Source organism: Gossypium hirsutum, chromosome D09 (genome assembly GCF_007990345.1).
Source record: "Gossypium hirsutum isolate 1008001.06 chromosome D09, Gossypium_hirsutum_v2.1, whole genome shotgun sequence".
In the NCBI taxonomy this organism is placed as follows: domain Eukaryota; kingdom Viridiplantae; phylum Streptophyta; class Magnoliopsida; order Malvales; family Malvaceae; genus Gossypium; species Gossypium hirsutum.
The window spans coordinates 3,515,837-3,587,925 of record NC_053445.1 but is presented as its reverse complement, the minus strand read 5'-3'; the positions used below and the strand labels follow the sequence as shown (position 1 = coordinate 3,587,925).

At 33.0% G+C, this 72,089-nt stretch overlaps 3 protein-coding genes across 3 annotated transcripts; all 3 read left to right on the top strand.

Moving 5' to 3' along the window:
• Positions 1-18,580: 18,580 nt before the first annotated feature.
• LOC107890448 (E3 ubiquitin-protein ligase MPSR1) lies at positions 18,581-19,105 on the top strand. Its single transcript, XM_041101844.1, has one exon. The coding sequence runs from the start codon at positions 18,581-18,583 to the stop codon at positions 19,103-19,105; it is 525 nt and encodes a 174-aa protein (XP_040957778.1).
• Positions 19,106-24,817: 5,712 nt separating this feature from the next.
• LOC121221197 (E3 ubiquitin-protein ligase MPSR1) lies at positions 24,818-25,342 on the top strand. Its single transcript, XM_041101843.1, has one exon. The coding sequence runs from the start codon at positions 24,818-24,820 to the stop codon at positions 25,340-25,342; it is 525 nt and encodes a 174-aa protein (XP_040957777.1).
• A 26,380-nt stretch (positions 25,343-51,722) lies between these two features.
• On the top strand, positions 51,723-52,202 carry LOC107892427 (E3 ubiquitin-protein ligase MPSR1). The gene has a single exon (XM_016817511.2). The coding sequence runs from the start codon at positions 51,723-51,725 to the stop codon at positions 52,200-52,202; it is 480 nt and encodes a 159-aa protein (XP_016673000.2).
• Positions 52,203-72,089: the final 19,887 nt, after the last annotated feature.

Here is a 72,089-nt window from a genome sequence, read left to right as displayed (position 1 = left end):
GGCCTCAATGTTTGTTTCTTATTGAAACAAAGGTAAATACAAAATGGATGGAGAAAATCAGGAAAAGTTGTAGCTTCATGAACGAGATTGATATAGGGGTGAATGGCTCGAGAGGAGGTTTGTCTTTAGGTTGGAATGAGAAGGTGGATGTAACACTTTAAAGTTTTTCTAATTCATAAATTGATGTGGTGGTGAAAGAGGAAGATGGAGCACCAGTATGGAGGTTTATTGGATTTTATGGTGCACTTATAAAAGGATTAGGAAAAGATTCATGGAATCTACTACAATAGTTAGGGAGAAGTTGTACTTTGTCATGGCTAGTAATATGGGATTTTAATTAAGTGATGTTCTCTTTTGAGAAGAAAGGGGGACGTGTAAGGGAGGAAAGGAAAATGAGCACTTTTTGAGATGTTTTGATGGAGTGTGATTTAAGTGATTTAGGATTCTCAGGACAATGGTTTACTTAGGAGAGGGGAAGATTGCCAAGAATTAACATTAGGGAGAGCCTTGATAGAGGCGTAGCAAACACTAAGTGGTGGGAACTATTTCCAGGTTACTCTATCGAGCATATGCAGCATAGAATCTTAAATCATTGCCTGATTCTATTAAACACAGTTGAGAGAAATCAAGGAAGAGATTTAGCGAGGCCTTTTTGTTTCCAATTTAATGCAGTTTGGGAGATGGAGGATAATTTTGAGGAACAAGTAATAGAAAGATGGGAATAAAGTGGGGGGATGTTTCAAAAAGGTTGATTTCTCTTGGTTTCAAATTGAGTAGATGGGCCAACATGAACAAGGTAATCAAAAAAGGAAGGAAGAAAGAGCTACAAGCTAAATTGAGATATTTAAATGAGGAAGATCCCATTGATGAAATCTTATCAGAAATAACAGATATCAAGCTGGCACTAAATGTAGAAGTAGATAAAGAGGAGATTTTTTGGGAACAAAGGGTAAGGGTAAATTGGCTCAAATTGGGGGGGCGAAACACTTCGTTTTTCCATAAGGTTACGAATGTTCGTAAGAAGAGGAACATGATCCGCGAGTTAAAAGATGGAAGTGGAAAGTGGGTGGAAGAGGGTAATGAGCTAATTGAAATTGCATCTCAATATTTTCAAGAATTGTTTGCATAAAAAACAGTAAGTGAATATGATAGAGTTCTAAAGAGAATTCAGCCATGCATTTTTGAAACGTTAAATGAGGAGCAGCTAATGGTTGAGTTCCAAAAAGAGGAGGTCATTGAAGCAGTAAAATCAATGGCTCTATTAAAAGCATCAGAAAGGGATGTTTTTCAAGCATTTTTCTACCAAAAGTATTGGCATGTTATAGGGGATAATGTAATTAGATATTGTTTGAATGTGCTAAAGGGGAAGAGAGATATAGAAGAGATTAATTGCACAAATATTGTGTTGATTCATAAAATAAATTTGATACAATATGAGTCATTTTAGGTCGATTAGCCTTTGCAATGTTATCTACAAGATAGTCTCCAAGGTGTTGGTAAATCGGTTTAGAAGGGTGCTAAATCTATGTATTGATGATAATCAGGGTGTTTTCGTACTAGGGAGACAAATCACTAACAACATCCTAGTAGCCTATGAGATATCTATTCATTTAAAAATAAGAATGAAGGCTCGGTAGGATCCTTTACTTTAAAACTCTACATGAGTAAGGTGTATGATAGGGTAGAATGGAGTTTTATTGAGCAAATACTTCGAAGGATGGGTTTTTGTAAAGATTGGGTTAATTTAGTTTTGAGATGCATAATTACTGTAATGACCCAAAATTCACAGGCATCGAAAAAGTGAAATATCGGGCCTCCGTCTTAGTGAAATGGGTTCGTAAATAATTATTCGAAATATTTATGAGACTAGTGGTGTGCCTAATTAGGTTCTAATTAGGTGAATTTAGCTTAATTAAGAGTAATTAGGAAAAAGGACTAAAGTGAATAAAGGGTAAAAGTTGAATTGTAGAATAAAACAAAATAAAAAGGACCGAAATGGAAAATAAGCCATTTAGCATAAGTTGAGGTGGCAAACTAAGATTTTTGTTTGTTTAATTAATATAAAAAATAAATTAGTTATAAATTTAATTATATTAAATTATAATAATTATATTATAATTAATAAAATAAAGACAGGTGTATGGTGATGATAAAACACATGTGTAATAAATATATTAAACATTTGTAGTATAATTATTTATTTACTTATATTTTAAACTAAAGATATTTATTATTAAATTAATTTATTAAATATATCATATTTTGAATTGAATTAAATTAAAGCCAAGTGTATGGTGATAAAAATATACAAATGTAATAATAGTATTCATACATTTGTAATATATTTATTTAATTACTTTTTAAGGAAATAGATATTTATTATATTATATTATTATCATTACTATTGTTAACTAATATATATATATAATGAAGTAAAAAAAAAAAAGAAGAAAGGAAACAGAGAGCAATTCGAAACAGGGGAAAAGAAAGAAGAAAAGGAAAAGAAAAGGAAAAACTAGGGTTTTGAAGCTTAAAGCTTTAATTGGTAAGTCAATTAAGTCCCCTTTACTTAATTTTGATGTTTTAGAAGTTTTGGAACAAAGTTTTGTTGAAATCAAGTTGAAGTTTTGGAAATTCTTAGGTTTTTGAATATAGTTCATGTTGAACAAATTGATGAATTAGGGGTTTAATTGATAGAAATTTTAGTTACAATTGATTAAAGGATTAAATTGTAAAGTAAGCTATAAGTTTTGCATAGTAGGGACTAAATTGTAAGAATTTTGAAATTAGGTATTTATGATGAAATTTAGATAGTTATGTCTAAGTTTGGTTGAAATTTGAGTAGAAATAAAGTATGAATTAAGATAGGAAAGTAAGTGAATTTAATTGGGACCAAATTGAATTTACGGTAGAAATTGAATAAAAATGGAATAGGAAATTTTAAATATAGACATAAATTAATATTGTATTAATGATTATGAAAATTATCCTAATTTTTCGTAGCTAATATCACATCCGAGGTATCCACGAAGAAAGGAAAAGAAAAAGTGGACTCGGAGTAGACACGAGAATCATGGTTTGTATTACTATAATTAAAATTTAATTATTATTAGTTTTTGTGTTTTAATTGAAATCATGGTAAATAAGTAAGGTAAGAAATTTTGTATGATAATATTGTTTTGAATGGAGTTGATTTCAAGTGAATATGATTTTTGAAATTAAGTATTGATATTGAATTGAATGAAATTAGATTGAATTGTGATTATATGTGAGTAATTGAGATGAATATTGAATTAAGAAAGTGAAATTGAAATGTGATTATTGAATAGAAATTGAAATGGTTTGAATTGAATTATTGAACTATTGTGGTATTGAACTGGAATATTGAAATTGGTGATTGATATGGATTTTATTGGAATTGAATTGAGAAAGTGGAAATTCATATGTGATACTGATGCTGATGCTGGAAGTGAATTTGCTTATTGAAATTAAATGAAATATCGATTGAAATGTGACATTGAATCAAATGAAAAATATGAGATATTGTGATTGAAATGGCATTAATTGAAATTGAATTGAGAAATATATATATTGAATACCTTATTAACTAATCGGGCTGAGTCGGATATAGTTGGCATGCCATAGGATTTGGAAGAGTAAGGAATTTATCGGCTTTGCCGATCAAGCACTTTATGTGTCGTATATCAGGCACTTTATGTGTCGTAATTCAGGCACCCCGTGTGTCGTATTAGGCACCTCGTGTGTCGTTTCAGGCACTTATGTGACGTATATTGATCAGGTACCGAGTACTGTTTTAGGCACAATGTGTCGTACTAGTGTGTTTGGTTGGATCCGTGTATCCGCCAAAATCCGAGTCATGTTAATAGGGAAAAATAAAAGAATTGAAGTAAGAAAGATATTGAATTATGAATTATGTGAATATTTGAAGGTGTATTGATTGGAAATTAAAAGCGATTTGAATTGAACTAAATTGATTTGAAATGAGACATTGAATTGAGATGTGAAAATAAAATATATGAAATAATGATTTAATGAAATGGTTATTGATGAAATGCATGAAATGGATATTGATATAGTAAGAAGATATATAAGTTAAAATGAAGAGAAGCTATTTAAAATACATATTATTAAAATAAAATTCAAATTCAAATGCATGAATGATTTATTAAAGGTAAAATAGTGGTAAGATTTAATGTGTGTATATATATTGTTTTTACCTTAAGTATTTGAATTATAGTAATACCACTGGGTGTATACTCAGCGTACGGTTTGTTTTCGTGCGCAGATTAGATAAAAAAAAATTTGAAGAGTTGAATTTGAGATTGCAAGCTTTCATCTCATCACATCTTCAAGCAAAAACAGGGTATGTTTTCAAATTTTGAATAGAATGGCATGTACTTAGGAAAAAATATTAAGTATTTTCAAGTATCCGTTTTTTTGTTCAAATATATTAGTAATTAGCCAAGAATTAATTTGGCACCAAATGTAATATTCCTATATCAGGTTCCTTGAGTCGAACATGGATAGGGGTGTTACAATTACAGTGACTTATTCGATGGTGCTAAATAGGGTTCAAGGAGGAGAATTTAGGCCTATTAGGGGATTGAGACAAGATGATCCTCTAAGCCATTATATGTTCATCATTTGTACTGAGGGGTTCTCCAAATTGATTAAAAGGGAAAAAAATGATGGTTTAATAAAGGGTGCAAAAGTGGGAAGGATTAGGCTAGCAGAAACACACCTATTTTTCACCGACGATAATATCTTGTTTGGCGAGGCAACAGAGTAGGGGGCGAATGCTATAAAAGCAATGGTGCCCGGTTATGAAAAAGTATCTGAAAAATTAGTAAAGTTTAACAAATCACTAATTTAATTTAGTAGCAATGTAAGGGTTGATAGTCGAGAACAAGTGGGGAGAAGTTTTAGTGTTAGAACAGCAAACAACCTTGAGAAATACCTTAGTTTGCCAAAAAAATGTGCGATGACGAAAGAGACATATTTTTGTTGACATTAAAGAGAGAATGATGAGGAAATTGGAAAATTGGAGTGTGAGATTTCTATCAGTAGGAGGAAAGGAAGTGTTGATAAAATTTGTACTACAAGCTATTCTAATTTGCAGAATGTAATGCTTTATGTTACCAGTTTCTTTTTGTTGTGAGTTAGAAAATAGATTAAACAAATTTTGGTGGCGTAATAGAACTACAAATAAAGACATACATTGCTGCAATTGGTAAGCTATGTGTACAACGAAATTGCAATGGGGTATGTGGTTTAAGGACTTATCCAAGTTTAATATGGCCTTGTTAACTAAACAAGGGTGGAAGTTGCGAATATCAACAATTTACTTGCATATGTTATGGAAGGTAAATATTACCTAAGATGTGAATTATTAAGTGCAAAGTTGGGCTCTTACCCTTCGTACACTTGGCGAATTATCTGGAATGCCCATACTCTACTAGAACGGGGTTTGGGACGAAAAATAAGGAAAGGTGCGTCAATGAATATATGGAATGATGCTTGGTTGTCAGGGCCTAGTGATGGAAAAATACACAACCAGAATATCAATATTAACTACTCAAGGGTTATGAATGTAATAGAGATGGAAACATTTACCTGGAAAAAAGAAACACTTAGAATGCTATTTGATGACGAGCAAATGGAGTAGAGATTGGAGATTCCATTGATTGACCTAAGCCAATCGTATGTTATAATATGGGTTAGAAGTAGGTCGTTTGTTGCAGTTGTTACTCGTGTTTTAACTCCATCTCCTCAAACCTTTTTGGGATTATCCTATATTGACCTTTAAGGTCTTTAGAAGCCTGAAATTTCCACCTTATTTATCTGTTGAGTAGTATTTTTCTCGTATCTTATTAATAGGAATGTCAGGGTATTTATACATGCGGTTATAAGCACTGTTACAACTCATAACAGGGCCCCCTACTTTGTCTTGATTCTATTGCCTTCGATACTGACATTCTCTGCAAACTCCAGGTTTGCTGGGCACGTGTCTATGGAGCACACGGTCTTTCTTGGTTTTGTGACTGGCGCTCTGGATAGGCTTCGTACTTACTAGACACGTGTTTGGATGGCCTGCAGAGTACGTGGACCTTTCAGTGAGTCCTTTGAGCGTATGCGAAGTGAGATAGTGATCTTACCTAGGTTCTTGCGAGCTGGGTCTATAACTTTGCCTTGCAAGCTAGATCTGCAGGCTGGTCCTACGACCTTACCCTGTGGGCTCGCTTAAAGTTCTCGCGAGCTGGGTCTATAGCCTTGCCTTACGAATTGGTATGCCTTGTTGTCTATTCATGGTCGGGTTGTAGGTCAGAGGGTCGAATCCTTTTTAGGACTCGAGTCTCAGGTTATTGACATATAACAATAGGTTATGCAATTCCAAAGTTTGTTCAACTCACCGTGACTTCCTATTATGTTGCCTCTAGCGCATTGCATTATTGAATTTTGGTCCTTACGCTACACAAAGAAGATACATACGCTACTCGTTCTAGACAAGAAAGGTTAAGATGAAATCTTCACCATGCAATTACCCAAGATTCTACTTTCATCAGTTCTGAAATAGCAATATGATGCCTATGGGTATAGAACTTTTTGATGAATCTGTTTTTTTCCTTTTTAATTAGTTTCTTTATTTTTCCTTGTGATTGTTACATTTGTGTTGTTCTAAAGTTCATATATAATAGTAATATTATCTTTTAAAAACCATACATTTGTGTACGTCTGAATCTTACCTTGAGGAGTTTACTAGAAGCTTTTGCTAATCATATATAAGGCTTTTGGTTGGTCATTGAATGTGTTAACCGTAGCTCATACTTGATATGTTTAAGGTCACAAGTTGTCTATGTTTTTGGAACATTGACATAATTTTGAGTGCTATCATAATTTCATATCCAAATAGGTGGTTAGATGTTTTGGAGTTTTCGTGCTAGGCGTCGTATTGATAGCACTAGTCATTATGTACAACAAGAAATTACTTGGGGCGTAACAATATTTGAGGTGTAGCTCTGACCAAATTTCATGAGTTCTCTAGACTTCCCTTGTTCTTATGAACTCAATGCATTTAAATTATTTTACTAAAATGATGCCAATTTATTAGGTCTTTCCCTTGTGCTAGATTTAGGATTTTTCTTCCTTTTCTTAACTAATGGTTCCTTGAGATATTTTATTAAAGTTGATGCTGTGATATTCATGCAAGAGGTGAAACTAATCGAACGTCTATGGGTTGATGCTGTGATATTCATGCAAGAGGTGAAACCAATTGAACGTCTATGGGCCAGTTTAAATCATAATATTAAAACAATTGCTTTAATATTTAATTTCTCAAAAACTATAATTATTACACCATGTAAAAATAAGTTCAAATAAGCTATAGGTCTAATGATAATGACTTTCATTTCTTTACTCATCCATCAATATAGATTAGATTTTGTTTAGATCTCGTTGTGCCATTTTATATCTAATGTCTTCTCTTGTCCGCTAATATAGGTTTTGTATACAAAATTGACTTCTCTTGTCTGCTAATATAGGTTTTGTATACAAAATTGACTAATTTGACCCACCTTCCAACTTTATAAGAAAATTCATCTTAGCTATCCGTTTAAATTTTCGTCTTTTTAACTCTTGAATTTGTGTTGTTTGTTAAATTAGTCAAAATGGATGCAAAAATTAATATTAACTTTATTGATGTGGAATACATGTGAATCCACATGGTAATCTACGTGTATGCCACATAAGCAACTAATATACTTATTAATATTAAACTTTTGATGAGTTGATATCACCCTTAAATTAATCACTAATTCAATTACGAAAATATAAAAAAAACCTTTAAAATAATACAAAACAATATTATTTGACGAGGTTGGTGAGTAAATTAAAATTAATATTATTTTTTAATTAAATAAATGTTTCTCTTTTGAAATATAATATAATAGAATATTGGACTATGTTATCTTTTGAAAAGATACCAAAGTCCAATATTCGCAGCTCTCACCTTTTCATAAAAATTTATACTTAGTGAATTCAAAGGTATTAAAATAATAAACTTACCTCGATTTATAAAATAACAATTCAAACTAAATAATTCGGTAAAGATTTACCTAACACGGTAAATCACAACAAAAAGGTGAGTTCTCATACAATCATATCATATGATAATTCAAACATATATCACTTCAATTCACTATTAATTAATATCTCGACGCCATTCTTATAATCAATTAGATATTTAACCAATTGCTTATCAAATTCATATCATTTCAATACAGTTTCACAATTTGTAATAACAATTTAGCCCAATGAACTTTAGTAAATAAATTCGGATACATGGGTAACTACACACCAGAGATCATCATAGTGCTAAATAGAGAGTACCGACGTGCTAAACAAAGAGAATCGAAATACTAAACTTGTACAAGTGCGTAACTAACCCTATTGGCATGCCAATCATATCCTATTCTTTACTAAGTTTACACAAGCACCACTAATCACATATAATTTTTCCTTTACAAGTTAATTCATATATCACCTTTTGTACCAAATTGAAAAAAAATTTAAAGTATAACTAGACACTCACACATTCATAATTCAATTATATATATATAACAATTTAAAAATGATTTTACCCTTTGAACTTGACAAAATAGATGGTCAAGTTGTGTAACAGCCCGTTTTTCAAGGGTGGCGGAAACAGTGGTTTCGGGATCACAAATTCGACGAGTGGATTCGTAAATATTATTATTCAATATTTAAGAGTCAAATATAGTACTATAATAAATTTTGATTTGATAATTTATGCTATTTAAACGAATAATTAGGTTCAAGTGGTAAATTCTTAAAGTCAAGTGGTTTTAGAAAAGGAGGTATCGGGACCTCGTTTCTATAAACCGAGTCCGTAAATATTTAGTAAAATATGTACGGAGTGTTATTAGGGTCATATTAAAATTTGGTTAACAAATTATAATGTTTAAATAGTTAATTAAAGAAAAAGAACTAAATTGTAAAAGTCTCAAAAGTTAATCGCTATAGACTTATTTGTATTAAATGGGTGAAAAAGCATGAAGTAAGTTCTTTTAGTAGTAATTTTACCAAATTTAACTATGGTGGATGATCATGACATTTGATGAATTTTGCGTTAATTTTAAAGGTTAATTTGGTATTTAGGTAAATTAAAAATAAAATAAAAGATGATAAGTGAAATATCATCATCTTCAACCTTTTTTTTTTGCAAAACCAAATGAAGACATAAGTAAGGTGAGCTTTCGGCCAAGTTTGATTTCCATTGCATGGTATGTAATTTTACCCCCTTTTTTGTAATTTTTATATTTTTGAGTTTGTGTTAGCCTAATCTAGCTAGCCTAGGGATTAATTCGTTAAAATATTAAAGGTTCATGAATGATTCTGAATGTGTTTTGAAATTAATTGGTAGATTATTAAGCTTGATTGTTAAATAAACATATTTTGTTAAAAGATTGTTACCGATTTTGAAAGTTAGGGATTAAATTGTTTAAAGAGTAAAATTCATGGGATTTAATGTGAAATCTTGATAAAAATGGGCAGGTTAGAAAGCCTAAGAAATTTGGCTAGCATGTTTGGTAACTAAAATTGGTAAATTTACAAGTTATGAGTTTAGGGACTAAATTGCATAAAAGAAAAAATAGTGTGGAAATTTTGTTAATTCACTTTAAAATGGGCTATAGGGTTGAATTAATCATTTAAAATTATTTTAATTGTTTAATTAAATGAAATTATATTATTTAGTTCAAGAAATGCTACTATTGGATTTAAATCGAGGAAAAAGCTAAAGTTTCGGACTAGTTGTCAACTCTGTTTTAGTAACCTTTTCAGTCTAGGTAAGTTCGTAGTCCTTGAACTCGAACTCTATTTAATTACTTGAAATAATTTAATTTTTACTTTGATATCTTAATTATATTTATGAATATGCAAATGGTTGAATCATGAAATATAAAATTGTGGATTAGGTAATAATGTATGTATTTATCCGTTTATCCGACTGGCGCTGGGCACAAAATATTGTCTGTTTATCCAACTAGTGTAGGATACACCTATTGTCGGTTTATTTGACTAGCGTTGGGCGTAAAATCTTGTTACGGTTTATCTGTCAGGCACCGAGTGCCAATAATAGACTGATCCATGTTGATGATGTATAAACGATTCATTGAAGAAGGTTTGTAAATGAGGGATAGCATGAAATGTATATTGAAATGTTCATGATAAATTTTATGGTAACTATGTGATAATAACCATACTTGTTAAGAATTATGAATTTATGGATCATTAAGTATATATGTAGTTCTTTGAGTTAATGAAATTATTCATTATTTGATCATTCCTTTGTATGCAAGTTAAGTACCTATATTTGATTGTCGACTCAACATCTAGTGATAATCCCGAACTCAATGTTGGCGATGTTCTCTTTTATGTTTTGACATGTACCTAGTATGTTAATGTTGAGAAGTGGTCATTTTGGTGTATAGTTTATCTTAATGAAGGTTACATGTATTGAATGTTGTTATGTAAACTTTTGAATTATGTTTTGTTCTAATGCAAATGCGTGTATATGATTATGGACGAGTATATAGAATGACGGAAATGTGCAAGTGTACACAATCGCAACAAGTAATAAAGTGACAAGTAAATGTCGAGTTATCGTACCCACAGGGACTATACAAAGAATTATTTATGAATGCAATTTAAAAACACTTTGGTGAAAAAAATATTTTGATTTGAGGAGGTGATTAAAAACTAGGATTTTAAATAAGTAAAATAAAAAATAAAATAAAAGTTCCAATGCACGATTTCAAAAGATGATTTTAATCAAGATGACATAATTGTGCTAAATTAATTACATTTCTTAACTTAGAATTATTAAACTCATGTTTATGTTGTTACGAATAAATTCACAACAACTCGGTAATTTGCTAACTTGTGGACATACTTACCTATCAAAATCCATTTATCTCATGACTATATCTCTACGTCAATTTAACCGATTAAACAAATTTTAATAAGCAAATGTGTTAATGCACATACATACTTATGAAATTAAAATAATCTCTTGTACATATCTCTATGCCAATTCAAACAATTAATTAAATCTCATAAGCACATAAAAGATTACGTGAGGTAACAATGTATTTCTACCTTGAAACAATTTAATCACAATAATCTTGCAAGTTATGCAAGGCTAATGTATCGTTAGATACTGTTGCTAATTTAACCCTCAGCTACCTTAGATGATTAAATATGCACTGATTAAGTATCGTGTCATTTAATTACAATTTCAATCCGTTTAAATAATTAATTCATTAGTTACCTTACAATTGTAATGCAAGAATAACTTAGTCATGGTTTTACTTAACCAAACATCTTATTAAGGCCAATAACAATACAAACACAATTTTAATAACTCAAGTAAATGAAATGCAATCAACCTAACACGAATTAAATTCAAGTCATATTAATTAAATTAAACATATCAACATCACAAATATTCATAGACATATTCATAACAACAACAATAAAATTAAAAGGATAAGGAACAAGAATCAAATTCGGTGTTTCTTCGAGGCTTGACTAGTTTGTTCTGCTCCTCCTTCTCTGCTTGTTCTTGTTAAACCGAGGCTTCCATGAACACTTGAATGTTGCTCCAAATGGTGGTTGAATGACTCTTTTTCAAGAGGTAAAATTGGCAAAGGAATAGGAGAAGAAAATAAAGATCAATGAAGAGAGAAAAGTGAGAGAGAAGTGAATAATGAATGGTTTTGAGCTGTGTTTGAAGTGAACAGCCAAGGGGGCTATTTATAGGTTGAGAAGACTGCTAAAAATAGCCAAAATCAGCAGCCAAAGACTCCCCCTATGGCCGGCCACACATGTGGCATGTTTGAAACTTTCAAACATGCTATTTTTAGGTAGGGGCAAATCTTAAAAGGCATGAATGGTAGAGGGGTTTGAATGCAAATTGAAGGAGTCTTCAAGGGTCATTTTGCAAGCCAAATAATCAGCCAAACAAGCTGATTAGGTCAGCATGTGAGATGGTTTTGGGCTGCCCAGTGCTCGGTTGGATCGGTTTTCTCAGTTCAGCTAAACTAGGTCACTTTTCATAATTAAATTGGATTAAAATTAAAATTAATTATGTTATAAATTAATACACATAATTTGGACCGTCTTAGGCTGAAAATTGTAATGCCCCAAAAATTTAATTTTGGGTATTGTGAATGTGTGACACTAAATATCTGTCTACTTTAGTGGTTATGTGTTCTGGGTGTGTTTGGGAGGTCCCAAGTTCAAGCCAGGACTTGGGAAAATTTTGGTATTTTTATAAATAAGTCCTATCTTTAGTCAGTAGGCTTTTAAGTAAAAGTTGGCAAATAATTAACAGAATGGGTCTGGTGGATAAGTGGAGTGTTGGTGTGAAGGAGGTCTTGTGCTCAAATCTTGGTGTGGGCATTATTTTTGCTCGTGCGTCCAGGAGAGTTTGAGATAGTGGATTTAGTGGGGAGTTTGATGGAGAGAAATAAGGGATTGGGGTGGCTATCAAATATTCTGTTCATCTTTTTTTCTTTTTTTTTTTACTTTCCCCAAAATCCCTCCATCATTTTGTCGTTTTTCTCTTCATTGCTGCCGAATTTCTACTCTCTTTCACCATTTATCTTTTTGATTTTTCTTTCCCCACTCTGCCTCATGTCACTCCACGTTTGTCTACGACTGTTCGGTAAGTTTTAGATAAGTGATTTGTCTTTGTTTGTTAACTTTCTTTTGAAGTGTTTTGCTTATGCCAATTAAGGGAGGATTCAAAGGCTCGTAATCACCAATCGAAGTCTTAGTTTGTGTGGGAATTACTATTCATCAGTTGAAGGTAAGGTTTAATCGTTTATGGGTTAAAACCTCGATACGAGTTTGATTTGGGATCACGTTATGTGAGATTAAATTAGTGTTGTTTGTTCAATTATAGGATTTGGAGTGCTCGGGGACTGTTTTAGCATCAAACAAAACCAAGTGTGTACCCGAAACGCAGAAAATGGGATTCGGCGAAAAGCTGAAATTGCTTGTTGTTTGGACAATAGCAGTAGGCTAAATTTGAAAAATCACCATAAATTGTGGAAATCGAATTATAGAATGAAAAAATATGGAATTAAATCTCATTTAGTCTAGGTTCTGATAGAAGAAACAGTTTAAGTAATGGAATTGTAAATCATGAGATATAATAAGTTTTGTGAGACAAGGTTAGAATGAATTTGGGTTCCCCTGTTCTAAATTTGGAAAATCATCAAAAAATAGAGAAAAATAATTAGGATTTAAAATTTACATGTTTAAATTATTAATGAGTCTATTTTCAATAGAAACAAATGGTAACATCACCCAAATTTTGTACTAAGAGATAATTAATTTTTAGCAAAGAAAGGTCAAAGCTGTCAGACAGCAGAACAGGGGTAAGATTGAAGATATTATTGTACTTATTGGCTGAACTAAAAACTCTAAAATTTTTATGGTAGAAAGGTATTTCAGTCTAGTTTCAAGGACATCAAGAAAACCTTAATTTGGAATTTTGTAACTTAAGATATAAATAATTTAGTAACAGTGACTCAAGTAGACATTTTGGAAGGAACATATAAGTAAATAGTGAAAACATATATGAATATTTAGCTAGCACGGGTTACATTAAAAATGGACCACGCGGCCAAGGTCAATTTGGGCTGAGTGGGCAACACAAGCATGTGGGGCCACACGGGCAGACCACATGGGCGTGTGAGGCCATTTTCACTGAATTGATTGCTAAGGTTGCGCGGGTCGCCCAAGTCGACTGTGAACCTACTGTAGGGTCCGTAAGGATCACTTAGACCCCTAATTGTACGAACTGGCTGTTTGATTTATATATGTGTTGAGAATAATGATAGTATGCTTGTATACTGAACTGGTTATATGTACTGATGTCCTGAGATAGCATGCATGACTTGTATGTTGCATTGCATGGGGTTGGGTTAATTATATTTGGAGGAAGTGTACTGAAAGGCTCTTAAGCCTAACATACTAGCAGCTCAGCTACAAATGACTATTTTGTGCTATATTCGGTACTACCTGGAGTGTAGGGATGGGTGGGTTGATTTGATCCCCACATGGAGTGTAGGGTTGGACGGAGATGGCGTGTAGAGGCTGGTTGGGTAGGACTTTGTTACTGAATACTGCATGACTGCTACTGATACTGTGATGGGCTAAGGCCCTACTGCATATTTGATATTATACTGAGATGGGCTAAGGCCCAAACTGTTACTGATACTGAAAAAGGGCTTAGGCCCAAGACTGCTTTAACTGTGCATTGTGATTTGCTATTGTTTGTTTTCTGTAGGATTACACACTGAGTTTTTGTAAACTCGCCCCTTTTGTTTAAATATGCATAGGTAATCCCCAGATCGAGATGGATCGGTGCAACGGAGGACTCAGTGGTGACCACAGTTTTGGACTTTCATGGTTTTTAACCCATATTTATGATAATTGGTTTTATTTCTATTCTATTTTTACTGGTTAAGTTTTTGAGTTGTAATTGGACTTTTGGACTTTGGTTTTGGGTTTTAATTATCTTTACCTTATGGATTACAATTGCTAGTAGTAGGAAACCTCGGTTTTCAAAATAAACAAATGTTTTTCCTAAATTCACGATTTTTTAATCTATTTTAAAAGCTTCCGCAAACGAATAATGTTTTGAAACTATCGATTAAATGAGCAACACAATTTTGGAACTAATAAGATATTAAGATAAGGAATTCGATAGAAATGGTTTTAATGCGTCGACACGGTTTTCAAACACCCTATCATGTGACATCGCTAGATCCGACCATAACATTTGGGTCGGGTTTAGGGTGTTACAAAAATTAATTCTCCTTGATGCTTCAAATTTGCTTCTCGATTTTGCGCTTCTAATAGTGACTGCCGAGCCGTTTTTCGCCCTTTGTGCAAATCTGTCAAAAATAATCAAAATTTGATATAAATTTAAAAATGTTCATAATTTGAGTTCAATTTAATTATTTTATAGTTATTATATATTTTTCGATAAGAATTTTACTGAAACTACATGAATTTGAGTTAAAAAGGGCATGAATTTTAGTTAAAAATGGCATGAAAAAGTGTGTATAATTTTGTGTTTCTAGTATATGTTTGTCTTATGAGTTTAACCCTTTGGATGTGTATTTTATAAGTTAAGTAGCTTGGATTGTTGTATAGTTTAATGTGGTAAACATTATTGATGCTTATTGATTTTTAGGTGTATATATGGGTGTTTTGGTGGAAGACGTTGCATATTATTACATGTATGGAATGTGGTGTCAATGAGAGCGCATTAGTTGGTCATTTAGGTTGTTATATTTTGGTATGTTTTGACTTGTTTAAAGTGTATTTGGTGATATTTTAAGGTTAGTTAGGGGTTTGGATTGATGGCCAAGCTAGGTGTAAAGTTTACCTTGTTTTTGAAGCAAATTGTGGTACACACGGTCTATTCACACAGCCGTGTATCACACATGGCCTATTCACATGGTCATGTTTCTTATTGTCTTTAGGTGCAGGTTTCACACGGTCTGGAACACAACCCATGGCACGGCTGTGTATCTTGAAACAATTTGTCACATAGTTTGAGAGATTGCCAGCGACACGGCTGTGTGACCCAACATCGAATGCACACATGGACAGGCACAAGGCCTGCGACATGACCATGTGACTTTAATTTGAATATACATATGGGCTGGGACACGGTCGTGTGTCTGAACTTCGAATGTCCGCACAGTCTGGGTTGTATCACACTGCCTGGCCATATGGCCGTGTGACCCCTGTGTCCAAAATTTTCAACTTTTTCCTAATTTTTCGTTTTTGTTTCGAATTGACCTCAAAATGTTTCCAAACTATTTTTAGGGCCCTGTAAACTCGGTTTAAAGCCCGTAAGTGTATGTTTGTTATAAATGGAATATGAGTTGATTATTTGTAATTATAATTGTATATTTGTTTGTAAGTGATGTAAATGTTTTAAAATTTTATTGTAATACTCTGTGACCCAAATTCAGCAACGGAGATGGGTTAGGGGTGTTACAAGTTAAATTGTAGGGACTATTCGATAATTTTTCCTTTTTCCCCAGTTATCCTCCACTAGATTCAATTCTTGATCTATACTATAATTTATTGCAGTTTATTAATTCCAAATACTTTATGACTTTCAATTTAATTCATATGACATTTTTATTTTTATTTTACAAAAGTTCCTTAAAATTTCTTATTTTATTCAATTTAGTCCCTAAAACTGAAATTACTATAACTTTCAAATTTGAGCTTTGATTTTGAAATCGATCTCAAATTCATGCTTCTTCAGTCCTCTAATACATATATTTATAGAAATCTAACAATTTAGTACCAAAAGCTTCAAGATTCAAAAATGGCAATTTTTGTAAACTTTAACAGATTTACTAATTAGTACACAGGTTAGCTAAATCAAGCTCCCAGGACCTAAAAAATATAAAAATTACAAGAAAATAAACTAAATTGAACTTATAATTTAAAGGTCGAACGCTGAAGCTTCCAAGAGGGTTTTCTTTTTTTCTTTATACAATTAGGTGAAGAAGATGAAGACAAATGGTATTTTTCTTTCTTTCTTTATACAGTTAATTTAACTTAACATATATTTCTCTTGTTGGATTAAATATGTCAAAGGTCCTTCAATTTTTAAAATTTAAAAATTAGTCCTTATAATTTTGAGGCATTGAGTTCCAATATTTTTTATTTAAAAATCTTGATCCTCAATTTAATTTTATCGTTAGAGTTGACCATGCCAAAGGTAAAATAACTTTTTAAACCCCAATATTTCTATTTTTTTGTCGGTCCCTACCTTTTTAAAGGTACATAATTTTTAAATTTTTTTATATTTTAAATAAAAAACATAAAATTTTAATTTTTTAAATAAAAATTATAAAAAGAACTCCTTAAAAATTCAAAAATATAAAAAATTAAAATGACTTCAAAAATATAAAAAATTAAAATTAAATGTTATCTAAATCGGACCGGCCAATCTGATCAGGAACCGATTGAGGTATCGGTCTAGTGATAGTTAAAAAATTGATTGACCCGTGAACTTGTACACACTAGTTGAATCGAGTTAAATATTGGTTGAATCAATTTCGAACTGACCAATTGGTTCTCAGAACCATAGGTTTGATCAGTTTAAAAGCAAATAAATTATTAAAAAATAAAATTTTAAAAAATTGGTTCAGGTGTCAGTTCAATTAATTTTTAGTCTAATTCAACCAGTCAATATCGATTCGCGAGTCAATTGGTTTTTAAAGTTTTTAAACCTTTTTAGCCCTCAACATTTTAAATTTTTTATCAATTTTGTCCATATCATTTAAAAGTAGATAAATTTTAAAAATTAACCTTTTTCACATTTTAAACAAAAAAATTAAATTTATAATTTTTTAAATAAAATAAAAAAACAAAAAGATTTTTTTTAATATTTTAAAATTATAAAAAATTTAAAATCCAATGGTATTGAAACCTAATTGAACCGATTGGATCAAGAACTAACTGAGGTATCAGCTCGATAAGAGATAAAACACTGTTGACTCGTAAATCGGTACAAACTGATTAAACTGAGCTAAAAATCAAGTTGAATTAGCAACTGAATTGATTTTGTAATTTCTAATATTTTATTTTTTATAATTTATTTGTTTTGAACCAATCGTTCTGGGAACCAATTGGTTAGACTAATTCGAAATCAATTAAACTAGTCTGTAGTGATTTATGAGTCAATCAGTTTTGTTACCTCTTGCCAGACTAATACTCCAACCGGTTCTTGGTCCTGGTCCCATTAGTTAGCCTAGTCCAATTTAGATAATATTGAATTTTGGTATTTTTTATATTTTAAAATATTTTTTATTTTATGAATTTTAAAGAGGTTTTTTTTCTTAATTTTTTCAAATATATTTTTAAATTTTTATGTTCTTCTAGTTAAAACAAAAATAATAATTTTTAAAAAATTTTGATGTATTTCTAAATGGTAAGAATCAAATTGACAAAAAATTGTAAATATTAATAACTAAAAAATTATTTTACCTTTAATACTGTTAATTTTAATGAAAAAATTAGATGAAGGATCCAAAATTTTTAAATAAAAAATATAAAATTAAATGTCTAAAGTATAAAATTTTGAATTTTAAAAGAGTAGAGTAACTTTATAAACCTTTTCTGTTTTACCAATTAAGATATAAAATACATTCTGTCAAAAGAAATTTCAGATAAAATATATTAATAAAATAGAAACTTCTAGAATCTATTTTACGTAATTTCAGACGAAATCGTCGAACATCCTGGAATCTAAATTGTTCCCGAATGTTCCAGATCTGCCTTTTTCGATTCCCACTATAAAAATCTCCTCTTTCCCCCTCATTTTTATTCAATTCAAAATTTTCTCTCTTCTTCTTCTTCAGATTCTTTCAAGTTTCTCTGGTTTTTCCTGGTCAAAAAAAGGGGAAAAAGAACTTCTTTTTTCCTAGTTAATATGGCGGAAGCTCCTACCCAGACCCAACAACCTCGTCCTGTAGTTTACGTTGTTTTCCAGATCGGTGGCGTTGGAGCCGTCAGCGATAATAAACCTGGGCCGGCGCCGGCTTCTAAAGCTTCCATAGAAGCAATGCAAAGGATAGAAGTGGAAGAGAGTGGCAAAGATTGTTGTATTTGTTTGGAAGAGTTTGAAGTTGAAGAAGAAGCAAGGGAGATGCCATGTAAGCATGTGTTTCATTCGGGTTGTATTGAGAAGTGGTTGTTGATCCATGGGTTATGCCCGGTTTGTCGCTTCATGATGCCGCCTGAGACGGCTGAAATAGAAGGTGGTGAGGGTGATGGTGGCCGGCGAAGAATGGAGGGTGGAGAGATCAATGGTTTGGAATTTTCACAATCGGTTTTTGCATTTGCTAGCTTGGCTAGCATGATGGGTATGATGGGTTCGGGTCGGGCTTCCCGTCAACCTAATTCGGGTCGAGTTGATGATGATACGCCTTCCCATCAAAACACAGATTGCAATTGACACCAATTTTTGTTCTGAGTTGTAACTAAAGAAATATTATTTGTTTTAAACCAACTAAATTGGAAATAAGTAAAAAAAAGTATTTATTAATTTATTTAGTTTGCTTCTTCATTTTGTATAAAAATACTTAATTGGTAATTAATTTATTTTTTGGATCAAGTTGCTATTTGAATTTGTATTTATCATCTAAGTTAATATATATTTATATTGGTGTTTGTTTGTTATTATGTGAATATGAATTAAAAAATTAAACTAATAAAAAATAAAAAAAATCATATTTAGATCATAGTGGATTGAAATGAAACAATTAGAAGAAAAGCATACAAGTATGATCCACTAGTCATTTTTTTTATAATTATTTTACGAGTTTTATGATTGTTGTACCTTACACCTTGAGAATACTTCTAGGGAATTTCTCTTTTTGAGAACTACCCTATCAAACCAATTGACTTTACCACTTTTAATCATCTATAGTCGAATGATATGTGGCACTCTAAGATCTAAGTTTATAAGCCAACACCCATCCAAAAAGGGAGTCTCCCTCTCATCATCATCATCCTTCTTTTGTCTTTTATTCTTACTCCTTTTCTATACCAATTAAGCCCAAAAATATCTTCTAACCATCACCGACTCTCCGTCTTGCAACCAAGTGAGCTGTTAATCATCACACCACAACCATCAACAATGACCTTTTAATATATTTTTTAGAATTTTTAATAATAATTTATAATCACTAAATCTTTATAATTTTTTTAAATGTTTAAAAAATTATTGTTGCACCATAAAAATCGAATTAGAAGAAATTGAGTTTGTGAAATCATGAGTGATTACGTTTGGCTTTTTAGTTAAATTTTTGAAAATTATGTCAAGAAAGATAATTTGATTCAGTGGTTAAGTGTTGTGTTTGTGTATGAGAGGTTTTAAGTTCGAATTATTTTCATTATTTTTTTTGTTATTTTTGCCTAAACTCCTATCTTTGGACATCTGATTTATAAATCATTTTTGCTTATTTGATAACAAGAATGAACTTATTAGTTTAGTGGTAAGGCTTTAGCTTACCTAAAGGTTTTGTTTGAGTCTTGTGTGTGCAAAGTTAAAATTATTTTTGCTTTAACTCTGGGGAAATCTGATAGGGATAATTAATAGTTTTAGTGGGAGTTATTGGGGATGTGGGATGTGGGATAATTAATAGCTTTAAGTCCCAACTCCCTATTCTTTCTGTTTTTTTTTTCTTTCTAACGTTTTTCTTTTCTCTCATTTTCTTTTCCTTTTGTTACTTGCCTTGCCTTTGTTGTATCATTGTACCTTTATCTTTTTCATTTCTAGACGTTTGTGATTAAAATGCTTCTGCTTAGTATGGTATTTTTTTTCTTCGTAAGTAGTTTTTGTTTACTATTAGAAAGTGTTGTTGTTCTTGTTCATGTGGAAGTGTGTGTATGTTTGTGAGTTTTGATCTAATTGATGGTTTTGGTATACTGTTAGGAGAAGCTCGCGTGTCGCATGTCATTTTTTATGGTAAGATAGGAGGTTTGTTTTAGGATTGTCGTTATTGTTTAGGTAAGTGATCAAGTGCCCAATGGGTTATTTCTTGGTGTTAAGGTCGAATGTTTATTCGTTCGTGGCCAAATTAGTGATTTGAATTCATATTTTGTTGCTAATTAGTCCGTCTTAAACGATGATTTTAGGGTTTGGAAGTGTGTCGTAATGTCGTATTTCAGAAATGTTCAAGTGTGTAACTGAAAACTCGAAAAAAACAACGAATGGAAAAAAGTCGAAATGTATTCTGTCGATGTCACACGACTGTATGCTAGACCGTGTGTGTCACATAGGCTGGGTTAATTGGGCCGTGTAAGCCACACGGGCATGTGGACCCATTTTTTAAAAATTTTTAGCTAGGCCCGTTTTGACCCGTAATATGTATTTAGACTCTCCGTAAGGTCCATATTGCATAAATAAGACGTGAAAACATTATATTTGTTGATATGCTACCGTAGGTGATATGATTAAGGTATGTGAATTAAGTACGCATGATCTGACTACTGTTAATTCTGATGGCATGTATCTATTCTGCTAGGTTTGTTTATGAGGAAATGATGTCTGGATATGATATTTTGTATTTCTCTAAATCTGCTATATGACCATGCATGTGACGTTATGGCAAAACTAATTTGGTTCTATTGGGTTTGTGATATATCTGTTTGCAAAGCATGTAATCGCATGCTTACTGGTTTTATGAATGCGTGTTTAACATGCTTATCATTTTGTTTTTGTGTTTGCATGCCATGTCACATTGCATGGGGTTTGGATAATATGGTATGAAGGAAGTTTCTGACAGTTTAATGATTTGCACTATTTGGTGGTTTAACCACATACTTCTATCCTGGTAGCTTGGTTGCGATATAATGGCTTGACCACAAATATTTGATTTGGCAGTTTTAACTACAATTCTGGTGGCAATGTCCACAACTATCTGTTGGTGTGATTTGATTGGGTAGAAAGTTTTCTAAAAATTCTACATTATGATTTTTGAAAAATATTGCATTAATATAATCATGCATTATCAATTCTACTTAATTGTTCGTAATGAAATTCTTTGTGATAATCAGATTCGTATATTGTGATATGTGTTATATGTTTGAATTTCATTATACACTGGGTTTTACAGCTCACCCATTTATTTTATTTCTAACTTTTCAGGTAATTAATAAGTTTAAAGTTGGATGGATTACGGGAACTCACACTATTTCTCAGTTAATTAAAATAAGGTGGTTTTCGTGATTAACTATTTTGGACTTTTGGGACTGTAATTCTGTGTTGGCTAAGTTTTTGGTTTGTGTTTCATTTTTCGGTTTTCGGCATTTTAACATTAAACCGCGACATCATTCAAGCTTAACAAATTGAAACTCAATTTTCAACTAAACCTCTGGAAGTTTTCTGTCACAAAATTAAGTAATTGTTTAAGAATTCTTTTTTGTAAATAAAAAATAGTTTAAGACGAACATTTGCTTTTGTACTGAAAACGATTTTTCGGAGATAATACTTTCAAAATGCGTGATTTCAGAATCAAATTCTGGGTACAAAATAGTTGTTTTCGAACATAAGTTTTTTTTAAAAACATTTGTGAGAGTTGTACCAAAATTTATATTTTTAAAACGGACACTGGGTTTGATTAAATCAGAAGTTTTTAAAAAAGTTAATGTAATTCCTCAACATTCGGTGTTTATGTCTAGGCCGAATTTGAGGTGTTACAATCATATCTAGAATGAATCTACATAAATTAATGTCCATATTTAAATGAACGTGGACAATAAATTGTCCAAATTCATTTTGGACATACATTTTTATAATTTTTTTAGATTTTATCTTCTAAAATACATACATCTACAAGGAATGTCATGTATTAGTTTCTCATTACTTTCATTAGCCACATCAATGTTTATTAACAGTCAAACTTTTCTATTAATGGAGGGGCTAAATTAAATATTTTTATTTGTCAATAAAGACTCACTTGAGTGCAAATTTTTCACCATGTCCTAATTATTATTATTTTTTATTGAAATTTTTTTAACCGTTAATCCTTAAAAAGAGATACATTAAAAATTAATACTACACTTTCTTAAGGGATAAAAATATTAATTGTCTTTTTTTATTCTTTTCCTTTTTTTTTTTTTGGAGATTTCTTCTTCTTTTCTTAATGGTCGATAAATTGACCATAGTAGTCCATAAATAATATATATTATTAATGTAAATATAATATTAGATTATATAAATGTATTATTATAAAATTTTACATATGAATATAACATTTTTTATATAAATAATTTAAAATTTCTGTTTCAAACTAAAATAATATATTTTATATATTTTACTTTTTTTTTATAATAAAAAACAATAAATTAAATGTAAAATAACTCACTATAAAATCTAAACGTTTTTATTTATTATATAAATTTATTTAATAAAAGTAATTACAAATCTTATTTATAAATATCACAAAATATTTTCTTTATTTGTAAATGTGATAAATCTTAGAAGTAATAAATATATATATAAAATGATAAAATCATTAATATAATAATTAATCGATTTAAAAGTTTATTAAAGATATAAATATATGAGGTAAGATTGTCAGAAGTAAAGTTTAATGTATTATCTAAAAAGTTAAATTCTCATAATTGTAATGTATGTACTAAATTTATGATAGTATTAAAAAATCTGTAGGATTAAAATAGATGATGTATTCTGAGTAAATCATTTGTTAAGAATTTACATAATTATCCAATTGTCCAGGGACCACTTTAATTAGGCAATTATTAATATAGTCGTATTTTAAACTAAGACGATAAAGATGTTTTTATTACAAACTTATCTTATTTTCTAATACATCAGAAAATCGAAAGGCAATCTATAAATTTACGCAGTTATTAGATTCTAAAATATATTTACTGGGGTTCGCAGGTGAATCGGTCTTTAAAGCTTTTAATTTTTTTTTAACCCTAAACATTTGCATTTTTTTTACCAAATTTTCCACACCCTTTAAAACTACATCATTTTAAACATTAAAATTTATTTTGTATTTTAAACAAAATATTTTAAATTTACAATTTCTATATAAAATTGAAAATTGAAAAAATAAAAAAATATTTTTAAAAATATTATTTTAAAATTATAAAAATTCCAAAATTCAATGTTATTTAAACCTAACTAGACTAATTGAATCAAGAATCAACTAGGGTATCAATCCAATAAGAGGTAAAATAGTGATTGACCCACGAATCGGTACAAACTAATTAAGCGGGCTAAAAATCAAGTTGACCTAACAGCTAAATCAATTTTTATAATTTTTATTTTTCATAATTTGTTTTTTTTTTGAATCAATCGTCCTGAGAACCAATTGGTCAAACTAGTTCGAAATTGATTCAACTAATTTGTTTAGTTTAGTTCAACTAGTTTGTATTGGTTTGCAAGTCAACCGGTTTTATTATCTCTCGTCGGGTCGATACCCCAACCAGTTCTTAGTCCCATTAACTAGTTCGGTCCAGTTTAGATAACGTTGAATTTTTATATTTCATATTTTTTTTAAATTTAAAGAGTTTTTATTTTTCTTGATTTTTTTAAAATATATTTTTTAAATTTTTATGTTTTTCTAATTAAAACATAAAAAAAATTTAAAAGATTTTATGTACTTTTAAATGGCAAAGACCAAATTGACAAAAAAAATTATAAATGTTGAGAGCTAAAAGAATTATTTTACTTTTAACACTGTTAACTTTAATGGAAAAATTAAATGGAAGGACCAAGATTTTTAACTAAAAAAAGTACAGAAAAATTAAAATATATGGACTAAATTTTAAATTTCAAAATAGTACAGGAACTTTTGGATATATAAACCTTTTCTGTTTTACCAATTAAGATATAAAATACATTCTGTCAAAAGAAATTTCAGATAAAATATATTAATAAAATAGAAACTTCTAGAATCTATTTTACGTAATTTCATACGAAATCATCGAACATCCTGGAATCTACATTGTTCCCGAATGTTCCAGATCTGCCTTTTTCGATTCCCTCTATAAAAATCTCCTCTTTCCCCCTCATTTTTATTCAAATTCAAAATTTTCTCTCTTCTTCTTCTTCAGATTCTTTCAAGTTTCTCTGGTTTTTCCTGGTCAAAAAAAGGGGAAAAAAAAAACTTCTTTTTTCCTAGTTAATATGGCGGAAGCTCCTACCCAGACCCAACAACCTCGTCCTGTAGTTTACGTTGTTTTCCAGATCGGTGGCGTTGGAGCCGTCAGCGATAATAAACCTGGGCCGGCGCCGGCTTCTAAAGCTTCCATAGAAGCAATGCAAAGGATAAAAGTGGAAGAGAGTGGCAAAGATTGTTGTATTTGTTTGGAAGAGTTTGAAGTTGAAGAAGAAGCAAGGGAGATGCCATGTAAGCATGTGTTTCATTCGGGCTGTATTGAGAAGTGGTTGTTGATCCATGGGTTATGCCCGGTTTGTCGCTTCATGATGCCGCCTGAGACGGCTGAAATAGAAGGTGGTGAGGGTGATGGTGGCCGGCGAAGAATGGAGGGTGGAGAGATCAATGGTTTGGAATTTTTACAATCGGTTCTTGCATTTGCTAGCTTGGCTAGCATGATGGGTATGATGGGTTCGGGTCGGGCTTCCCGTCAACCTGATTCGGATCGAGTTGATGATGATAGGTCTTCCAATCAAAGCACGGATTGCAATTGACGCAAATTTTTTTTCTTGAATTGTATTATATATTTTACCGTTTAAGAAGGGAGTAAATTGTAAATAAATAAAAAAGATATTAATTTATTGTTATTCAAAATAAAAGTCTTCTAAGATCATCCAATTCCAATACAAGCTTTACTTTTATTGTCAGTGAATTTTCAATCACTTCAAAATTAAGTTTTTATTCCCTAATTTCATTATTAATAATTCCAGTATTCACTTTTTGATACATTTACTTCCATCACTTTTAATATTATGAGTTTCAGTTAACATTTATCATAAACACTTATTCCTTTAAAAATTCTATCAAACATCCTACACTCATTGCACTGAAACTGCAACCCAACCATAGCACATATGCTAATCCATTTCACTATGTTTATGAGGACAATTCACTTCAATAAGCAAATAAATATTTAAGAATTTATACAATCACTTTAAAAGATATACTTATCAGCACATTTCACTTTACAATATCTTATTATTCTCTATTATCATTATCACCTTTCAAGGGCTCTTTAAGCATTTCATAGTCATTTCATGTACTTTTCATTAGTTCACTTTATTGAAAAAATTCGATTTAGAAAATAATTTTGTTGCGTAATAGACAATTAATTCTTTTTAAACTCGAGTAATTGTGTTATTTATACAATAAAATTTTTACCAAAATCAAACTTTTATTTTAGAATAGGTGGATTGTGTTATTTCTTGACTTTTGACTAACATGATCTTCTTTGTTATTTGTGAACCTTGGCTTATTTTGACTAACATGAGTATGTTACTTGTGAATCGATAAACATAATAACTCAATGAGCTATAAACCAATAAAAAAACTCTTTCAAAGTAAGAATTTATTTGGAAAATAAATCTCACTAAATTTTGACAGAGTATTGATGCTTAGTATAGTATTGTTTGACCTAGCACATGGTCTCTATTTATAGAGAAAAACACAAGAGCCTTAGTTGAATAAGAAAAAGCAAAATGATAATATTTTAATAGAAAGTACATTTATCCCTTAGGGTGGGTTTGGATGGGCGGTGGGGTGAGGTACAGTGCGTTTAGCTTACTTTTGGTCTCACATTACAATATCACTACATTATCTAATCACTGTCAATGCTGTTTTTACACTAACAGTAGGTAAACGCACTGTCCATCCAAACCCAACTTTACTAGAATAGGTTATGGGTAGCGGTACCGTCCCCTTACTTTAGGAGCTAGGGTTGTCAACCATGTTATGTAGGATGTGCCATTGGACCTACCTCATGTATTGGGTACAATTATAAGTGTTATCTGGACCTTTAACCAATTCACATAATTTAACCAATCCAATAAACAAATTTCTATTCCCAAAATATCATTTATTTAATTAATTAAAATAAAATTAATTAATTTTTCCAATTAAATTATTTTCTCATCAACCCAATTCTAATTCCGTTACACTCATTATGATTTTACAGTACAAGAATCAATGGATAAATAAATTTAATTATATTTTTCAACAAAATTATGATGACTAATTACTTAATTTTTACTTCAAACTTTAATTATTTAATTACAATCAATTAAATAATAATTCGAGGATATTAATTTAATCTCTAAATCATCTCTTTCTCATAGTGAGAAAACACATTCATTACGGATAATGATACATGCGATCTATTTCTCTAATTCTTTGCTTTCATATTTTCTTCTCATTAATTCAAATGCAAACCGTCAAGGTTGTACCAAGTTAGCGGAATTATCCCAAAAGTTTTTTAGAAATATTTTTCTTATTTACAACTTGACTCAAAAGTTTAGATAAATTATGAAATTGCCCCATAGGTAATTTTATGGAAATGTTTTTGATTTGAAGCGAGCCCACACTTGATAGACGTGAGCTTGAGGATAGCGAAGAATATTAATCGGTTGAAGTGTTCATCCTAGACGAATTGAAAATGTACAATTTTGATTAAGTGTTTATTACTTTAGATACCACAACCAAGTTTTTTTTTTGAAAAAAAAATTAAACTCTGATTTTTCTTTAAACTTATTTTCCGCTGCATTTTCCAAACTTGTTTTTTGGACATACTCATGCTCTCTAACATATAACATTGAGCAATCGAGTCTGAATCTCTCCAGCGATTTCTCGCTTTGGCTTGAGCTTCAGGTGGGCATGGTTCGTTAATGACAAATTTGTGTTTCTCACAGTTGAGAATTATTAGGAAGTTCCATTTCCATTCTCGAAAGTTATTCCATTCAATTTATTCTCAGTAAGAATGCTAATAAGAGGAGTAGGAGACATATTTGGACTGAAAAACAATAAAGATTCACTAATTACTATCTTTGTATTAGGCAAATATTTTCATTTCAGCAACATATCAAGAATGCAGTATGATGTAGGCATATTGTATTAAAACTTTGAAAAACATTTTTTCGCTGCTACAATCATTCTCACATTCATCAATCATGTCACATTGGGTCCCACGATTAACTAACAATAACATGAATTACATCCAATCAGTTCGTGAATCTTTATTCTCAAGACTCCACACCAACCAACAACCGTTTATGTAACACCCCAAACTTGGCCTAGAAGTTAGGCCCGAATCTGGCATGTCACATTGAAGAGTTTTTTGAAAACCATGTTTTCATTAAAAACCCTTCTTGAAATTTCAACTTCTTGCCATTTAAAACTTGTACAAAACCTCAGTTTGCGTTTGTTTATTTTCAATCGAGGTTTAATAAAAAGTTATTACCTTCAAAACCTTATTTTTGTGGAAGCTTAATTTAAAAGTAACTGATTTACGAAAACGTGATGTTTAAAGATTGAGGTGCGAAAATGTAGTGTTAGAAAACAGTTATTATTTTGGAAACCGTGATCTACTTCTAGCAGATATAAATTACAATCACATCAAATCCTAAATTAAAAACCATAAATTAAAAGAAGCCTTATTACAACCTGAATGAAAACTAAATTGCTTAAGTAATTAAGCAAAACAGAATAAAACTTGTGCAGTTGTGTGGCCCTCTTCGAGTCCCTCGCAGCTCCAAACCGGCTAACGCTGGGTATTACCTGAAAGGTTAAAAACGGGGTGAGTTTATGAAAACTCAGTGTGTAATCCCATTATTAAAAAAACAAAATCAATTTAGGCTTGAGCCCTTTGACAGTAACAGTTAGACCTGTCCATGGGCCAGGCGGCCTGGCCCGGCCCGATGGCCCGCCCGAAATATGGGAGGGTTCGGGTAAAAATATAGGCCCAAAATATGGGCTTGGGCAAAAAAATAAGGCCAATTTAAAAAAATGGGCCGGGCCTCGGGCACCACTTTTTTGGCCCAGGCCCAGCCCAACCCGGCCCGAATATAATAAATATATTTTTTTATTTTTATTTTTTAATTTTTAATTTTAAAATACTTTTAAAATATTTTTATTTTTTATTTTTAAAATAATTTTTTAATGTTTATTAAAAAATAGGCCGGGCCGGGCCGGCCCATGGACAAGTCTAGTAACAGTACAATGTGAGCCTTAGCCCAAAACAGAAATAGTGTGGGCCTAATCCCGATACAGTATCAGTATGGTACAAGTATGCAAACCTATCCCAAACCAGCCATCACACCACCCGTACCAACCCAACACACCATGTGAGGATAAAGTCGACCCACCCAACCCTTACACCAAATCGTAACATAGTTGCCAGTAGTCAAAATGGCTAACAACCATAAACAGGATAGCTATAAGCTATAAACAGAATGGCTACAAGCCATCAGTAACGGTAATATGATCGGTACAAAGACATTAGTAATGGTAATATGATCGGTACAAAGCCATCAATAACGATAATATGATCGGCATAAAGCCATCAGTAACGGTAATATGATCGGAACAAAGCCATCAGTAACGGTAATATGATCGGCACAAAGCCATCAGTAATGGTAATATGATTGGCACAAATCCATCAGTGGCATCGCAGCAAAGCTGCCAGCAGTAGTATCGCAGCAAAGTTGCCAGTATAGTATATGTGGCCAAGCCACCAGTAACAGTGATTGTGGCAGAGCCACCAGTACAGTACTTCCTCCATAATAGTATCTCAACCCCATGCAGTATGTCGTGTATGCAGAATGCTATGCTCAAAATCAATTATTCAAATCACAGACAAATCAGTCATACCAAACAAAGACAAATTAGTCATTTAACCACAGACAATTCAATCATTTGACCTCGAGGGTATTACGGTTATTTTACCCTACAGGGGCATTACGGTCATTTTATCTTACAAGGGTATTACGATCATTTTACCCTACAGGGGCATTACGGTTATTTTACCCTACCGGGGTATTATGGTCATTTTACCCTAAGGGGCATTACGATCATTTTACCCTACAGGGGCATTACGGTCATTTTACCTTATAGGGGTATTACGGTTATTTTACCCTACAGGGGTATTACTGTTATTTTACCATATAAGGGTATTTCGGTATTCTACCCTATGGGGGTATTTCGGTCATTTTACCCTATAGGGGCATTTCAGTTATTTTACCCATAGAGGGTATTTTGTTCATTTTACCTTTCGAAGGTATTTAGGTCCAGATATCGACCTCTCGAAAGGTCCGCAGTCACCTCGAGCGACTCAGGTAACTTAATTGGTCACAATAGTGTAAATGGGCACAAGACCCATTACTTGGCCCACACGCTTGTGTGGCCTGTTCATCCCAGATTTCACCCCAGCTATGAGATCTACATAGCCCAGTTTAGTATTTGCCATAAATAGTGGGTTTCAACCGTGTAGGGTCCACAAGCCCATTGAGCCCACACGGCCCAACGTGGCCCATTACGACCTAAGCCCATGAAAATGCTCATGGAGGCCTCCACAGTTTATCGCCCATGATTCGCAGGTTTGGCTTTCCACAAGAGCGATCACACACTCGTGTGGTCTCAAACGACGTATTTCAGCTTTTCGGCTTTTGTCGTTCTACAGTTACAGTGAAAAGTTTACATACCTGATGCGATTTGTAGATTCTCTTCGATCCAAACACTCTTATTTCGTATATCAATGATCATCGCACCCTTGGTTCCCAGGCAATGTGCAAATCAACCTCGACACCACCAGTTAGGAATGGAAGCAACGCAGGTTGGAGAAAGCGATGAATACATTGAAAGCCTTGCCGATCTCCCCCCATTCAGAACAAGGAACAAATGCGATGTGATATATAGCTCTCCACAATAACAACCTCCCTAAATCCAAATATTCTCTTCTCAAATCTCTCAAAATATCCCTCCTTGATATTGATAGAGGGTTGCGCGTGGACCAAGATCGAGTTGTCAAGTCACGAGAAACTCCTACGAAAACTCTTAGATGATCAGATCTAAAACGAAGCAGAAAGATTAACTTTTAGAATTTCCAGATCTGAAATTAAAGAACTCTAAAATAGCAGAGAATAAACCAAGAATCAAAACACTTATTATTAGGGAATTTGAAAGTCAAGAACTCGTGAATAAGCTTCAAAAAAGTCTCCAATTCAGCCGAATCTGTCAATTGAGTCAAAACAGGAAATTAATTCAGCAGATCACAAAAAAAATGAAAATTGAATCAGAATGAGGAATCGTGCAGCAAGAAAGAGGGAAATTAAGAATTAAGGATGATTTTTGATAATCAAGAACGTTTATGAACTTTCCAAGCTGAATCTGAAAAGATTAAATTCCAAAATAGTAAATCAAACTCTAAATTCCAGCAAACCGAATTTAACCAGAATTGAGATGAAAAAGTCGGCAAGATCAATGGAAAAGCTGAATGAACGAATGGTTCTTGCTGCCAAAAGAGTGCCGATCAGCCTCTTTAATGTTGAAGAAAGCTGGAAATGCAACAAGAAATCGTAAATAAGTTAGATGATGAAATCGGCACCAAACAGGAATTAAAAGAAAAACGAACAGCAAGAAAATAAAGATAAAGTCCTAAGAAGCCTTGAAATCGAGAAAGATTTCACAACTCCCTTCAAACGGCTCTAATCTCCCTTCCAATGAAGAACAATGGCAAGAAGAAGGCTGAAGATGGCTGAAGATGGCTCCCACAATCAATTTAATGATACAAAATAATATATGACTATTAAAATAAATAACATATATAAAATGGAGATATTAATATACATATAATAGTATAATAATATATACATAGAGTTGCAATGAATAAAAAAATATAATGAAATAGAATCTAAAATAAGATATGAAAAATGATTTAAATAGATGTTAAAAAATTAAATAAATATTATATGAAAATGAGCTTTAAATAATTAGTATAAATTGATTTAAAGTAAATAGTATATAATGATTTTAAAAGAATTATTATATAAAACAACTTGAAACAAAACTATATACAAAGTAATAATAAAATAGTATGTAGCAAAATAATACATATATATATTTGAAGAATAAATAAAAATATAAATAAATATTATAGTAATCTTTAATACTAAGAATAATAGTAATATATAAGTCAATAACAATAATAACAGTAGCTTAATAACAATAATAATATTAACAAACTAATATTAAAATTAATTAGTAAAACAAATACAAATGATTGAATTATAATCAAAACAGAATTGAAAAAAACGACAATAAATTTCATGCTTGCAGGTTGGGTCGATGCGCGAATCTTGCCCTCACCAAACGGCGCCGTTTCATGCCTGTATAAAACCAACATTTTTTTCTAAAACATTCAGTATTTTTTTGCCATTTTCTTCAAAACAAAACTGATGAACCCTAGCTTTCCCTACTAGGGTTCCAAATTTTAGCTGCCGCCGCCGCTCCAAACCCCGATTTCGGCCCGGCCTCCGATTGCGATAGAGGAATTAGCCTCGGCCATCAGATAAGCAATCTTTCCTTTTTAAATACTATACTTTTTTAAAAATAAATAAATAAAGATAAAAAGTCAGAAGAAAACTCGAGAAGAGAAAAAAAAACCTTCAAATTACTCCTTGGTTCTCTATTTTTTAATAGTTTTTGATATAGTATTCGTCCTCTTTACACTGATTTTTTTACACTGATTTTCCCCCTCCTTTTTATCAACACCCAATTTCCCCCCTTTTTACAGCTTTGCAACGACCTTTTTATGGCCGAATATAGGATCCCCCAAAATTCCCAAAATAAAAATTTCACTACTGTTATTTGTTGCTCCTTTGTTGCAGGTGCACGTTCGAATGAGGCGTACGTGGGACGTGTTCGGGGTTGCTGTACATGGGAGCAGCGACGTGGGGGCGATGGTGGCGCCTGGACTGTTCGGCTGCTAACTTGCTGCTAACTGTTAGGGTTTCTAGAACTTTAGGCTAATTGGGCCTTGTAATTGGACTAGGATTAGGCCCAAGTTTTATTGGATTTGTTTGTATTTAAGTTTTTTAGTATTTGGTTTGGGCCTCGGGCAATAATTGGGTATTACAATATCCTTTGTACTTGCAATGGGATTCAAACCCAAGCCCCCTCAATAGCTCAACACGCCACTTGCCTCCTTGTCACAAGCTCTTTTGTGTCACATTTTGTCTTCAATTAACTAAAAGGTCTAAAGGCCAAAGTCCAAGTTCTTTTAAAAGAAAAACCAAAATAAATTGCAAGAGCCAAGACTTGAACCCAAGCTCCCTTGCAACCTTAATGACACCACAACCACTAGACCACATGCTTCCTTATGATATTTTTTTAACACAATAATTTAAAAGGCCTACATCCAAGCATCCAAAGTTTTATCCAACTTAAAACTTAAATTTTTGCTAAAGCCCCGGTTTGAACCCAGGACTTTTCCAACTCCTTTCAGGACCCTTAACCACTAAGGTAGACATACTTTTGTACAGAGTTTCCAAACCATTCCCTTGCTCAAGGCCCAATACTTCTAGGCCAAATTTCGGGACGTTACAGTTTAACGTTTGGTCATCATCTCTAGCTTAAATATCGTTTCCGGCTTCACAATAATTCTATGAATTTAAAAAAAAGTCCTACGTGGAGATGATAATCCACGATCTATATCCTAAGAACCACAACCTTGACAAAAAATAATAATTATATAACAAATATATAATATTACATCCATTCTCATATATAACTCAAAACATGCATAAGATCTAAAGAATGTCACTTTTTATGTAATCGAATCATTCAAGAAAAAGATAAATCTATTTTGATTATCTGTTTACACTTACAGATAGAGCACAACCTGGCTCTGAATCTAATTGTTGGAAAATCGAGTTTGGAAAACACAGCGGAAAATAAGTTTAAGGGCAAAACCAGAGTTCAATTTTTTTCCCAAAACAAGAACTTGGTTGTGATGTCTAAAGTAATACACTTAACCAAAATTGTACCTTTTCAATTCATCTAGGATGAACGCTTCAACCGAGTAGTCTTCTCCGCTATCCTCAAGTTCACATTTGTCAAGTGTGGGCTCGCTTCAAATCAGAAAATTTTCCACAAAATTACCAGTGAGGTAATTTCGCAATTTCTCTAAACTTTTAGGTTAAGTTGTAAATAATAAAAATATATCTAAAAATATTCTGAAATAATTTCTTCAGAGAATTTTCTCTCTACTTTCTCTTGAACTCAAGTCTGTGAAAAATAATGACCCAATGCTTTCTTTATATAGGGAGAGTTTAAAGAGTTCAATTAAGATCAAAGTTAATAACTTTAATATTAAATTAATACAATACTTATCAAGATAAGTATTAGATTAAATTTAATATTAAATTAATACAACACTTATCTACAAGATAAAATACTATCAAGATAAATAGTAAATTAAATTTAATACTAAAACTATTAAAATAATAGTATATTTTGGAATAGTTAATTTAAAATCAAATTATCCAGTAGTCCCAATAGTAGTGTGATTCTTCTTTTTTTCACCGCTCAACTGCGGAAGGACCACCCGTCGGTCATCAAAATGCCGCAACCGAGATTGTCGTGTCCGGTTGTGCCATCACAGGTGCAACACCCTCACAGCACCTTGAGCCGGTTTGGTCTGGTCCAGTGACGCCTGACCGGTCTGATATAGCCACCGGTTGGACTGTCGTCCCGATTTCACATATCAAACTCGGTTCAACCAATTTTTGGCTCTCAATATTGGTTTTGGGTTTACGGGCCCAATTTTCGATCACAAGTCCAATTTTCAAGTTCAATTACCCATTGCGCCAATTGTCTAGCTTAAAAATTAATTTCTAAAAATATCATATTAATTTTAATTAATTTGATTAGTTTAATTAATTTTTCCAAAAATCACTAAGATTTTCCAAATTAAATTTTCAAGAAAATTCTTTAATCAAATTTTCTAGTTGAAGAATTCTCACTACTGCTTAATTTAATTCCACATTGAATAAATCGACTCAATTAAATTATTTTCAAAGTCGTAGAATTTTCTTATAATTCAAATGTAGTTCGATCGAGCTTTTGTTGAGCTAGCAAAGGGACCAATTAGTCATATACAATTAGGCTCGAGTAATTACAATTATGTCCAAAAGCATCGTTCCTACAATTCGCAGTTTACTTAATCATCGAGTCAGTCCACAAGAAGTACCATGATTGAAAACTCCTTATTTTAAACTCTTTATGAAAGGAATTCATTCAATTCCTTTATCCAATGACCTTGTCATGTGTGTGCTACCCTCATATGATATCCTTGATTTCTTTGAGTTAAATCTGTTCACTCAATACAATCCTATTTTATCTCATTGTTACCATTGTGTCTTCTTAATGATTAAATGATCACTGTAAACAAATGATTATGAGAAATCGCTTGTTTGAGAATAAGCAACCCGTTGCCACGTTTCATATTTATCAATCCATACAATGCCAATGAGAGGATATTGTTAACTCTGTAATCGAGCTATGAATTCTATTGTTGCTAGTAAATTTGTGCCATAAACAAGTCATTTACCCAACATATCGGCTATGGGCTCGATCATCTTTAGAGTATTAGTCTCCACTTATATCAAAGCACATGAGTTACGTATGGTTAGTGACAAACTCAAGATTTAAGTAAATCACACCACTAACATCACAAGTGAATTAATTCACAAATGGATTTAGGATTAATTCATCTTGGGTCCAGTCCAATGTATCATTCTTCCAATGAGTACATCTATGTCTCTATCCATGGAGTCAACTGCTTTGATAGGCAAGACTAACCATCTCCTCAATTGGAATTGTAGACGACATAATAATCTTTCTAAGAATTTGAATCAAACGCTCACTTTGATTTACGGGATTACAGACTTGTTTAGGTTATCTGCTGAAGTAAGTTATCCTTCTTGCAATGTAAACATTCTTACAGTGCCACTTATCATCAATTTGAACTTAGACAATCAATGAACTAATATTTGCTTGTTACAATTTCGCTATGCATGCAAAACATAAAAGGCAGAAACTCAAAAGACATTATAGTGAAATGTGAAATTAACTTTATTTATTCATCGTTCAAATGCATAGAAAACAATTATATGTTTAATACAATATGGACACATTTTCCAACACCATCGTCATTGTACTTTTCACAACGATTGATATCTATATGCTGGAATTTGTACCGTGTCCTATAGGGGCTGTATGTTGGAAGCAGTGGCATGGGAGGGAAGAACAAGAAGAGTGAAATATGACCTAAAATAAAAGAACAATAAAAATGAAAGAAAAATTTGATTGGTGGAGAAGTTTGACTTGGTCAAAGAAGTATTCTATATTGGAATTTGGTGTGCCAATTTAGAATTCTATTATGGGTTGTTGGGTGACTAAAATGAAATTTTCTTTAATGACAATGATCAAATTGAAAGTATTTTTATTTGGGTGAGCAAAATGAAAGTGCCAAAAAGTTGGGTGACCAATTAGGTAATTTACCCTAAAAAACCCTACTTGAATGTCAACTTGAACCAGAAACCTCCCCGGTTGAGCTAGAAATTGGGCACTTAAATTTGTTAAAATAATTTTTCAATGATGCATACATCAATGTATATATGAAGAAGAATCAACATTATCTAGAGGCTTATAAAATCTTACACAAAGATGCAAAGGTCTTTTTCATTGTTTCCTTTACAACTAAGATACACCTAAGCATCCAAAAGCACATTCATGTCACAAACATGTAAAATTTACATGCACACACATAGGAAAAGGAATAGATAAAGGAACAAAAATGTAACAAGCTTCTATTGGTATTAAATAACATTCAGGCAAAAAAAAAAATCCCAATGTTTAATATGGCATTTATTTCAAATTTCTTTATAATTTAAACTAAATTAATCAGTAGATACAAACATTTCATGCATGTAGAAAAGCCTAAACTTATATCTCTAAACAACACAACTTCATAAAAAGTTTACATCTTTCCTCACATATATTCTTGAGTTCTGAGTAGCTCATGGTCCATATTTTACATAGTATGCAGATGAACTCCAACAACACCTAAACTCAAAAATATGAAATGATAAGTAAAATAGTAATTTCGAGTATCAAATTATAAAATCTCATTTTTTTAAGGTCCTAGCGTAATTACTTGGATCTTGCTAACTATCTAGCAAATGGTTGTATTTCCATTATTAGTTTTGTTACTTTAGAACCAAATATTTTCTTAGTGGGAAATATTATGATGGGGGGACATTAATGTTGCTACTGATAAATTGGTTTTGATGTATAAGTGTGGAAGGGTTATGTAACAGCCCATTTTCAATGGTACCAAAAATGGTGGTTTTAAAACCCTATTTTTTGACAGTCAAGTTAGTAAATATTATTAAATAATATTTACGAGCCTAAAATAGAGTTATATTGTTTTATGGTCCGATAATTTTAGTGAATAGTTGATTAACTAAGGTACAATGACTAAATCGTAAAAACCACAAAACTTAATTGCTATAGATTTTTATTAGTTAAAAGGCCTTAAAAGTGAAGGTACAAGGGTTTAAGTGGAAATTAACCACTATTTAAGTATAGTGGACAATTTATGAATAAATTACTAATAAATTACATGTTATTTTATTATTAAAATTAAGTTAAAATGTATTAAAACATAAAATAAAGGTTAATGACCCCTTTCATTCATCATATTCAAACCTTCACCACTATTTTCACCATTGAATAGAAACCCTTAGCTTCATCCAAGCTTTGAGCTTTAATTGGTAAGTTGTTTTTTATTCAGTTTCTTGTAATTTTTATGTTTTTGGAATCTCGAGAGGTTGATTTAGCTAACCTAGGGACTATTTTGTGAAACCGTTAAAGTTTTAAAAAGTTACCATTGAAGATTTTTGAATTTTTTAGTGATAAATGGTTGCATGTTGAGTTTAGATGTTAAGTAGGATTAAATTGTTAAGTGGATTTTGTTAGTTTTGAGTTTAGGGACCAAATTGCAAATATGATGAATTTGACATGAAATTTTTGTATTTTTTTATTCTAGAGGGTTATAAGAGGATGGAGTTGTAATTAGATTGAAAAATGAGGCTTAATTATAAAAGATATATTAGTTTCGATTTTAGGTTTAAATTGAAAAAATTTAAATGTTCAGGGAAATTTTGTAAAATGTTAACTAAAGGGTCATATGCATGCATTTAGAAATTATAAGGTATTTGAAGTTGATAATTGAACTAAATTATTATATAGATCAAGACACGGATCAACCAATCGATAAACGCGAAAAAGAAAAAACTGTAAAATAGTCATTAGTGTCGTGTTTGTTGTTGTTTTTGATAAGGTAAGTTCGTATGAGGTTTATTTCAGTTAACAATTATTTATGTTTGTATTATATACATGTGCTTGTGTGATTGGCTTGGAATAAATATTGAATTTGATATTGAAGGATTGAATTGTAAAACAAAGTTTAGTTGATAAATTATAAGTGAAAATGTATACAAAAATAAAGATGTTACAGGATTGGAGCAGAAAAATGTGAAATCGAGGATTGTGTGAACTTAGTGAATGATTAGGATATAAATGACATGTCATTAGGGTTTATGTAGTAGGTGCTAAGTATGCATCACCTACCTACCTACTAGACAACAAGTTGCAGACATTTTAACAAAGAGTTTGAACAGAAACATGTTTGAAGAACTTATTGGCAAGCTGGGTTTGATTAACATCTACACTCCAGCTTGAGGGGGAGTGTTGGAATCCCTATAATTAAGGATAGAAATCTTACCTTATTACTATTAGTTCTCTTGTAAATAGAAACTAATATCAGTTAACTGATTCTTAGGAAATTAGGATATCAATTATTGATTCTTAGGAAATTAGGATTTATTTCCTTTAAAATGATCATTCCTCTCTTTATAAATCTATAAACTAAAACAGTAGATGAATAACAGAATATTTTTTCCTCTGAGTTTTTTACAAAAGGGATAACTTCGGTTATCAAGTTATGAAAAAGGATCTGTCAACCATCGTATTATTATCTCATTTGAGCTTCGGTAAGAGCTTTCAATGTAAATTACATTGGTTTGATGAAAGGTAGATAATGTGTACCTTGTGAAAAATTAAGAGTATAAATGTACATATATAAGCTTTTGAGTTAGTTATTCTCATGTTGGATTAGGTTATACATGTTTTGTGATTATATATTATATTGGCAAGGTTAGACTGTATGTGTTACGAACTTACTAAGCATGAATTGCTTATTGGCAATGTTAGACTGTATGTGTTACGAACTTACTAAGCATGAAATGCTTACTTTGTGTTTATTTTTTTGTGTTTTGTAGTTATCGGAAGCTTGTTTGGGTTGAAAAGTAGTCAAAGATCTATCACACTATCTATCGGCTCTTTTGGTACTTACGGATGTTTAATTTTGGTTATAATGGCATGTATACGTATTTTGGCTAATGTTAGCCTATGTGATTTGGTTGTGGAAGTGACCATTTGGTTGGTTTGCATTTTTACTTTGTGTTGGTGAAATGGTATATTTTAATGTGTATATGGGTTGCCTTATATGTTTGAGGTAATAAGGTAGAATGATGGAAGATAAAATGGTGGTTTGAATATGCATTTTGTGTAAGCCTTGAATTGTTGTGAATTGGTACTTATATGAATGGCTTATATGATGTTTTAGTGCACAAGTTACATGTAAATTATATGACCATTTGGAGCTAGTTTTTGTAAGCCATATATGATACATTTTGGCATGTTTTAATGAGTAAACCAAGTGGCACATTATGGTATAATTTTGGTCAAGCCCTTGTTGAATAAATGATAAAATTGTGTTCATATTTGCACATGTTTATGAATTGTCATTTGAGGTGTTTAAGGGCATATTGGTTGTATGTGTGTATACCATTTGTATAAGGCTAGAAAACCCATGGTTTTGGTACATTATTATGGTTTGATTATATGCACAATGTTGATTGTAGGTGGATGCCAAATTGGGTGAGAAATATGGCTTTTAAAATGACCTATTTTCGTCCACACAGGTAGAGACACGGGCGTATATCTCGACCGTGTGTGACACACAGTTAGGTGACACGACCATGTGTCCCTTATAGCTTTCAAAAGGGTTGTAATTCAGGCTGTTACACGGCCTGGCACACGGGCGTGTGAGGTTACTTCGAATGGTATACAGCCTAGCCGACGGGCGTGTGACTTGGCCGTGTAACCAAGTTAGAGAGTTACACGGGCATGGACATGGGCTAGGACATGACCGTGTGACCAAGTCAGAGAGTTACACGGGCACGGACATGGGTTAGGACACGGCCGTGTGTCCTCATTTTGAATGCCTACACGGCCTAAGACACGGGCGTGTCTCTTGGCTGTGTGACCCCTGCAGTTTGAAATTTTTTATCTTTTTCTGAAAAATTCTATAAGTTTATGATTTAGTCCCAACTTGTTTCTAATGCGTATTTAGGGCCTTGGGGGCTTGTTTAAGGGACAATATGCATGATTTGAATTGATTTTAATATATTTATTGATATGATTTGTAAAGTTTGAAGTTTATGCCGTTTGATTTGGAATCTCTGATAATGCTCTGTAACCTTGTCCTAGCGATGGATACGGGCTAGAGGTGTTACATTTATTGGTATCAGAGTTACAGTTTAGTCAATTATAGGACTAAATCTGGCCCGTACAAGTCTAGCTATACATGCAATTATGTAACTTGTGATAGTGTGATATCTCCTAATTATTTTAAAATATGTTTTTATATAGCAATGACATCCAACCAAGTCGACTCCGATGAAGTTGAAAGTAACATGCAAGCCTCCATTCACAGAGCAGTGTCAAGAGGTTCGAGGCTCGTATTTGAGGACCGGGGATGAGAAGCTAAGGAAGCTTTCTTTCAAATGATGAGTGAGTGGTTTACCGAGTTTGTACGGGCAAACCTGGCGGCTCAACGACCTCCACCCCTACCTGTTCCCCAACCAGTCCCCATTATTCCTCAAGGTTTGGAACCTTTACGAGTTAATAAGCCACTTGTTGATAAAATTCACAAATATGGGGCTGAAGAATTTCGAGCTACAGTTGATGATGATCCTGAGAAAGCTGAGTTTTGGTTAGAGAATACTATCCGAGTTTTCGATGAGTTTATTGTACACTAGTTGAATGTGTTAAGTGTGCAGTATCTCTACTAAAAGATTCAACATATCAGTGGTGGAATACCTTGATTTTAGTTGTGCTGAGGGAGCATATCGACGGGGAATTCTTTCAAAGTGAGTTTAAAAAGAAATATATAAGTTAAAGATTCCTTAATCAGAAGCGTAAAGAATTTCTTGAGCTTAAGCAGTGTGCCGTATGATAGTGTCAGAGTATGAATGAGAATTTGTTCAATTGAGTAAATATGCCTGGGAGTGCATTCCGACCGAGACTGCAATGCATAAATAGTTTGAAGACGGATTAAACGAGGATATAAAGCTTTTAGTTAGGATCCTCGAGCTGAAAGAATTCATTTTTTTAGTTGACAGAGCACATAAAGCCGAGGAGCTTATCAAAAAGAAAAGAAATGCCGATTTTGAAGCTAGAGATTCAAGAAAAAGGTCGACTGGGAAGTCATATCAGTCACATTCGAAGAGATCAAAAGAATACCATAATCGTTCGATTGCTTCAGAGGGTTACCCTGATAGAGACCGAGCAAACCATTATGTAGGTTCTAAGACACAAGCTACGTCTGTGGCTAGTATAGGTAGTGTTAAGGATAATAAACCTGATTGTCAACGGTGTAGACGTCGAGATTTTGACTAGTGCAGAGCGAAAGACGGGGCGTGTTTCAAGTGTGGTTCGTTTAAGCATTTTATTTTTGATTTCCCAGAAATATCTAAGAAAGAAAAGGTTCAAAATGTGCGACCCAGTAACACTGCCACAAGAGGTAGACCACCTTGCAACCCTAGAAACATGAGTGGTAGTCTATGAGATCTGAAGCATGAGCACAAGCTATGGTTATGCTATTCGTGCACGAGAGGAAGCTTCTGCGCCAGATGTTATTATGAGTACTTTCTCTATTTTGACACTGATGTTATTGCTGTGATTGATCTGAGATCAACTCATTAATATGTGTGCACGAACTTAGTGTTTAGTAAGATTTTACCTATTGAGTCCACTGTATTCGTGATTAAAGTGTCAAACCCTTAGGTCAACATGTTTTAGTTGATAAAGTTTATCAGAACTATTCGTTGTTGACTCGGGGTTACAGTTTTTCGGCTGATTTGATGCTATTGCTATTTGACGAGTTTGATGTGATGTTGGGCATGGATTGGTCAACTCTAAATGAAGCTATTGTAAACTGTAGATGAAAGCTTATTGTATTGAAATGTCAGAATGATGAGACACTTTGTATTGAATCAGATTATGTGAGTGGGTTACTTATGATTATTTCAGCTATGTCAGCATAGAAATATGTGAGAAAAGGTTGCAATGCTTACCTTGTTTATGTATAGGATACTAAAGTGTTCGAATCGAAGCTTAAAACAGTGCCAGTGGTTTGCAAGTATCCTGATTTGTTTCCAGAAGAGTTACCTGGATTACCACTGATCAGAGAGGTTGAGTTTGCTATAGAACTTATACCGGGAACATCACTGATATCGATAGCACCTTACAGAATAGCTCCTATTGATTTGAAAAATTGAAAGCACAGTTGCAATAATTAACAAATAGGGGTTTTGCTCGACCCAACTTTTCACCTTGGGGTGCACCGATTCTGTTCGTTAAGAAAAAGGCTGGATCGATGAGATTGTGTATTGATTACTGTTAGCTGAACAAGGTTACAACCAAGAAAAAATATCATTGCCTCAAATTGATGATTTATTCAATCAATTGAAAGGTGCCACAATATTCTCGAAGATTGGTCTTCGTTCTGGCTATTATCAGCTTTGAGTGAAAGATCGTGTTCTATTATTCTCATTTTGGAGATTTAAGACATTGTTCCTAACTCACGGGATATAATTTTTTTCTCGATTGACGTGAAATACGCCCTTTTTAAAAAAAATTCAATTAAGCGATATTTTAACAAAGGATCGTATTTTAAATCTTTTCAAAGTTTTCAATTTTCACCATTAAGACATTAATTAATCAACTAGGTACCAATTTTGGGCGTTGCGAGGGTGTTAATCCTTCCTCGTGCGTAATCGAATCCCGAACTCCTTTCTCGAAGTTTCTAAACCAAAAAAATCATTGTTTTAATGAATTAAACCCCTTATTAAAATGATTAAGTTACGAGGAGACTCGATCACACCTCATAAAAAAATATATTGGTGGCAACTCCCATTTTCATTTTCAAAATAAAAATTCGACTCTTTTCAAAAAATGGTTTCGACAGCATGACGACTTCGTTGGGAAAAAAATAAGAGAGTCAAGCCACGAGTTGATTAATTCTTTTTTTTTGTCCAAAATTGATAATTTGGGTTAAATTTACGATACTGTCATTGCATTTCATTTTTTATGGTCTGCATCATTTTTATATGTTTGCTTTATTGGTTCGAGTCTTTTAATCTCTGCACATTGCATTATATGACCGCTCAATTATACCATTTTAAGCGAGAGTGAGAAACTATTTCTTCGTGAGGTCTTCACCTCCGTGTAGGATAGTGGATCGCTTTCGGGATACACCTGTACCTATGTCTTCGTGAGATTTTCATCTCCATGTTGCCATAGGGAAATGTATTCCCCTAAACTGAACTTCATCCATATGAGCTTATAATAAGTGAGGATCGAGGAATCTGCTGGTTCAGATACCCTTACTTTAGAACCGAACCTCATATAGTGAGCCCTAAGAGCCTACCCTAGGTAGAACCGCACCGAACCCCTAGTAGTCATCCAAATAGGTGCTCTTTTTTATTTATGTTTTCGTACTAACGTGTTTTCTTTTGTTTTGGTTATGATTGCGTTGCATTTTCATCATAGAAAAGAGGTTTTGATTCACATTCAATTGCTAAATAGAGAGCTTGACATGGAAAATAGATTTCTTGATAAAATGGAAGATAACGCGGTCGTGCGAATATGGTCCAAGAAAACATAATGGGGAAGGGTGATAGTCTGAGGAATGAGTACACGACTTTTCTTCGTTGCCCGAAGATTCAAGCTAACAAAGATTATTTGAGAGCTACCAACGTTCCAACTTTCTTAAAAAAGCTAATGAGCATTACGAGGATGAGTGAACAATGTGTCACAGCTTGGAAGAAGCAAAAAGGAGATAGAGGGGGCACCCATTTGAAGAGTTTGCGAGATTCGATCTTAACATACGGATATGAGGAAAAAGATTGATGTCTTCACTTTGAGTATTAGGGCAAAGCCGTGTATGTCGACATCCGTTTTATGTAAAGAGATTTGTTTTCTAGTAAAGTTGTTCTAGTAGAATTGAATCAAAATCAACGCCTCTTTTTGCATTCATTCCATTCATCTGCATTACATTTCATTACATGCATTAAATTTCACAAAAGGACCTTAATTAATCGAAATTGTTACAGTTACCCTAGAAGCTAATGAAAATCCACCAACTAAATATTGCTATAGTACCTGCTGCAAAACCAAAGAAATGGATCAAAGATTAGAACAAATACAGAAGGACATGCAAGACCAGATGCAAGCGCAGCTGCAAGAGCAATTAGCCAAGGTTCAACAAGACATGAGGGATTAGATGCTAGAATCCCAAAGAAATATAATAAGCCAAATAATGCAGTTACTGTCTAGAGGGCTTGGAAAAGGGAAATACCCAATGGTCAACTCTGGGGATGATAATGAAGACCCTGCTTATCCCCTAGGTTTTACCTCGATAAGTGTCCAGGCCCAACTAGACGTGCATTCGTAAGGGGCGCCCATTACTATCAGACCCCCAACAATATTAGACCAGTACATTGGCGCCAATTAACTACCTGACAGGCTCAGGTTCCAAACTGGGGGACAATCAACCAATCCTGTAGTTCCTGATCTAGACAAAATGGCAGAAATAGAAAAAGAAAAGGTGGAGCTGCCAAAATAACTCGAAGATCGGTACAGGTGGTTGAAGGAAAAACTCAGAGCAATGGAAAATGTTGATTACCATAGCGGGGTTGAATCCAAGGATCTGAGTTTGGTCCTAGATCTAGTACTCCCGTCGAAATTCAATACTCCAGAAATTGAAAAGTATAATGGGACTAGTTGTCCTGAAGCTCACATCACGATGTTATGCCGAAGAATGACAAGATACATTAATAGCGATCAATTGTTAATTCATTGCTTCCAAGATAGTCTGATTGGGTCGGCTGCCAAATGGTATAACCAGCTGAGCCGCACCAAAATCCACTCATGGAAGGACTTGGCATAGGCTTTCATGAAGCAATATAGCCATGTAATAGACATGACACCTGACAAATTTACACTACAGAATATGGAAAAGAAGCAAAGTGAGAGCTTTAGGAAATATGCCCAAAGATGGAGAGAGGTAGTGACACAAATCCAGCCACCTCTTCTGGATAAAGTAACCATGATGTTTTTCATTAATACTCTAAAAGCCCCATTCATTAACCATATGTTGGGAAGTGCTATAAAGAGCTTCTCAGATATAGTAATGCGTGGCGAGATGATTGAAAATGCAATAAGAAGTGGGAAGATAGATGCGGGGGAAAGCGTCAAAAGATCAACCCCAAAGAACAAGAAAAAATGAAGTGAATAACCTGAGCATGTATAATAAAGGGTATTCCAAATCGGTCACTATAAGCCAGCCAAGAGCCGTAACCACTAGCTATTAAGGCTCTTCAAGTTAAGAATCCAACTCAAAGCCAAACACAGAAAGACTCCAATTCACACCCTTCCCAATGACATATAGAGAGTTGTATCAGAATTTGTTTAATGCACATGTGCTATCTCCATTCTATTCAGAACCCGTGCAACCTCTATTCCCGAAATGGTATGATGCGAACGCCCAATGCGAATGCCACGCGAGAATAACAGGACACTCAATTGAAAACTGTGCTACATTTAAAAAGTTAGTTGAAAGGTTCATCAAGATGGGCATCGTGAAGTTTGACGATCCATCAAGACCTAATGTGGTAGGAAATCCGTTACCCAGTCATCCAAACCCAGGGGTAAACGTGATAATTGAGAATGGAGGAAAGAGAATCAAAACCAATGTTGCAAAACTAAAAACCCCACTAAAATGAGTTTTGAAACAAATGATAGACATGGGGTTAATCATTCAGAATTCGGAGGAGATACCAAAAGGGATGATGAGCTACTGTGAGTTCCACACTGAAGAAGGTCATGAAATCCAGGAGCGCGCTAAATTCAAAGCTTTGGTGAAGAGCCTAATGGATAATAAAAAGTTGGAATTCCTTGAAGAAGTCAAAGGCCCGGAAGGAATGTTGGGGAATTTATCAGGCATTTGCCCTTACACACCTGGGAGTGTTTTGAACAATGGGACTGTGGAAGAGATCCCTAGATTTTTTAGACCAAATTCGAAGTAATGTCCAAAAGACGCTTATTACTCTAAGCTTAGGAGCAATAAGAATTTTTTGTGAGATAGGCTTATGTCCAACATCTTTATTTCAATAAAATGCATCTTTGTTTCTCACTTCGAGCAAATATTCTTTTATTGTTTCCATTTCATTCATAATCATACTATACAGATAACTATTCTTAGATTCTTTGGTTCTTTGGATCTTCCTTCGTCCCTATAATAGGTCTCTAGATATCAATAATACGAGCGACACTGCTATTGACTCAGAACCTCCTTTTGAGCAAGATATGTGTTCAAAGGAACCTCAGGACTTTGAAGATGACCGAGACTATAGCCTATCTCCTGATTTGTTAAGGATGGTAGAACAAGATGAGAAACAAATCCTACCTTACAAAGAATCAATGGAATCTATGGCCTTTCTCTATGTGGGGCATGGATGTCACTGGGCCGATCTCGCCAAAAGCTTCTGGCAGTCATCGATTCATCTTTGTGGTCATCGATTACTTCATTAAGTGGGTGGAAGCTGCTTCATATGCCAATATCACAAAGTCGACAGTTAGCAAATTCTTGAAAAAAAGAAATCATATGTCTGTATGGAATGTCAAAAAGGATCATATCTGAGAATGCACTAAATTTAAACAACAGCACAATATCAGAAGTTTGCAGTCTGTTCAAGATTAACACCATATCGCCCTAAAATGAACGGTACGGTGGAGAAAGAAAACCTCTACCGTGGCAACATTTTTCTCTTTGGCTTATCGTGATTTTGCCTATTGAAGTCGAGATTCTTTCTCTCTGTGTTTTTTTGGATCCAATCCCGATTGAAGAGAAAGGTTCAAAGTTATCTGTCATGGTCAAATATACCAAAAAAATGATGCAAGCTCACCAAAAAAGGTTCACCCTAGAGAATTCCATGAGTGGGACTTGGTATCGAAGAAGAACCTTCCCATATAAAAGGACTTCAAAAGAAAGTGGATGTCAAACTGGGAAGGACCTTATGTGGAATGTATTATCTGGAAAAGCATTGATTTTGACCGGGAGAGATAACAAGGACTTGCCTAATCCTATGAGTTCAGATTCAATCAAAAAATATTTCATAAAAAGAAAAAGAATAAAATGAAAATGAGAGGCTAAGGTGAAAACCCGCAAATGGCGCCTTGAGACCAAAGAGGTTTTGAGTTGAAAACCCATAAATAGGCAATTCAAATTTTTGATCAAAGGTGGGGCATGTGGTAGTCTTGTCCTTTCTAAATTAACGAGAATGAGGGATACTACATCTTGGGGCATCAACAAAGTCTTCTTGGACTTCTAAACACGTATCAAATTCAAAGGGTCCTCGAAAAGTTTTGTGCAGAGAAGCTCATGCTATGATATCTGGGGCACCTATTTTCATCTTATTCATTTTGTATCTTAGCAAAATTTGTTATCTTGATTAATTTATTCATTTCGAGCTTTGATCTCAATAAAATTTCATCTTGTCCATTGTGATAATCTTTTTCAAGCATTTTTTATTGAAATAGCGATTAATGGACTGATAACATTCAAGCAAAAGGAGTTTTGCATAGTACTCCAAAAGCTTCTAAATAGTGCAAGGACCTGAAGCAAGATTGTTATTTAGAACTAACCAAACTTAAGGGTTGGAAACATTTGAGAAAGAATAGCCTAAATTATGGCTATTTCTTCGGGTTTTCTGTCAAAGATACCAGCTGATCAAGAAGGCATGGTAATGCGTCAGTGATAGAACCTTGATGAACAATGAGCAATGTCAACCCAAACATTAAAAAGGGATCATTCTAAAAAAATGACATTCTGTATTGATACAAATATCATTCATACAGATCTAGTTAGGAGTATTTGATTCATTCTGATCATGACATCCTAATAACTTGGCATAAATAATCTCATGAAATGGATTCTATAGGTCATGTTACCCAGAGAATGGTGTAACAGGTCAATAAAGCCACTAATCCTATACCCCTGAAGTTGTAGTGGGATGGATTGAAAATCATAGCAAACCTTATCTCCCTAAAGTTGCAGTGGAGCAGGTTGAAGTTACTAGTCTTATCTCCCTGATGTTGTAGTTGAGCAGACTGAAGATAGCGCATCTTATTTCCCTGAAGTTGTAGCGGAATAGATTGAAGCTACAAGTTGCAAACCTTATCTCCCTGAAGTTACAGTGGAGCAGGTTGAAGTTACCAATTCTTATCTCCTTAAAATTGCAGCGGAGTAGATCGAAGCTACAAATCTCTTCTCCCTAAAATTACATTAGAGCAGATCAAAACCACAATCCTTATCTCCCTGAAGTTGCAGTAGAGCAGGTTGAAATTACCAATTCTTATCTCCTTAAAGTTGCAGAAGAGTAGATCGAAGCTACAAATCTCCTCCTTGAAATTACATTGGAGCAGATCGAAGCCACAATCCTTATCTCCCTAAAGTTGCAGTGGAGCAGGATAAAAAATACAAAAGTCTTATCTCCCTAAAGTTACAGTGGAGAAGGTTGAAGTTACCAATTCTTATCTTATTGAAGTTGAAGCGGAGTAGATCGAAGCTACAAGTCTCTTCTCCTTGAAGTTACATTGGAGCAGATCGAAACACCAATTCTTATACCCCTGAAGATGCGGTGAAATGGAATGAAGCTACTTGAAAGAAAGAAGCACCAAAAAGTCAAGATTCGGCAGGACCAGACAAAATTGGCCTTTTAAAGTCTTTGCTCCATTCTCGTTACATGACAATGAGCAAAGAGGGGCAGCTGTAATATGCCAATTTTGGCCTAAGCCCAAATCACAATTACAAAACTAAACCCAAACCAAATAAATAAAATTAAAAAGTCAAAAGTTAAACAGTCCATTTACAAATTAAAAACCAAAACCCTAGCCAAATTAACTCAACATCTAAACAAAACAAAAAAAAAACCCTAGCCCCTTAAGCCTTCAGCCACTGCTCCTCCCACGTCAGCTCCTCCAACCCTCGTACCTGCAAAACAAACACGCAACAACACAGAGGCTGCAAGAATAGAAACAAACAAAAACATTAACAGTTGTATTTTTTTCTTCTTCAACTATAAAAGCCACTACAAGTTGTAATATTTTTTTACACAGCAATCAAAACAGAAGAAAAAGAAAAATTTTAAAGGTAGTTTTGTGATTCTGTTATTTTCATTTTTTTCGTTTGTTTTATTTTATTCTTTTTTTCTAAAAAGGGTAAAGAAAAAATAAAGAAGAAAAGTCGAATCTTACCGCTTCTTTTTGCGTTTGCGCCGCTGCGAAAGGCCGAGGTTTGTCATTTCCGATGAAAAATGGCATTTTTAGGCTCGAGGAGTCAAAAAGCCAAAAAAATTGCCTTCTTTTGATTTTTCGGCCAATGTGGACGGCGGCACTGTCGTCGGCAACCGACGACCACCACGATGGCCGTGATCGAAACTTGGCCAAAGGACAAGGGGGGAGAGAGTTTTAAGAGGCTTTTTGAAGTTTTTTTAAAATGATGGGCTAAATGAATTTTTTGGGCAAATATTTGACTTTTATAGGGTGTCAAAACGGCGTCGTTTTGGTGAGATTCAGAAAGCCCCAAAACGACGTCGTTTGGTGGCTAACCCGCGCGCGACCCGACCCGCTTAAGAGGATCCGCGTGTTTTTTATTAATGGGCTATTTGTACTTTTAGCCCTTCCGCTTTTTTTATGGTTTGCGATCAAGTTTCTTTCATTTTTTAATTGCGCCCTATAATTTATTTCGATTTACAAATTGGTCCACTCTGAAATTGCGCGTTTTAGAAGGTAGGGATTATTGTCCATTTGGTCCCTCCTTGTTATTCGCGCGTTCAACTTGGTTCTTTTCCTTTTATTATTTTCTGATTTGCCCCAAATTTCTATTTTAAAATTCTATCTAGTCCCTTTTTCTTATTTTTGCTATTTTATTATTAAAATTAATTAATTTAATATTATTATTACTATTACTATTTTCCTTTTTATTTATTTGTTATTATTACCATATTATTAAATAAATTAGTTTTTCATTATTATTTCTATTATATTATTATTTATTTATTTACCTAAATATTTTAAATACATTTATTTTATTATATCATGTCATTTATTTATATCATTTTATATAATTTAAAACTTTAGATTTTTATTATTATATTATTTTTAATATCATCATCATTATTATTAATATTATTATTCTTAAATTGTTTTATACATTATTTATTTATTTAATATTAGGTCTTTAGCTTCAAATTTTTAGTTTATTATCCTTATTATTTGTCTATTTATTTTTGGCTCGTTTATTTTATTTTATTTTCGTTCTTTATATTATCTTTCACATTAAAGCATTTATTGTTATTCTGCTATGCATATCAACACCGTACTTTATTTCTACCAATTCGTGTTACATTAATCATTACCCAATACATAAATTTTTTAAGTAAGCGATATGTCGTATTTTGAGATTCGAAAAGTCGTTGCCTAACTTACGAGGTTTCGATTTTCTCGATAAATCCGAATGCACGAACCTTTTTAAACATAAGTTTTTAACTAATCTCGGGAATTAAAAAAAGATCGTGTTCTAACTTACGGAATATGATTTCTTTTCTAAAACCGAGAAAATCAAATATCTTTTAAGATAAATAAAACTTTTGGTGTTTATTCTCATTTCAAGGATTTAAGACATTGTGTCCTAACTCACGGGATATAATTTTTTTTCTTGATTGACGTGAAATACGCCCTCTTCTAAAAAAATTTCAATTAAAAAGTTTTTAATTTTCGACATTAAGATATTAATTAATCAATTGGGTACCAATTTTGGGCGTTGCGAGGGTGCTAATCCTTTCTCGTGCGTAATCGACTCCTGAACTCATTTCTCGAAGTTTCTAGACCAAAAATATCGTTGTTTTAATAAATTAAACCCCTTATTCAAATGATTAAATTATGAGGTGACCCGATCACATCTCATAAAAAAAGAGATTGGTGGCGACTCCCATTTTCGTTTTCAAAATAAAAAGTCGACCATTTTAAAAAGAAAATTAGTTTCGACACATCTTCTTATAAAAAGTTGGGTGACCAATAAGATAGTTTACCCTAATAGTAATTCGTGTCATGTAATAAATATTTATTACATGAGGCGAATATATAGTTAAAATAATTACAAAATTTCTTACTATACCTACACCAATTTTTTAATAAATTGATTAATCAGTTATTTTTTAATTTTGAAGGATTACAAGAATAGTATAACAATTAATTTCCTTTTTTCTGAAAAACATTACACTTAATTTAAATAATATAAATATAAAATATTGTACACAGTTAATATACAGCAATCTGTAAATTTCATTTCTACTAATTCGAGCAAAATGCATGAATAAAATAGAAACTTCTACAAGCTGCTTAACGAAATCCCATAGGACTTCATCATCAACACCCTGGAATCTACATTCTTTTCCCAAATTTCCTCTATAAAAAATCTTCTTTTCCCTTTCAATTATTATTCAATTCTTAAAGTTTTCTTTTCAATTTTCCTGAACTTGTTTTAATTTCCTTTGATTTTCATACGGTAACATGGCGGATACTCATACCCAAACCCGACAGCCTCGCCAACTTGTTTACGTAGTTTTCCAGATTGGCAATGGTGAAGCTGTCGGTGATAATAAACTTGGGCCAGCGCCGGCTTCCAAGGCTTCTATAGAAGCAATGCCAAGGATAAAAGTGGAAGAGACTGGTAAAGATTGTTGTATTTGTTTGGAAGAATTTGAAGTTGATGAAGAAGGAAGGGAGATGCCATGCAAGCATGTGTTTCATTCGAGTTGTATTGAGAAGTGGTTGGAGATCCATGGGACTTGCCCGATTTGTCGGTTTTTGATGCCGGCTGAGACGGCTGAAAACGAAGGCGATGACGGTGACAGTGGTCGCCAAAGATTGGAAGGTGGGGAAATTAATGGTTTGGAATATTTACATTCGGCTTTAGCATTTGCGAGCTTGGCTAATATGATAGGTATGGCGGGTTTGGGTTGGGGTTCCAATCAACCTGGTTCGGGTTGAGTTGACGATGGTATTGCCACTTCTTCTAATCATAACACGGGTAACAATTCTTTTTTTATTTTTAATTTTATTTTTATCCTTCAACGAAGGAACTAATTTGTAAAGAAATAAAAAGAAGCAAATTATTCTTTCTAATATAGGCTTGTTTACTTTTTAATTTATTTATAGATACTTTTTTTTTTATTTTAATTAAACCTCGTTTAAATGTTCAATTTGGTTTTTTAGATTTTTTTTTAAAGATAGCCAAATTGATATTTGAGAGATAATACATGTGTTTGAAAAGTTTGATGTGAAAAAAAATATATGGTTTGTTAAATTAAAATGTTTGGCTTTATTTAAAAAAAATTAAATAATTCATTCTAATATTTTAGTGTTCTAATGTTTTAATATTTTTTTAAAGAATTTATTCTGATGTTTTAAACAACTTGTGTTAAAAATAAAAATGAGGAGAAACATAAAATATTAGAATAGGAAAGAGACTTTATCTCAATATTTTTAAAGATTTACTTCAATAGTTTTAGACTGTATATTTTGAACAACTAAATATCACAGTAATATTATTTAACATTTATTTAAATTACTTTGTAATTTTTTATACATTATTTAAATCGTATTAAAAATATTTAAATATCGCAGTAAAATAATTAAAGTTAAAACATATTATGCATTTTAATTAATGCACGTGATTAATAGATTATTTTAATAATATTTAAAATGATATCTTATTTCGATTCTGGTAGAAAAAGTAATTATTTAAAAATTATTTAACTCATTTTATAATAAATATTAATTATATGAGAGTTAATATATTATCATTTTAATATATTTTACTGTGATATTTAACTATATTTAATTATAGGAAAGTTAATATATTATTTAAAATCATTTTATAAATAATTAAAAATATTAGATATTCAACATCAAGTTTTGCTTTAAAATTGAAAAAGATCAAAGTACAATTACTTTTTTTAATTTTCAATTACTATAACCAATTACTTCTTTTATCAATATTTTAGTTCTCAATTATTATTTTTTTAATTTCAAATTTATAGTTTCTTTAAATATATTATATTTAAAAGTAAAAATATGAACTGGTTGAATATTTTAAAATACGAATTGTTAAAATTTATTTAATTTTAATTAAATTATTTAAATTTTATTTGATAGATAAAAATATATACAACTTATGCACCACTTATGACAAATATAGGTTGTATCCTGTTATATATATATATATATATGATATGATATGATATGATATGAAGCAATGGGTATTCCTTACCTTTTTTTTTTTTTTTGCTTTAGATTCTATCATAATAGTTAAATTTCAGTTTTGATCTTTGTAATACGCTTAAATTTGCGATTTAATCTTTATACTTTAAATTTTTTAAATAATTCGGTATTCAACTTTTTTTAATGTCAAAAATTAGCCTAAATATTTTATTTGATTAAAATGTTCGTATAATTTTTAAGAAATGTTAATACTATTAAAATTCTTTATTAAATTCAAGCTAATTATATTGACATTTTCCTTTTTTTTTTATATGACTACCAAGTGGGTTTTTTTTTTAATTTCAAAATGTCACACTAACAAAAATTAGTGAAGTCAGCCCATTGAGATTAGAGATATAATCACTAATCATGGACATCTTCGGTCTTTACTAACAGTTTGACTACAAGATCGCCACTTTGCTAGTGTTCAAACATCATCATCTCAACATCTTCATTATAATTAAGACCCACTGCATAATATTTAGCACATTTTCTACCTGAACTCACAAGTTTATACTTTAGACTAGATATACATTAGTACCTACAGCTTAGTGCCACGGGCCGCGGATAAAAGCCTGTGACAAATGCGCACAGAACGTCCCATAGAGGTCAGCAGATGAAATGAGACTTATTTGACCTGTTTGAACTAGCCTAACTCGTGAAACCCATCGAGAAGCCCATCTTCTTGAAGCCTTAGTGGCCCAGTGAAACACTCCAATAAAACTAGAGTTATCATGGTAAATAGTGTAAATCCTAAAGGGATAAAATGTATAGAGTTTAAATCCATTAGGACTATCAATTGTAGGTAGGCTCTAATCTTGATCGTCGATGTAACTCAATCTGTATCATTAGTTTTGGGGGAGCTCAACTATAAATAGAGGTCTCCCTATTCATTTGGAAACATCCCTTTGATAGTTAAAGGATATATTTGAGAGCTTTACTCAAACACCTTGTGTGTATTGCTTTCCTGTGGCTTTTCAATTTCCTTATTGCTCTTTAGCTTGGAGTTGCTTTCACTATATTTTTCTGTGTCTTGGAGAATTTGATGCGGAACCCCAGATCTAGACACAAGAGAAACACAAATTAGAAATAAAAACGAGAATAAATAAAATTAGTTAAATAATAATAATAAAAGGATAGATTTGCCCTATGGAACCCTTGGTTAACTTGCAACCAAAAACGCCAATGATTGAGTGGCTCCCTACGAAACCCCTAGAAGAAGAACCTCTAGAAACACCGATGAACGAAAAAGAAATTTGAATATTTGTAACTCCGAAATACCCTCGAAAGTAACAAACTCCAAACTAAATAGCAAGAGAAGAATCACTCTACTCTAAAAAATTTGCCTCACACAAATTTGGAAGAAAATAAATACTCTCTTTTTTTATATCCCTTCAATGTGTAGAAAACAAGCCTATTTATAGGCAAATTACAAGAGTAATTGAATCCTAATAAAAACTCTTTAAAGAGTAATTGAATCCTAATAAAACTATTTAAAATTATCTAAGAAAATAAATAAATAATAACCTAACCAATAAAATTACTTAACTCATAAATGATGTGTACCAACCAATGAGAATTAAGTAAATAATAATAATAAGATACATAAAAAATTAATCCACCAATTTATGGGCTTTCACTATTCCAAGATTGGTCCAGTGAATTGCATTCCCGTATTTGTCAATGTCACGAACATGATGAATTAAATTTGTAGCAACAAAGTCTTGGACAAAAGCATTCATCTTTGATTTTAATTGTCGTGCCTTGCTTCGAGTGATTGGACCACTAGGAAAAAAAACCCCTTGAGTGTCACCTCCTTGGCTCGTATCATTCTCCCCCTCTTCAAGAAGATTCGTCCTCGAATCTAAACCTACATCAAATTCAAAAGGAGAAAGATCAGAAACATTGAAAGTAGCACTAACACTATACTCACCAGGAAGATCAATGCGATAAGCATTGTCATTTATTTTCTCGAGTACTTAGAATGGTCCATCTCCTCGTGCATCAAGTTTATTCTTTCTCTTAGAAGGAAATCGTTCTTTCCTCATATGCACCCATACCCAATCTCCAGGTTCAAACAAGACTTGCTTTCGCCCTTTATTAGCTTGATGTGCATTGGACTCATTCTTTTTCTCAATGGCTTTACGGGCCTTCTCATGGATCTCTTTCACTAAATCAACTTTCCTTTCACCATCTAAATTAGCAATGTCATTCAAAGGTAAAGGAAGCAAATCTAAAACAGTAAGTGGATTAAAGCCATATACAATCTCAAAAGGAGTAAAACCTGTGGAAGAATGAACAGAACGATTATAAGCAAACTCAACATAGGGTATCCATTCTTCCCAAGATTTAACATTCTTACCTATTATGGCTCTAAGCAAATATCCCAAAACTCGATTTATCACCTCGGTTTGACCATCAGTTTGAGGGTGGCATGTAGTAGAGTAAAGTAGTTTAGTACCTAACTTACCCCATAACACCTTCCAAAAGTGACTAAGAAATTTTGCATCTCTATCGGAAATGATAGTCCTTGGGATTCCATGTAATCTCACAACTTCACAGAAAAATAGATCGGCAACATGGGTTGCATCATCAGTCTTATGGCATGGAATGAAATGAGCCATTTTAGAAAATCGATCCACAACCACAAAGATGCTATCTCGTCCACGCTTTGTCCTTGGTAAACCTATTACAAAATCCATTGAAATGTCAGTCTAAGGTGAACTAGGAATAGAAAGAGGAGTATATAGACCATGAGGCATCACAGTGGATTTAGCTTGTTTACAAGTAATGCAAGTAGAGCAAATTTTCTCAACAAGTTTTTGCATGTTAGGCCAATAAAAATGCTCATGTAAAACATCATAAGTCTTAGTGACTCCAAAATGACTCATAAGACCACCACTATGAGCCTCTCGAACCAATAATTCTCGCATTGAACACTTTGGTAAGCGTAGTCTATTATTTCGAAAAAGATAGCCATCATGCTTATAAAATTTGTGAAATGCACCATGTTCACATGCGTCATAAATGCTTGCAAAATTAGAATCAGTGGCATATAAATCTTTGAAATACTCAAAACCTAATAACTTAGTATGCAAAGTACTAAGTAAAGTGTACCTCCTTGATAGAGCATCAGCCACAATATTATCTTTACCTTCCTTATACCTTATAACATAAGGAAAAGATTCAATGAATTCAACCCACCTCGCATGTCGCTTGTTCAACTTACCTTGTCCCTTTAAGTGCTTAAGTGATTCATGGTCTGTGTGAATCACAAACTCCTTTGGTAAAAGGTAATGTTGCCAAACTTCTAATGCCCTTACCAATGCATACAACTCTTTATCATAGGTCGAATAGTTCAAATGTGCTCCACCAAGTTTCTCACTAAAGTAGGCTAGTGGTTTATTATCTTGCATGAGGATGGCACCTATACCTACACCAGAAGCATCACATTCAATCTCAAAGGTCTTTTCAAAATTAGGTAAAACAAGAATAGGAGCAGTACACAATTTATCTTTAAGTTCATTAAATGTTAATTCTTGCTTATCTGTCCAATGAAAAGATACATCCTTTTTAATAAGTGCAGTCAAAGGCGAAGCAATTGTGGAAAAGTTACGAACAAACCTGCGGTAGAAACCGACTAACCCAAGGAAAGACCTTACCTCAGAAACAGTTTTAGGGATAGGCCATTTTTTAATTGCCTTTACCTTCTTCTCATCCATATGGATTCTTGTAGAACTTATCACAAAACCCAAAAAAACAAACTTATCCATACAAAAGGTGCATTTTTCAAGATTAGCAAAGAGTCGTTCATGCCTTAACACATCCAGTACTAATTTAACATGCCCAACATGATCATTCAAAGTTTTGCCATAAATCAGTATGTCATCAAAAAACACAACGACAATTTTTCCTAAAAAAGGTCTAAGTATGTGGTTCATTAATCTCATGAATGTGCTAGGAGCATTAGTTAAGCCAAATGGCATGACTAACCACTCATACAGGCCATACTTAGTCTTAAAAGCAGTTTTCCATTCATCACCTTGTTTCATTCTTATTTGATGGTAACCACTTTTTAAGTCAATTTTAGAGAAAATGCATGCGCCATTAAGCTCATCCAACATATCATCTAATCGAGGAATTGGATATCGATACTTTACCGTAATCTTGTTGACAGCACGACAATCAACACACATTCTCCAAGAACCATCTTTTTTTGGGACGAGAAGTACAGGAACCGCACAAGGACTTAGACTCTCACGAATCAACCCTTTCTCTAAGAGATCTTCAAGTTGCCTTTGCAACTCCTTAGTTTCTTCGGGATTGCTTCGATAGACTGGTCTATTCGGAATACTCGACCCAGGCACAAAGTCAATTTGATGTTCAATCCCTCGTAAAGGAGGTAATCCCTTAGGCATTTCAGAAGGAAATACATCCTCAAAATCCTACAAAAGATCAACAAAACAACTAGGCAAATGTGTATTAGGGTTAGTCAAAACAAAGTTTTCCCTAAACCTAATAATTACAAATGTTTGTTTTGTACAAAGAGCATATTTGATATCTCGAAACCTAGCGAATAAACTCACTCTCTCATCTCGTGACTTGTGTGTGCAATCACTTACCAATGTTGGGCCTTTAAGTTGGCTTTTAACACTAAGGGCCTCTTTACTCTCAGCCTTTTTTAATGATTTTACCTCACTTCCTTTACCCATCTCACTAGCAAGTTTGAGTTGATCATTGTAGACTTCTTGAGGAGGAAGTGGAGCCAAAGTAAACTTCTTTCCGAGGAACACAAAGGTATATTGGTTAAGGAAACCATCATGATTCACTCGTCGATCAAACTGCCATGGCCGTCCAAGTAATATGTGCCCAGCTTGCATTGGAACAACATCACACAAAACTTTATCAGAGTATCTACCAATGGAAAATGAAACTAAGCATTGTTTAGATACTTTTACCTCCCCACTATCATTCAGCCATTGCAAGCGGTATGGCCTTGGATGCTTCACACAAGGTAGGCCAAGTTTATCAACAAGGGAAGAACTCACCACATTAGTGCAACTTCCACTATCGATGATCAATGAACTAGGTTGTCCACCAATCAAACATCTCGTGTGGAAAATGTTATCTCTTTGTTCGCGTCATTCCTCTTTAAACTGGACATTTAAAGCCCTTTGAGCAACAAGTGCTTTCTCACCATACTCCAAGTATTCTTCATACTCATCATGAGTATGAACATCATCAGCATCTTCCAAAGGAGGCATCTCATCTTCGTTATCAGACTCAAAATCAACCTCGCCATCTTCTCGAATCACCAATGACTTTTTATTAGGGCATTCTCGAGCATAGTGACCCCTTCCTTGGCATTTGAAGCAAGTAATATCTTTTGGCTGCTTAATGGCACTAGGAGAAGTAGAAGAATAAGATGGAGCTCGATTAGTAGAAGTAGAACCTTTAAATGAATTAGGCATACCTCTATCTTTGGAGTAAGTTCTAGGCTCATTTGGCTTGAACCGTGCATCTCTCTCATTCCATAATCTATCATCTTGTTTTTGCCAATTTCCTTTCCAAGCAGGATTAGAAACTGAACTAGCGCCCCTCGTTGTCCCTTTCTTTCGTAATTGCTTTTCAATGGCGAGTGCGGTTTGAAGCATCTCTTCAACATCCATGTAGTGTTGTAACTCAACTCGATTTGTAATCTCAGGCTTTAGGCCGGCAAGGAATCTAGCCATAGTCACCTCAGCCTCTTCAACAAGATTAGCTCTAATCTGAATAGTCTCCATCTCTTTGTAGTAGTCATCCACAGATCTATCTCCTTGAACAAGATGTTGGAGTCTTTGATGGAGTTCTCGATAATAGTATGGTGGAACAAACCATTTTCGCAAGATGCGCTTCATTTCAACCCAAGTAGTAACATGTTACTCTCTATAAAGAATCCTACTTTTACATAATTGATTCCACCATGTTAGTGCATAATCAATGAACTCAGCGACAGCGTATGTTACCTTTTTCTCATCAGAGTAGTTGTAACAAGCAAAGACTGCTTCCATCTTTTCCTCCCAATCAAGGTAAGCATCAGGATCATTCTTCCCTGAGAAAGAAGGAAATTTTGGTTTGGGGTGTCATTGTTTCATTCCAACCTTTCTCTAGGTACATACTCGGACTCAAAGTCATCATCAAAACATGGTCCTCCCTTCGTTTAAAAGTTCGATCACGCAAATTTGATCGGCTTATAAAGGCTTCGTTTAACTTCTTGTAATTATCGGCAATGTATCTCTCTTGAGTTGTAAGTTTTGCATCAAGATACTCCCTTTGCTCTTGTAACATCTGGGTCATGCGATGTTCGAATTGAGTTTGCAACTTTTTCATCTCTTTTGTAACAACTCGACCAAAGGATCGTTCTCTCTTTTTTGCTCATCCTCTTCATTTTTACTAGTTTGGGATCTAGTGATCGGCATGGTATCTGTGAAAAAATCACACAAACAGAAACAAGAAAGAAATAATAATAATAACCTCACTCGTTATGTAATAGCCCGATTTTAGGCCTAGTCGGAACAGTGGTTTCGGGACCACAAATCCGACGAGAAAAAAAATGTAATGGCTTGAATTTTCAGAGGTGTCAGAACGGTGATTCGAGATCACTAAATTCGACAAATGGGTAGAAAATATTATTAAGTTAGGAAAATTTTTGAAATAGTGAATAGTGCACTAGAAATAAATATTAAAATAATTAGAATTGAAATGAGGTATCAAGACCTCGGGGATTTTAAACCGAGCCATAAATATTTTATATTTTTATAAATATTTATGGAGTGTTAAAAAGTTAGTATTAAAGTTTCGTTAAGAAATTTTAAAGTTCCGATAATTAATTGAACAAAAAGGACTAAATTGTAACAAATGCAAAATTTTGGGAAATGATTAAATAGCTTAAATGATAAAAGGAAGAGGGGTTAAAAGGAAAATAGACCCAAGGTCTATTTGGGCTGGACGGCAGAGGCATGAAATCAGCAAGAAAGTAAGAAGAATTAAGGGCAAAATTGGAATATTGCAAAATTTGCTTAATAAAGTTAGGACCAAAGAGGAATTATCTAGATTTCTCTTCATTTTTCTGAATTCTCATCAGCTAAAACACCATGGAAGGGCTTCTTCAAGCTGGTTCTTCATATTTTTATTACAAGTAAGTTCAATTCTTGACTATTTCTTGAGATTTTTGTATTTTTATGACTTTTACAACTAGGCCCACTTGTTAAATTCATTAGTTTTTGATTTTATGAAAGAATTTGAAAGTTGATATGAATATGTGTTGGAATTATATGATGATTTATCATGAAATTAGAGCTTTAAATTGTTCATATGCTGATTTTATTGAAAGAATTGAAAAGAAAGTGAATGTTTGGGACCTAATAGTAAAAGAGTTTGAAGATAGAGTTATATGTGGAAATTCTGAATTCCAATAGTTGTGTAACAACTTATAATGTCTAGGTAAAGTATTAATTGAGAAAATTATATTAATTGAGGGGTTAATTGAGAAAGGACCGAATTGTATAAACTGTGAAATTTGGGGCAAAATGGAAATCAACATTTTGCACTAAAGCAGTTTTGGACAGCAGCAGTAGTGTAACTTTGAAAAATCACCAAAAATTGTAGAGATTGAATTAGAGGATGAATAAAATATGCAAATAAATCTTATTGAGTCTAGTTTCTTATAAAAGAAATGGTGTGAGCAATAGAATTGTAAATCATGAGATATAATAGATTTTGTGAGACAAGGTCAGAATGAATCGGGTTCCCCTGTTCTGACTTTGGAAAATCATTAAAAATTGTAAAAAAATGATTATGACTTATAGTTTCTATGGTTAGAATCCTTAATGAGTATATTTTTATAAGAAACAAACTAAAACATCATCCGAATTCTGTAAAATGAGATAATTAATTTTTAGTGAAGAGTGGTCGGAACTGTCAGATAGCGAAACAGGGGAAACTTTAAAGAATAAACTGTACTATTTGGCTGAACCAAAAATTCTGAAAATTTTATGGTATGAAGACATGTGAGTCTAGTTTCAGGGAAAATTAACGGATCTTAATTTAGAGCTCTGTAGCTCAAGATAAAAATAATTTAGTGACTCTGACTCGGATAAACAGTTTTGAATATACATGTGAGTGAATAGTGAAATTATAGCTAATGTTGTTTAAGTGTGTTATACACATTAAGGATGTGGAATGGAGAGGAGGAGGAGGAAAATTGGGAAATATATGAATGATTTGTGTATAATTGTTCATATGCTTGATTTTAATTGATAAACGATGAAATAGAAATGATGCTTATATTTGTGCATTATTGGTCATGGTTTAAGCTCATGTGTGAAAATAAAAGTTTCATAGTATGTGTGTATGGTATATTTGGTATATGATTTGGCATGAAATAATGTCATGAATGGTTTATGAATTAACACATGTTGGTAAGCCTGATACATGAATAAATGTTGTGCTCATCCATGCTTATAATGCTTATGCTATACGTGTATTTGGCTAACATATTTGGTGTATATGCTTAGACTTTGGCCAAGTAGTGGCTAGATTATGCCACGTTAAATTTATAAGTTATGCATTGAAATGGTTTATCGTGTGGTTAGTTCCAAAAAGAGTTATGTTTAAATACACTAGCTTGCAACTATGGTTGAATGATATGCTTATATCTTCTGTGATGTGCATAGAAACAAGTGTGGAAAGATAATGAAATAATAAGTTCATATGGTTGAAATTTAATGATTAAATGTTAATTTCATGAATTATACAATGTATGATGAAATGTATTCATTTTTGAAATGAGAATAAAATAAAAATGTGAAAAATCGAATAAATGATCAAATTAAGCGGAACGCCGGATTTGCGTACTTCTGATCAAGAGATAAAGTGATAAGTGGTAGCTTTAGCTACACTTATCTGATCAAGTGAAAAAGTGATAAGTGCTATACTTATCTGATCAAGTGAAAAAGTGATACGTGCTATACTTATCTGATCAAGTGACAAAGTGATAAGTGTTAGCCTTAGCTACACTTATCTGATCAAGTGAAAAAGTGATAAGTGTTATACTTATCTGATCAAGTGACAAAGTGATAAGTGGTAGCCTAGCTACACTTATCTGATCAGGGACAAGTGATAAGGGATCATACGTAAGACCATAGTTATACTACGGCAAAGTGAAAGTGAAGTACTCAATTTTCCGTAACCGTTCCCTAATTTGATTAAGGATGGTAAGTGACAAATGGGCCCAAAAGAATTAAAGTAAATGGATAAGTGGTAGTGTATTTATATCAGGACGATGTTGTTATTCAAGCTAAAGTGATATTTTCATTGCAAAATTGAGAATTTCATAAATGTGTTATTGAATGGTATAATCAATAAACATTGAGTTAAATGGTAAATACGTATTAGTGTTGAACTTGATGTCATTGAATTGTACGTGAATTAAATGGAAATTGCTAGTGATATGATCTAAATCGTGAGCATGAAAAATTGTGAATTGAAGGAAATGGAAATGAAGCATTGAATTGCATGAGTATGTATCGGGTCTCGTAAGCCCTAATTATTATGATTATAACATTTTGAAGATATACTGTGAAAAGTTATAGGAGCATGTTAATTATTTTGAAAGTTTTAATTTAGATGAAATTTTATAACTCGATTAAACACGTTTACAAGTGCATGTGTTTTGGTAATGCCTCGTACCCTATTCCGGTATTGAATATGGGTAAGGGGTGTTACACGTTAGCTCTCAAAAGAATAACTCTTTGAATGATTCAAAACTTGTAAATATGTTTGGAGAGGGTTACTAATCAAGATCAAATAACGGAGGTGCAAACTTCAAAGAAACAATGAAGATCCTAATTGCTTTAAGAGGCCAATAAACTTGACGAGGCAATTTGTAATGGAGGCTACACGGATGAAGGAATTGTGCGTGCCTTTAATATCTGCTAACACAAGAAGAAACAAAGTGTTAGAAAGCGTAAGAGAAACAAAAAAAAACGTAGACCTGCAACGATCCCTAACTCTAGAGTCAAAGAAAAGCTTTAATAAGAAGAAAACTCTACCCAAATTAAAAAAAAAACAAAAATTGGAAATGTTTGGTGTCTTAAGATTTTCAAAAATTGAAGCTTTAATTATACTTGAGTCAAGAAAAGAAGAAGGAAGAAAAAAAATTCAATTTTGGGAAAAATAAAAATAAAAATAATAACAATAATAGGAAAAGAAGAAACCTACGTATGAAAGGTAGGCAACTTTTTTTTTTGCGCTTTTTGCTTCTTTTTTTGCGCTTTTTGCTTTTTTCTGTTTTTTTAAAGAATAAGAGGAGAATAAACACAAACTTTAAAAAAAAAGAGAATCGACAAAATCGATGAAAAGTATTTTTGGTATTTTGACTCGTTTCGGATTTGATTTTAGCTTCAAAAATAACATCGAATGGCCTGAAACTGATACCAACTGATGCGGAACCCCGGATCTAGACACAAGAGAAACACACATTAGAAATAAAATGAGAATAAATAAAATTAGTTAAATAATAATAATAATAAAAGGATAGATTTGCCCTATGGAACCCTTGGTTAACTTGCAACCAAAAACGCCAATGATTAAGCGGCTCCCTACGAAACCCCTAGAAGAGGAACCTCTAGAAACACCGATGAACGGGAAAGAAATTTGAATATTTGTAACTCCGAAATACCCTCGAAAGTAACAAACTCCAAACTAAATAGCAAGAGAAGAATCACTCTACTCTCGAAAATTTGCCTCACACAAATTTGGAAGAAAACAAATACTCTCTTTTTTTATATCCCTTCAATGTGTAGAAAACAAGCCTATTTATAGGCAAATTACAAGAGTAATTGAATCCTAATAAAACTCTTTAAAGAGTAATTGAATCCTAATAAAACTCTTTAAAATTATCTAAGAAAATAAATAAATAATAACCTAACCAATAAAATTACTTAACTCATAAATGATGTGTCCCAACCAATGAGAATTAAGTAAATAATAATAATAAGATACATAAAAAATTAATCCACCAATTTATGGGCTTTCACTATTCCAAGATTGGTCCAGTGAATTGCATTCCCGTATTTGTCAATGTCACGAACATGATGAATTAAATTTGTAGCAACAAAGTCTTGGACAAAAGCATTCATCTTTGATTTTAATTGTCGTGCCTTGCTTCGAGTGATTGGACCACTAGGAAAAACAACCCCTTGAGTGTCACCTCCTTGGCTCGTATCAGAATTTCTAAGAGAATTCTCACTTTTCGAGTGTTAGGTTGGCTTAGGTAGATTTGAAGCAAAGAAATCGCCTAAGTTCGCACGATTTGCAAGACTTAAGTTTTAGCCCTGTGGCAGTTGGTATCCAAGCTAAGGTTTTGAAGGTGCTAGTCGAGATGTTGAAAGGAGTAGACAAGCATGTTGAGCCGATAGAGACCCATGGGAGGGCCAGGAAAGCAAGTCGATAGAGGGATATGCTATTAGCTTTATATGACAGAGTGGCGAAACTTGAGAGCTCCATAGGTGATATGAAGGAGACCCTCGAGAAAGTTGATGGGTATACCCCAGTGTTAGAATCGATGTAGAATCAGCTCTAGGACCAAATGGCAGAGGCCCTCAGTGAGTGAGTTGATTGAGAAGGATGCTCCCGAGGCTATAGTGTGGGCCTTGAAGGAACAAATTGAGGAGCTCAAGAGGAAGCTCAATATCTACAAAGCTGCTTTTGAAAATGGGGGGTTGGTTGTGGCAACTAAGCTAAAAGTAGATCTCTCGAAGCCGAAAGAGTTTAATAGGACAAGGTTCGCAAATGATGTGGACAACTTCTTGCGGGAATAGAGTAATACTTCCGTGCTAAAGGCATTACTGATGATGCTACCAAGGTAAATATTACTGCTATGCATTTTACTGATATTGCTTTGTTATAGTGGCACCGTAGGTCCACAGATGAAAGACAATGTGGTACTACTATTGGGACTTGGGAGGAGTTCTATAGTAAATTCAAGGGGTAGTTTTTCCCAGAGTATGTTAAGGATTTGGCTCAAAATAAGTTGTGTCGGTTTATGCAACAACGTACAGTTAAAGAATATGTGAAGAAGTTTAGCGAACTCATGCTCTAGATTTCTAATTTGGGCAATGAGGCATTTTTCTCCTTCATAGATGGGTTGAAGCCTTGGGTGAAGCAATATTTGCAATACTGAGTAAAGGAACTTTCTAAAGCAGTGACTGCAAAGAAGTCTTTATTTGAGCTTTTCTGAGAAAAAACAAGATCGAGTCCTCTGAGCCTAATGAGAAGGGTACTGGTGGGGGAAATGAAAAAGAACAGAGTAAGAACGGGAATGACAATAGTAGTAGTGAGAGACCACATAATAGGAAATAGAAGCCCAACAATAAACCAAAGGTCTAGTGAGATGCTTTCTCTGTAAAGGTCTACACATTGTGAGGGACTATCTGAAACGATTTGTCCTTTCTACCATCGAAGGGGATGATGAGTCAAAAAAATACCATTGAGGCTTGGTTCGATAATGAGGGGTCCCGAAGCCAAGAGAGGTAGAGAGAATGAGAAGAAGCCAATGGAATGCTTCTTATGTTGTGGACCGCATAGGATGCGAGACTATTCAGAGCGATCCAAGATATTTACAGGCAATAAAGAAGAAGTGAACCCTGTTGAGAATAAGGTATTTAAGCTTGTATCAATGATACTCAATTCTTCTAAGGCAAAGAGCGATTGCAAGCAGAAAGGGTTGATATTTTTGGACATCAACGTCGCAGGCCGAAGGAGGAGTGCTCTTGTTGATACGGGGGTATTGGATTTATTCATATTGGAGAAAACCGTGGATAAACTTGGCCTATCAGTTAGAAAATCGACTAAGAGGATCAAGACAGTAAATGCCAAAGAGGTTTCAAATGTGGAAGTAGCATAAGGAGTTGATCTACAAATTGTTCAATGGAAAGGCAAGGAAGACTTTGAGGTAATTCACTTGAATGATTACGATTTTGTTCTTGGCTTAAACTATCTTAACAAGATTAATGTGATATAATTTCTTATGAATGATTGTTTAAATATGTGAATGATTGTATATATTTACTAATGCTATTGATACCAAATAAATGTTCCGCATGCTTTAATAATTATTTATTAATTACCCTTATTTTTGCAATGAGATAGATTGTAGAATGAATTATTGAATGAACAAATTGATTATATTGCTTACGCATGGGGGGAGGATATGAAAGGTAGAAAAAATGGTAGTTCATATTAACTGCATAAACGAATGTTCATTATGTATTCACAGTAATAGTAGATTCTAACAATGGCGGTCTTACCGTGTACCCATAGAACGACAGATTAAAATTGTGACATTTTTCACTATGCTCCTACAGTCCCTTTAATAGCTTTTTACTGGGAGCGATTGTGTTTCTGCAATTACCGACAACTTTTATATGCACCCAATGAACATAGTGGCTAGCGGTAAAAGTCAACGAGCGGAGTAAAAAGGTAGAGGGAGTTCTAGGGAACTCCCTATTTGGAGCACTAGTGTTCGAGGGTAGGATTAATGAATGTTAAATGAATGTTGCATGACATGCTATACATACTCATTGAAAAGTACATATTGAAACGATCGAACTAATAAATGTGTATAAATATAATGTGACTGATATTATGACTCTATAGTTGAGTTGTTCAATTGATTTCGGTTGAATGTTAAAGTTCTACTTGACTAAAGTGAAAGAAATTAAATTATCGCATTGATCGGATTAATATGTGAATTTAATTATTATGATTGACATGTATATTCAAATATTGATTTGATTTACTGTAAAGGTACTCTCACTGAACTTTCATAGGTCACTCCCCTATTTTCAATCTTTCTAGATAATTCAATGGATTAGGACGCGGGCTCGATATATAAAGGGTCTCAGCTTGTCGTGGACTTTATTTAAGATAATCATTATTAATTACATTGTTATTATTATTGATATTATTATTATTTATTTCAATTATGAAACCGTAACATGGGATACGGGATTTTAAAAGATTGATCATTTAGGATGCATGATTTTAATTATTAGGAAGTATGAAATTAGTTGAACTATTACTTATTCTTATTATTATTGATAAGGTTATTATATGAGATTTAGTATAGTTTCTTTTATATATGATATAAATAGGTTTATTCATGTTAATTAATTTCCACAGCTATATTCACGATCATTTTTTATGGATTGGTATGTAAAATTTACTTGTGCAAAATAAGTTTAGAACTGAAAACTGATTTGATAAGGATCAAGCCACTCTGGTGGTTAATGTAATCTCCTAAATTCAGGTCTGTCGTCTTGGCCGGGTTGGGGAGCTTGCAAGGAAAAAGGAGCCCTTTTTAAAGTTTTAAAGTGGGTAAGCCAAGGGGATTCCAAACCAGAGTTAGCAACGAGACTCAAGGTTAACCAAGTGTTCAATGTAAATGTGTCAAAGCCTAATTGTGCGGATCAAGGGGATCCCAATCGAGGTAAGTTATAATGTGGGCAAGCAAGAGCAATGGACTCTTACGATCGAGATGTACAAAAAAGAAAAACAGGTCAAGTTAAGTGATGGCAAAGGCTTAAGCCAAGGAAAATGTTTTAAGGGGCGGAACTACCCGATGAAGAGAATGATCGGGAATCCATCGAGGCATCGAGTTAGTTCTAAGACGAGTCAAACTAGTTCCATTTTGAGGATGCGACGAGGACATCGCGAGAATGGGTGGGGAGAAATGTAACGGGCAATGGACCAAAGCCAGTGACTAATACGCATGAAACGTCCCATTGAGGTCAACAGATGAAATGGGGCTCATTTGACCTACTTATCCTGACCCAACTCATGGAACCCATCGAGAAGCCCGTCTACTTGAAACCTTTTTGACCTCGTGAAGCACTCCAGTAAAACTAGAGTTACCAAGGTAAATAGTGTAAATCCTAAAGGGATAAGATGTATAGAGTTTAAATCCTTAGGACTTTCAATTGTAGATAGGCTTTAATTTTGACTGTCAATGTAACTCAATCTGTACCATTGGTTTTAGGGGGATCAACTATAAATAGATGTCTCCCCCTTCATTTGAAATCATCTCATTGATAATTAAAGAATTTATTTGAGAGCATTACTCAAACACCTTGTGTGCATTGCTTTCTTATGACTTTTCAATTTTCTCATTGCTCTTTTGCTATACTTTTCGGTGCCTTAGAGAACTTTCAAAAGAATTCTCACTTTTCAAGTGTTAGGCTAACTTGGAAATTTTGAAGCAAAGAAATCGCCTAGGGCCTTGCGGTTCACGAGACTTAAGTTCTAGTCCTGTAACACTAGATTTTCCTAATAATCTTTCTTTTCATGTCCTCTAAGATGGCATCACTCCTAAACTTCATATCAAATAGAGATTTCAATAGAAACAAAATGTCAAATCTCGATCAAAAGAATGATCCACTCAAATGGATTAGACAAATAAATTAATTAGACATCTTCTCAATTGAGGTTGTAAAATATTTATAAAATTGTGAATAAAACTAAAAAATTCAATAATTATTAATAACAAAACACCCAACAAAAACAACACTAATTTACTCCCATAAGAAAAAATAATAATAAAATAACCTATAATATAAATAAATTTTGCAAAAGAAAAACACTTATAAATTAACCAACAATTGAAAATAACATAATATTGAAACCATAACGATGAAAAACAAACTTATACGATAAAACGAGTTGTAGTCAATTTTAAAAGCAATTAGAATAAGTTTAAGGTGTGTTTGGACACCATAGAGTAATTGGATGAATGTGTAATTATTGTCTTATAATTACACCCTCTTGTAATTAAAATGAATTATAATTCTCTAAATGTATTTGATTGATATAGTGTAAATACATCGTAATTACTTGTGTCATGTTTGGTGGTATTGATTGTAATTATTTAATTTGAAACTCTATAAAATATTAATTATTATACAAACTGTCAATAATACTTGAGAAAAAAAAGTTCTTTAAACAAGCAACAAATCTAAAATCAAATCATTATATATAGTATGTTAGTCCAAGAAAGTATTAAGCAAGATGATTACTAATAATATTAACAAGAAAAATAGACATCCTGTGTAATTTTATCTAATTACTCTAACATCTCATATTTGGTGTGTTATTCTTTCTCTAACATTATAATCTTTATTATCACCGATTGATCATTGGCCAAGTATAAATAATTAATAATAAATATTATGTAGTTTAGTTAAATTTAGTATAAATAATCTAGACACTCATGCCTAACATTTGTCCAAAACACTTCATTTTCCTTTTTTTAATATATATATAAAATAATGATCAAATTTCATTTTGATCCCTATATAATGCTTAAATTTGAAATTTAATCTTTATAACTTAATTTTGATATAATTTAATACCCAGCTTTTATAATGTCATTAGTTAGTTTAAATATTTTATTTCGATTAAAAAATTGACGTGATATTTTTAAAATTGTTAACACCATTAAGATTCTTTGTTAAATTCAGGTCCATTAAAATGACATTTTTTGTTACATGACTACCAAATGAGTATTTTTTTAAAATTTCAATATGTCACACCAGAGAATTTAACAAAGAGTTTTTATCAATGTTAACAATTAGACTTGAATTTTTAAATTTGAAAGAGTAAAGAGATTAAATTTTTGAAAATAAAATATGTGAATTAAGTTCCCCATGTACGAAAAATACATGGTCCTGAAGTATATTTTAAATTCCAAATTTGTACTGTATAATTTGGTAAAAAAATAATTAAACCAATGTGAATAAGAACAAGCCCATGGATATCGCTCAGATACTCCATGTTAAAAGGAAAGGTACAATGTTTACTAATAACAAGTTTACAAAGGCAATCAACCACTCTATTGCTTGAACGAGCAACCTATTCAATCTTAAAATTGATGAAAGAATCCAACAAACCGAAGATTTCCTTCAATCGAAAACCAAAGATCGAAATGTCCTCATGGCGAGACTTAAACTAGTACAGTCAGTCTCGAAAAAAGCCTTTGTGACATTGTTGTTACAAGCCCAAATAATCGCTTCCCTTAAAGCTTTCGCCTCAACCCAATCAACCATCTTATAATCCAAAAAAATTATGCGGCCACCTAACACATAACCATCATGATCCCGCGCAATAATCTCAATGCCCACCACCGAGGAAAAAACCGCTTATGGGACCTAATCATCAACATTAATCTTAATGGCATCATTCGGAGGCTTGATCCACCTATGGAACCTAAGGAGCCTGAGGTTCATCAGAGCATGCAAAAGATTAAAAATCTTGAAATCTTCACCCAAAGTTCTTGCCTGCTCCCAAACCAACTGAGCATCATCCTCCTTACCCCGAAACAATGTATTGTTGCCACCATTCCATACATTCTATAAAATCGAGACAAGATTCTCAAAGGCCTTAATATCTAATAAATGAGTAGCATCCTAAAGCCAATCAATACAACTCACATAAGAAGAATCAAGGAAAAGTTTGTCAAGCCCACCAAAAGAAAAAATCATTCGAGCTTTAGGATAGTCTCTAAGAGCATGGATAATAGTTTCATCCCCAAACCCACACTAGTGGCAAGCCCGATCGAAACCCTAAAAAATTGAGGCCATTTTGACATTAGTCAGAAGTAAGTTATGACCAACCCTCCAGGCAAAGATACAAATTTTGGTATGCACATAGAGTTTTCAAAAAGTCCTCCAAAACAAACGATGCAGCCCATAACCAATCTTCTTGATAATAAGCCAATAGTAGCAAAATTTTAATGAATAACACCTAGACTTGTTGTGAAACCAAACTATCTGATCCAGTGGAACATGCTAAATAATTAGTAAGGCACAGATATGACCACTCAACCCATCGCCATAAAGCTCATCCACCCGATCTCTATCCCACTCACGCGAGTTACACCTCCACAAATCACTCACCAAACTGTCTCAAATGCCATTGAAGAAAGTCCTCAATGAATTGCCATCAAGACCCTCAAAGCCTCATTTATCAAACCTGAACCTAGCTGTCATACCATAACTGATTCACCATCCAAACTCGGTCTCAAGTGTTTTAATCGCATGCAAAATACTCATCCAAGTGAATGAGGATGGAGCAAATCCCCATTCGGAAAGTACTTGGAGCACAGAACATGATAACATAAGGTATCCTTATTGTTGATGAGCTGCCACACTTGTCTCCCAAGGAGCGCAATGTTGAAGAGCCTCAAGCCCCTAAAACTGTGACCACCCATGCCGTTACGTGTACATAGAGAGTCGTACGCCATCATCACCCAACCACGGTCTTTGTTCTTTTTTCCCACCAAAATCTCCTCATCCTCGAGATCATCACATCAAGGGTGCCCCTGGGAGGAAGAAAAATTGAAAGCGCATAAGTAGGTAAAAATTGCAAAACTAATTTAATAAAAATGTCCTTACCACCATAGGATAAATTACTTTTAGACCAGCCTTTAATCCTAAGAGAAAATCGATCAATAATGCGCTAAAATGCCCTCATCTTATTCTTGCCATTAATCAAAAGCAAGCCCAAATAGTTATCCATGGA

Bases quoted from the DNA above. Each gene is read 5' to 3' on its own strand.
- LOC107892427 (XM_016817511.2), top strand. From the start codon at position 51,723: ATGGCGGATACTCATACCCAAACCCGACAGCCTCGCCAACTTGTTTAC.
- LOC107890448 (XM_041101844.1), top strand. From the start codon at position 18,581: ATGGCGGAAGCTCCTACCCAGACCCAACAACCTCGTCCTGTAGTTTAC.
- LOC121221197 (XM_041101843.1), top strand. From the start codon at position 24,818: ATGGCGGAAGCTCCTACCCAGACCCAACAACCTCGTCCTGTAGTTTAC.